The sequence below is a fragment of the Sceloporus occidentalis genome, unplaced genomic scaffold (assembly GCF_023333645.1).
Source record: "Sceloporus occidentalis isolate IW3139 unplaced genomic scaffold, rSceOcc1.0.p SCAF_5, whole genome shotgun sequence".
Lineage (NCBI taxonomy): Eukaryota > Metazoa > Chordata > Lepidosauria > Squamata > Phrynosomatidae > Sceloporus > Sceloporus occidentalis.
In genome coordinates this window covers 90,207,168-90,279,256 of record NW_028316985.1, presented here as the reverse complement: position 1 = coordinate 90,279,256, position 72,089 = coordinate 90,207,168, and the positions used below count along the sequence as shown (strand labels likewise).

The 72,089-nt window shown below is 38.8% G+C and overlaps 1 protein-coding gene across 1 annotated transcript; it reads right to left on the bottom strand.

The window, feature by feature from the left end:
• Positions 1-11,839: 11,839 nt before the first annotated feature.
• On the bottom strand, positions 11,840-63,568 carry DHX15 (DEAH-box helicase 15). The gene is made up of 14 exons (XM_089524723.1): positions 63,425-63,568; positions 47,456-47,798; positions 45,021-45,214; positions 43,399-43,558; positions 42,773-42,991; positions 31,133-31,300; positions 28,445-28,531; positions 27,318-27,467; positions 25,426-25,534; positions 24,010-24,201; positions 20,978-21,100; positions 16,625-16,815; positions 15,015-15,184; positions 11,840-12,377 (listed from the first exon to the last, which is right to left on the bottom strand). The coding sequence occupies exons 1-14, from the start codon at positions 63,493-63,495 to the stop codon at positions 12,260-12,262; spliced, it is 2,295 nt and encodes a 764-aa protein (XP_089380849.1). The 5' UTR covers positions 63,496-63,568; the 3' UTR covers positions 11,840-12,259.
• Between the last annotated feature and the right edge of the window lie 8,521 nt (positions 63,569-72,089).

Genomic DNA, 72,089 nt, shown 5'->3' with positions numbered 1-72,089 from the left:
AAATAACAAAACACGAGGGCCATTCCTCACCCTAAAACTGAAGCTACGGCAGGAATTTTCCCCCCTATAATTAAAAGCAAAAATGAAAGTTTTCCTTTGCTTTCTGCTGTCTGAGTTTCCTGCCCTGGCTTCCACGAGAAAGATGGTCAGATTCAACCCTTCTTGCTTCCAGCACATATTTAAGTTAATGCTTTTTGATATCGCACACTCTATCTGCATATCATGTCTCTCTGGATTTGTTTTCTGCTTGTACCTCAAGGACAGGACATGTTCTATTTTGTGGCTGAAATAGAAGTTGATTTTCAAGATAAATAAATAAATAAAATTTTTATTTATACCCCGCCCTTCCGAATGATCAGGGCGGCTAACAAAGTGCACCGAAGCGCAGACAGAGTACAAAGTTAAAAACAAACACGATATTATCAATCCATAAAAACAATAAAAAACCCCCTTAGCCCAACCTCACGGCCACGAGAGAGGAGGGAGGCCCACAGGATGTTTTAAACGGGGAATGCCTGATTAAATAGGAAGGTTTTTAAGCCCTTCCTAAATTGGGCCAGGGTGGTGGATGAGCGGAGCTCCGTGGGCAGCGTGTTCCAGAGGGCTGGGGCAGCTGTGGAAAAAGATCTTCTGGCCGTAGCAGCCAACCTAGCCCCAGGCACCTTCAGGAGTTGCTGCCCGGATGTTCTGAGGGTGCGAGGCGGAGTGTACGGGGAGAGGCGGTCCTTCAGGAATCCTGGACCCAAGCCATTTAGGGCTTTATAGGTAATAACCAACGCCTTATATTGTGCTCGGAAGCGAATGGGCAGCCAATGGAGATCTTTAAGCACGGGTGTTATATGGCTGGTCCTGGGAGCACCAGTGACCAGCCGTGCTGCCATGTTCTGCACCAGTTGCAGCTTCCGAGTTAGATATAAGGGTTGCCCCATGTAGAGTACATTACAGAAATCCAGTCTCGAAGTTACCAGAGCGTGTACAACAGTTTCAAGGTCCCTCTGGGCCAGGTATGGGCGCAGCTGGCGAATCAGCCGAAGCTGATAACAGGTGCTCTTGACTGTCGCATTCACCTGAGCAGTCAGGTGAAGGGAAGAGTCAAGAAGCACCCCCAGACTGCGCACGGAGTCCTTCACGGGGAGCGTGACCCCATTCAGGACAGGTGGAACCACCGTCATTCCTGGACCAGGGGAACCTATCACTAGTACCTCCGTCTTCTCTGGATTAAGTTTGAGTCGGTTTTCCCTCATCCAGCCCATTACTGACTCCAGACAGGCCACGAGGGAAGAGACGCCATCCCCGGTCACTGCATCAGTCGGAGACATAGAGAAAATAATTTGGGTGTCATCAGCGTACTGATAACCCCGCGCCCCATGTCTCCGGATGATCTCTCCCAGCGGTTTCATGTAAATGTTAAATAGCATGGGGGACAGAATGGCTCCCTGAGGGACCCCAGTTTTAAGGGCCCGCTCACTGGAGCACACGTCCCCCAGCTGCACCATCTGGGACCTCCCAGAGAGGTAGGAACGGAACCACTGAAGCGCAGTGCCCCCAATTCCCACCTCAGCCAGACGCCCCAGAAGGATACCATGGTCTATGGTATCGAAAGCCGCTGAGATGTCCAAGAGCACCAACAGGGACACGCTTCCCCTGTCAATGCCCATTCTTGGTGCCTTATTCTCCCTGTTGTTAACTGTCCTCAAGTCAGTCCCAACTCATGGCAGTCCTGTGGATGAGACATCTCCAAGACCCCTTATCCTCCACTGCTCTGCTCAGGTCCTCCAGATTCAAACCTGTGGCCTCCCGATTGAGTCTAGCCATCTAGCATGCTGTCTTTCCTTCCTTCTACTTTTTCTAGCATTATTGCCTTTTCTGCATTCATGCCTTCTCATCATGTGGCCAAAGTACGACCACTTCAATTTGGTCATCTTGCCTTCCATGGAGAGCTCAGGCTTGATATGTTCTAGGACCTATTTGTTTGTCGTTTTGACTGTCCATGGTACCCTCAGCACAACATCTCAAATGAGTTGATTTTCTTCCCATCCACTTTCTTCTCTGTCCAGTTTTCACACAGTGTACACTCTCCATACATCGTGATGGAGAATACAATCATTTGGATGATTCTGACTTTGGTGCTCAGTCTTGTTCTTTCATAGATAACCTTCCCATTTCTCATCGTCTTCTGATTTCTTGACTGCAGTCTTCATTCTGATCAATATTTGATCCAAGGTACGGAAAATCTTTGACTTTTCAATTTCCTCGCTGAAGATTACGTTCCATGTAACCTTAAATTGGACTGAGTAACTTAGGCTGAATTTATGTAGATCCTCCGTGGTGATTATTTTTGGTTTCTTAATGTTCAGCATTAAGGTTGCATTTGCATTCTTTAAGTTTCCTTAGTAATTGTTCCATGTTATCTGCATATCTTAAGATTGTTGATGTTCCTTCCTACTATCTTCACTCCTCCTTCTTATGAGTCTAAACCTACTCTTTGTATATTTTCTAAAGTTGAACAAACAGGATGAGAGAATGCAGCTTTGCTTGATCCCTTTGCCAATTGGGAACCACTGTTTCTCCATATTCTGATCTAACAACAGCCTCTTGTCCTAAATACAGATTCCTCATCAGGATTATCAAATGTTGTGGCACTCCCATTTCTTTAAGAGCATTCTATAGCTTTTCATAATCTATGCAATCAATAAAGTCTATAAAGCACATGCCAATTTTCTTCTGGAATTCTTTGGTGCGCTCCATTATCCACCATATGTTTGCAATGTGGTCCCTAGTGCCTCTTCCTTTTCTGAATCCAGCTTGCACCTCTGGGATTTCTCGCTCCGTATACTGTAGGAGTCTCTGCTCAGGATTTTCATTATGACTTTGCTTCCATGGAAGATCAATGGTCCTATAATTGCTGCAGTCTTTTGCATCTCCTTTTTGGGGGGATGGGGATGTATATTGATCATTTCCAATCTGTTGGCCACTGTTCGTTCACCGTATTAGTTAACATCAGAGTTGATTTTGTCTGTGTGGATTGTAGTTCAGTTGAGATATCATCTGTTCCTGGTGATTTATTCCTTCAGATTTCTCTAGGTCCAGTTTCCACCTCACCCTTTGGAATTTGGAGTTCATTTTCGTATGGTTTTTCATTCCATCTCTTTTATATAGCTCTTCTCTGTATTGCTCCTACAGTCTTATTTCTTGGTATCCTCCCTAATGATTCCTAATGAACTTGAATACTTCTCTGCTTAACCATGCAAATTGCTTTCTCTCTTTCTCTCTCTTGTTTATTTTTGCTCACAGGTATATATACCATCTGTGCCACCGACAAACATTCTTACCACAGAAATCGCATTTTCCTCTGTACTTTTCTTTTCTCTGCCTAGCAATAGAGTTTAAAAACCATCCTTGATGGCTGTACTGCATGTTGCATGCAATCATGTGCTTCACCTCCTTAAATGACTTTTAAAAACCCTGACAATCAGCATTGTATGTTGTGATTTGGAACAGAAAAAATGACAGGGAAGGGTTGCTCGGTGCTTTCTCAAAAACCACCCATATAGTGAGGAAGGCAGCATGGAGAAACAAGAATGATGGGCGAAGCAGTTCCTCCTGATCCATTTCTCTCCTCCGACCACACACTGCCTGCCAGTACATTTTCTTTTTAAAAACCAGTCTGAAGGAGAAACATGTTGCTTTATATTATTGACCCCTAACATTCAGCATCGACATGGGAAAACAAACCATTATGCAAAATTGAGGTGCTTCAACAAGTTCCATTAACATCTTATACCAGGGGTGCCCAACTTGGAAGGAGGCAGGGGCCAAAATTAAGGTCGGCTAGGTTGTTCGAGCCACCAATACGTTTAGGACGGTGAAAAGTAGGACAGTCAAGCAACATGGAGGACACGACCAAATAAAAGCTGGAAGCCTATAAATGTAAATCCATACTTCTTAGCCATGCTCGAAATGGAGGACGTTGTGGAATCCCTCCTCCTGGACAGGAAGGCCAAGAGGGGGACATGTCCAGGAAAAGGAGGGGAAGCCAGGTCACCTCACTAAGCGGCAGGCATTCTTCCCTCCCTCCCTCCCTCCCTGTCTCTCTTCCTCCCTCCTTTCTTTCTTTCCCTGCTTCCTTCCTTCCTTCCTCCCTCTCTCCCTTCTTTATTTCCTTATTTCCTTGCATCTTTCTTTTTTTTCCTTAATCTTTCCCTCCCTCTCTCCCTTCTTTCTTTCCTTCAAAGCCCCCTGCAATCGGGGAGGACTCTGGGAGCCGGGACAACCTCCTTCTCCTCCTGTTTGACCCAGGGCCTCCAGAAATCCTTTGGCCAGCCGCATCTGGCCCCCGGGCTGCATGTTGGGCACCCCTGTCTTATACTAATGGTTATTCAAATCCCAGGCCAGTCTTCTTTGGCTTGCTAACACATAAAATACAAAAGTTTCTGGAAAATATTACTAATCTTAGTAACAAGGAGTTGCAACATACACTTTTCTTTTCTCCAAGCTCCCCCCCCCCCAAAGGCACTTTGCAACACTGATTTATGGAAAGTGAAAAAGCATCAGAAATTCACGTAATATTACCTAGGTCTGTACTAGAATAATATTCAAAAGGACAATGTCAATTTTTGAAAGGTTTTTCCAAAAACCTAGGAAGAATGCCTCCTGAAGCCTCATTTCAAATACTTTGAACTATATCAATATTTTGGATATTGTTGGTTTCTATGAAAGATCTGAGAAATAAAATACAGAAACAGACTTTTTTTTTTCCTAAAGGGGAAATTAACTCCTTTTTAGCTGGAAAGGCTTCGCATTATTCAGATACAATCAGGGTTGAGAGACACTGATCATTCCAGTAATATGATTTTACACGTATTCACACTGCAGGAGTCATTTGAAGTAACCTCACACATAAGACTTTCGCCTTTAACTGCAGAAGAAATCTTAGATCACATCATGCAAATTTTATCATACAAATGATGTTCCCGGCACAAGAACAGAGGTAACTGGAGAGAGAGAAAAACGTTAAGGGCATATCAAAGTTCATGGTTACAAATTCCTAAATCCAGCTGTTAACCCCAGCAGAAGTAGATCCGTTGAATCTACATAGGTGATTTAGCAAGTTCCTATTGATTCAATGGGTCTATTCTAACTGCGAGTAATAATTGGATTTATATGTTTGAGCAGAATAGTCTTGTTACTATCCAGTGTTTAAGCTGTGATAAGGACATCAATGGGTGATACACTCTTCTGAGTAATTCTAAGGTATAGCCGTGTTAGTGTGCAGGATCAGTATGTAGAGAGATCTTGTAGCACCTTTGAGACTCACTGAAAGAAATTGGCATGAGCTTTTGTAGACTTCAGTCTGCATCTGAGGAAGTAGACTGAAGTCTATGAAAGCTCATGGTGCCAATTTCTTTCTTTCAGTTAGTTTCAAAGGTGCCACAAGATCTCTTCTGAGTAAAATATTCTTCATTACAACCAAGGTAGGCCACCAGAAAATGGTAAAAGGATGCATTAATGACAGGCCCAAAGGACGATTGTATGCAAGAAATCAGCCTTCGTTGGAAAACCGAACCTATGTTTAAAAGGCAAATCTATTGAAATCTGCAAAATTCCATTGGCATAGCTCAGGAGTAACTAATCTATTGGACAATTTCCCCCATCAAAAAGAATTGTTGCTTTAGTTTTCTGCCAATTATTTTAAATCAAGTAAAACTAACATTCCCTTAATCCTCTTTAGTACGTAGAAATGTCCACCTTTTAGTATAAATTTAATTATCTTTCTCAAGTGTCAAAAACACAAATGTTATAAAAGAAATGCAAACTAACTTTTGTATCTAACATTATCCTTAAGTTGTAGAAAGCAGATTATTATTATTATTATTATTATTATTATTATTATTATTAACCTTTATTTATAAAGCGCTGTAAATTTACACAATCAATTCATCCCTCAGGCAAACAGTAACATATAAAGTGCTCCTAACTGAAAATTAAGGTGATGGTAAAGGAGTCATGGGAACATTTTTGGGAAGCAAAGTGAAAACGGCCAAGAGATGCAAAAACAAGAATAATGGATTTGTTGTTGTTGCTCTTTCAATGTATATAAAAATCTCTTCAGCTTCTATAAGATCATGTGCCACTGGATAAACATTTTGTCTGTTCAAGTGGAAGCAAACACTGATGAGTCTTAGTAAAGAACTTTTAACGTTACTGTAGTTATTAAAATTAAGTCACCATTGAATGCTCTGCTTTTAGAAGTTCTTCGCTATTGATGTAACTGACAGTAAGTGTTTTGCCCACCAATAAATGAGAAAAATTAATAATGCCATTAAAAGCCAATTTGCAGGCAAAACCCAGACTTGCTCTGCAGAAGAGCCTTCATGTGGCATAAAAATAGAACTAAGAAAGAAATGTTACATGAACCATACAAATATCATCCTCTGATGTTTTAAATCCACACAAGGATTTCCCTACAAGGAAAAAGAGTATTGGAAGATTTTAAGAGTATCGGAAGAAAATAAGAGCCCCTACACATGTAAATATTTACTTCCCAAAAGATATTTCACTACTTTGAATCTACATCATGGAAACTGTAACTCCTGTTGCCCAGAAAAACCGCAAGAGAAGCTTTTTAGGTCTCTGTACACAGAAGCAAAGTGCAACAGTCCTGTGAGCTTGCATTAGTGATCCGCAACCTTTTTTCCACCTTCTTTAAATTCTGATCAGATGGCAAATATCTAAAAGCACCAATTAGTCAGCTTAGTTCTGTGAATCTAGCCTAACTACTCACTGAAGGGCTTTAAATATAGATAAGCCTGAAATAGTTAAATGCCGCAAATGCACAAGTCCATTGAATTTTAATCTTCCTCTGAGATCTTAATGTATCAGAATTCCATGATATCAGAACCCAGCCTTGCATTAAGCGTATCACATCCTGAGGACTGAAAATGTGAAAGATTGTAAGAAGTTGCAGCACATGAGACAACCATAAATGTTGATGATGAATACAAGCATCTTTGGAGAACTGGAAAGGATACAAAGCAAGAGGGAAACCACAATTACCGCTACAAAAAGAGATGCTGTTTTTATCATTCAGTTGAAAACTGATGTATAATACATAGCACATGCACATGCACATGGATAGTTACATATGGATAGTTTAAAATCTTAGTCTGTGCTGCTTTGAGTGATGAAGATTATAAAGAGCACATTCTGAATCCAATGTGTTACTGGAACAGGGAATGGATAAGGAAGTATATAGGTACCTTATCCATGATGAAAAGTTTAGTAAGACCTACTAAAGTGTAGTATTGCAACCTAAGTTACCTGAATTGACACCCATAACAGCCTATTAAAATAAAGGCTGGAATTCGCAATCAGTTATGAATGCATAACCTAGAGTTACATATTCACAAATGATTTGTATTCACTATCCCTATGCATGTCATAATGTAGTGACCACTTTGTTGTTGCTGTTGTGTCTTCAAGTAGTTTCTGACTTATGGCAACCATGTCATGGGGCTTTCTTAGCAAATTTTCCTGAGGATGTTTGCCATTGCCATCTTCTGAAGCTGAAAGTGTGTGACATGCCCATGATTATCCAGTGGGTTTCCATTACCAAGCTGGGATTTAAACCCTGGTTTCCAGAGTCTCAGTCCAACACTCAAATCACTGCACCATGGATTGTAAAAGTTTCTCAATGCCAACTTACCAGGCAGTAACCTCTCCAAGTGATGGGGGTCTGCTCTCCTGCTTGACATGAAGCAGCAGGCTGACATTCCCACCCACCGCCGTCACTCCAGAAATATCCAGTGTGACATGGAAATGCATCAGGGATCCCACATCTGGCACCATGCTGGAGGGAGGATGTGGGAACGTCAGCCAGCTGCATTCTGACCAAAAGGAGAACAGACCCCTGTTGCTTGCAGCCAATAAGTCAGAATGCAGGAGGTTGGGCCAGGAGACACTATTTAGCTACATAAGTTAACCACATAACATAACCTTGGTAAGTACCTTATTTAGAATATCGGCCACCATTTCCGGACAAGACAAAAGCAACAGCCACCAACCATCAAGATGCTTTACTGTAAAATCTGAAGAAAAATGTAACTTTTTATAATTTAAAAATGAAGTACTAGTTGTGTGAATGAGGAAACACTTGTTTTACAAACCAACATTTCCCTGTCCCTCAAGTCTACTTAAATCACACTGGAGTAAAATTACACTGGCTTTCAGACTGTTCAGGAAAGCTTGGAAGCTTAGCAGAGGACATTTAAAAGATCAATAATAGTTGACAAGGTTCCCCATGTATACCAAGGGCTACATCTTAGAATCAACAAAGCTTAGGTTGTAGCTAAAAAAGGCCGTATTCATTTCAACAGGTCTTCCGAAAATAAGAAAAACACTGAATGTATCCCCAATTTCTCTCTGAAGAAATGCATCACTTCAGGGATACTGGACATGCTCTAGGGTGTACTCTTAGTTCACAAGGAGATATAAGGTAACAACTGGCTAAGCACTGCCCCACACAAACTAACTGAACATTTCCCAAAGTCCTCTAGGACACCCAAGGGTTCCATTAAAGACATTAAGATTTTGTGTGAAGCAAAATGATACGGAATGGGGTCCCTAGCATGTATAAATGTGATAACCTCTACCTTGGGCCATCTCCTTCTATCTCAAATCCATATTATGAGTTTTTTTTTTTAATGCAAAAAACCCACATTCTTTATAAAGGGTAATTTTAAAAAATGGGCGAAAAGTAAAGCTGTTCTTGTTCGGTTTTGCGCCATTCTTTTTAAATCATCCTGTATATATTGTCTTAGTGCTAGTGTGGCATAGTGGGTTGAGTGTCAGATTGGCTCTAGAGACGAGGGTTTGGTCCCCGTTTGGCTATGAAACCCACTGGGTGACCTTAGGAAAGTCACATCCTTCAGCCCCAAGGGAAGACAATGGCAAAGCTCCTCTGAACAAATCTTGCCAAGAAAACCCCATGTTACATTTGACTTAGTGTCACTATAAGTTGGAAATGACGTGAAGGCGCACAACCACCAGCTGATCTGGTTCTACCAAGTGGAGTGGAAACTTTCTACCAGGAAGCCCTGGTGGTACTGTGGTTAAATGCCTGTATTGCAGCCACAAGGTTGTGAGTTCGATCCCAGGGACTCTAAGGTCTACTCAGCCTTGCATCCTTCTGTCACTAAAATGAGTACCCAGCTTGTTGGGGGCAATTAGCTTATATATTGTAAACCTCTTAGAGAGTGCTTAGTTCAGTGATAAGCAGTATAGAAATGTACTTGCTATTGCTATTATTATTTTGTGTGGGGCATGAAACTCACTGTACTCCCAACTAGAATAGACCCAATGACTCAACAGTTGACTGGTGAGTCAATACACATGTAAATTCCAATGGGCCAATGTATCTACTGTATATGGGAGTATCATAGACCTCAATCCTGTCACTGTGTGTGTGTGTATTCATGCTGGGAATGATAATGTAGCTACTGTACGGTAACATATACAATATCCTCGAATAAGAAGATTCCATGTGGAATATGGAGAAAGCAAGTCCTGGGAAGTTAAGAGGCACTTGCATGCATGAGGAACTACAGCTGTTTCTTCTAAGATCTAATACAGAAACAGACAGTTCACATGTTTTCATTTAAAATTCCCATAAACCATAACCAACCTGGGTACTGTGCAGTCATAAGCATTGCTGTTCAAGACAGCTGGAAGGCAAACTCAAGTCTCTTTCTCACAGCTCTTTAAGAAAAGCAAACTCCCTTTCCACCAGTTTCTCTCTCGGCTTTGAAAACACATAGTTTGAAAGAAACTGGTGGAAAGAGAATTTGCTTTTCTTACATATATAGGTAAATTTAGATAAACTGCACAGTAGATTCAACTGTAGCATAAAAATACAATTCACATTTCTCTCTCTGAAGATATAAAAATGAACACAAGTTACACATTCTTTTTAGTGTTTTAACTATTTTAAGCATATGTTGTTTCTTACCCATAAGCATTTTCTTGTTTTATTACATTTCTTAACTTGAAGTAACACTTCTCATAAAATTAGACTGAAGGTTTTTAGTGTAGACTACATTTAATGCATCCATATTTTTATAGTTTTAATGTTTTAAATTTGCAATACCAATGCTAAATTAAAATATTATTTCATATTTTTCTTTATTACTATCACATCTTTAAATTGGAGGTGACCATTTACGCACAATTCCCTTGTTTGGAGTTCCTTGACCCATCTGGTCCATGTGCACAAGCCAAAATCTCATTCACTTAATTAAAAATAATAACACCACCACTGTCTGGAGAGAACTACGGCTTGCCATTCATCGGCACCACCAGGTCCATCCTGGTACAGACATGCCAGAACAAGCAATTATAAATGTTTAAACCATCATCTCTAAATTACAAACTGTTATTTTATCTCTTAATACAACTACCCATTCCCCCTGGTACAGCTATGTTGCTTAAAGATGTAGACAAGTGTCACAAGTTGTTAGATACAAGGCTGCTTCAATGCCAACATGTGGCAGGAAAGAAAATATTTCAGCCTATCAGTCAATGGTACCATGGCACCAAAACAGCACTTGCATCTATCTACTCAAGTAACATCTGATTAAAAATAATAATTGTAAGCTGCCCTGAGAGCCATTAGGACTGAAGGGCAGGATATAAATACCTAAATAAATAAATAAATAAAACATCTGACTGGATCTTAGAACCTTATGATCTTGATAAACACTTTTGAAAGAACATCAGAATCATGGACGATAATTTACTTATGTGAAATCATTACTTGTTTCTGAAAAGCAACATCCACCATTTGAAAACTGATCTATAAACTTCCTGGCCAAATCTGCTTCATTTGGCAATGACAACTGCAAATGGGAAGCACTTTACCATTCTAGTTCTGGCACAGAGTGTATACACAGAAACTGTCTTGGAAAAATATTGTCTGGTCACATTGTATGGTATATATGCTGCCAGACAGATTAGCTACAGCACAAACAGACATACTGGTCTATCTCTGCTGTCTTCCTGCAAGCATTCTAAAAGAAATGTATGCTGATTGGCTTTCTCCCTATAGAAGCCAGTTCAGGCTGGAGTGTATATACGTTTCCTCTCCTAGAAAAATAATCAGGATTAGGGTATATGGTTGCAGTGTTGGGTTTACTCGTTTGGCATGGCACAGCATAGAAAATGGCCACGTTCTGATAGTATGTTGTTCTTGTGTGCCTTCAAGTTGTTTCTGACCTACCATGACCATAAGGTGAACCTATAAGGAGGTTTTCTTGGCAATATTTGTTCATAGAAGGTTTGCCATTGCCTTCCCGAGGCTGAGAGTGTGTGACTTGCTCAAGGTCACCCAGTCGGCTTCATGGCCAAGCAGAGAATCGAACCTGGTTGCCAGAGTCATAGTCCAAAGCTCAAACCACTATGCTATGCAGGCTCTATTTCTGCTAGATTCCAATTGAATCAGGGAAGGTGCAGCCATGCCGCCTTCAGGAAGTCTCAATGCACCCTAAAAATCTGATACAGAGTGCAGCCACAGAGGTTAGGTGGAGGAAGGAGAGAAGGAAATTTAAATTCTTTTAGTAGAATCCGTGGAATCCAGTGGAAATATACTATCAGGTTCTGGCCAGAACAATACACATTAGTTTGCTCTATAGTGAACTATGCTTAATTTTCTGGTCACAAGTAGCTGAAACAGACTACTGAAATGTTGATTTCAAGCTAAACTGAATCTTTGGGTATTTCATGACAAAGGGAAGAGAAACAGTTTATTTCACCAAAACTTTAGTATAAATAGATTTTATTGAAGTCAGTACCTTTGTACTGAAGCTGAAGATTGTGTCTACATAAGCACGTTGTAACATTTCACAACTTCTAAAAGGAATGTCAACAATTACAACGATCATGCATACCATGGTCGATAAATCACATTTTAGAAGCATTTTCAACCATTTCTAAAGAAATGCTTATAACATTGTTATATATATAGAACTACTTTTAATAAACTGCAAAACATTGATCAGCTTTTCCAGTATGAGCTACAGTGTGAACACAAAAGGGAGGCATACATGTTTAATTTATGAAATCAGAATGGAATATTTACTGTAAAGAAAAATTAAAAAGCTTTCAAATAAAGGCCATTATTGAACCAAAGCGAAGAGCACAACTTGGAACTTAGAGTTCATTCATTGTTTCAGCTGTCCTCTGAGCAACTTCAATTCAAACAATTAATTCAGTACTGCGAATATTCCTTGGACTGAAGTTTGGCAATGATGCGATCCAACTGTCTCTTTGCTTCACACTGTGGGAAATTGCTCATGTCATAATATTGAGGGGCTATTTTCACCAACCTGTCAAAGAAAGAAAGGTTTATCACTTCTGCACAGATCTGAACATCATGCAAGCAATAGCAATTGGCCAATTAATACTACTTATGAGAATTAGATTATCCATCTATTTAATAATGCCTGGAAATATGGAAATCCACTTTATCTATAATAAGCATGCTACTGAAAATACTTGTAAAATAAATCACCTCCAAATATCCGAGATACTTACTACTCTGAAAGCTGAAAATTGAAAATATCAATACAGAATCCTTTTAACACGCAATCACTGTCAAGAGGGATTTTTAACAATCATTTTACATGTAATGTTAACAAAATAATTTTAGAGTTCACTGAAACAGAAAGTCATGTTTTACTGACTTAGAATAATATGCAAGTTGGAAAGAATATTTGGATACTTTAGCTATATGGCAATTATATCATTTTAATATGGTAAACATCAGTTCTTCACAGCAGAGTACAGCACTGAAGAAAATCTGTGAAGTATCAAGCAATGATGCAAAAGTATGATAAAGAATACATTGCAACAATGTCTGGACATTCACACACTTTAGACCTAGAATAGATGCAGATATTTTGGCTTCACTAAAAAGCAAAAGGGTTTGTCACATTCAATGCCATGGTGAAAACACCTCTTTCCAACTCCTTTTTCACATTTGGAGTTGAATCTGAAGAACTAGGAGCATGTCATAGCCTTGTCTGTTCTTTCTTCCTCCAATTCTCACCACATCTTTCTGGTTTTATAATGTACCATTGCATCTGAACTGGGCAAAATTGTTCAGTGCCCTCAAAACAGAGCAAAGAACCATATTCAAACCATGAATTGCAGCTTTAGTTTGCGAACTGGGCAAAATTGTTCAGTGCCCTCAAAACAGAGCAAAGAACCATATTCAAACCATGAATTGCAGCTCTAGTTTGCAAACTGCACTTGGTTCCGATATAACAGAAGGCCATAGTTTGATCAAGCCATGGAGGCACAGTGCACACTAGAAAAAAAAAGTATGATACAAACCTCTCAGTGTATCTAACAGCAATAAAGCAATAAATTCTAACAACAATAAAGATTATCTGATGGCTTATATTCTTCCATATGAGCCTGACTGAATATTGAGATCTGTGCTTGAGGTACTCTTGAGGCCAGGTCACCTTCTCCATCCCACTGCCCTCAGAGAGCTGTCTGGTGGGAATGTGGGAGATGACTCTCTCAGATGGTACTTCCAGGTTCTAGAACTCCCTTGTTAAGAAAGGTTAGACTGGCTTCCTTCATTGTGCCATTATAATGACGTATAAGCATTTTTGACACATAATGTATGTGTTTTAAAATTTATTTTAAAATTGCTAATGAACATTTAATTATATTTTACTGTTTTATATGTTCATAGTAATATGAGATTTTATCTGTATCTGTTTAAATTTCAATAAGCTGCCTTGCTTCCAAAGACCGGGGGAAAGATGGAATGTGAGTAAATAAAATCTTCATGTTATTTTCCATCTAAGCACAGCTATTAGGATAATGGTGTGAGGTGCAGAGCAGCTATGAAGAATACTAAGGAACTCTCTTTTCCATAATAACTATCATATAGACAATTCACCACCATATTCAACAAGGCAATACAAAAGTCTTTGGTTACAAGTCACTATTTAAAATTGTTTGGCAAGTATTCTATTATTAGTCAAAACTCTGTATCTGTTGAAGTACAGATTTGTCAATTCAGTTCAAAATTTCCTGAGCAAAAGGTTTATTGTGGTAGGGAAAAATTACTAAAAATCATAATAGCAAGGTCATCTTTTCTCTGTAAAGGTACACTGGTGCAGACATAATGTAAAGGAGCCCTGGTGGCGCAGTGGTTAAATGCCTGTACTGCAGCCATTCACTCAAGACCACAAGGTTGCGAGTTCAAGACCAGCAAAAGGGCCCAAGCTCGACTCAGGCTTGCATCCTTCCGAGGTTGCTAAAATGAGTACCCAGACTGTTGGGGGCTAATTAGCTTACTTGCTAATTAGCTTACTTGCTGTTCACCGCTATGATCTTTGGAATAGCGGTATATAAATAAAACAAATTATTATTAATTATTATTACTTTGCTTCTTAATGTTACGGAAGCATTTCACTGCACATATCTTTCCCTTCCTGCAAACATTCAATCACAACACTAATTTTAGAATGTCTTGGCTAGGATTCTAACTACCTTTAGCCTTGTTTACAAAGGCAAAGATGCTCTGAATCAAACATTTAAAAATCAGAGTCTGTTCCCACAGCCCTACTGTCTGAACTAATAAGAGAGAAAAAAATCACTGCTCAAGACTATTCTCTCTCTCTCTCTCTCTCTCTCTCTATATATATATATATATATATATATATATATATATATATAATGATTTCTTTCTTTAATCAAGGTAAGCTTGAGTAAACTGCTACCAGTTTGAACCACATTAAGAAGAAATGTAACACAGAAGTTTCATAAACAGTTCTAACTGAAGATTCAAAACAACAGATATTACTGACCCAGGTCCATCAAACCCTTTATTAGAAATCTGTTCTTAAAAACATCTCAGGAAACTTCACAAAATCATATATGAAAATGTACTTTTAAGTAATTCTTATGAAAAGATAATGTAAGTTTCTGGAAAAAAGGCTTACCATTCTGGCTTGATGTCTGTACAAGTTCGGATATAGTTCTTTGTGGTAAGGACAAATTCATTGTAAAGCACCCATTCAGGCTTGTGATCAAGAACTGTAGAAGGATGTAACTGCACTACCTGGTTGTCTTTCACTGTTAGATAGTGTCCCGTCCGTTCCAAATGTGCTACCTACATTAACAACATCCATAGTCACATTAGAAATACTATACCTAAGGTTTTTCCCATGACATTTAATTTCTCAAAACAAGTGGAAGCACCAAGATTCCACAAACGGCAGTCTCCAGAAACTCTGCATCATATTTTGACTGTGTTCCCTCGAGCCCCAACAGTGCATTAACCAGTAATCCTTAAATAGGGCAGGAAGTATTTCTAATTTCAGAATCCTTATTCAAATTGTTATTTTGGATAATTATCTTCTTAAATAACTGGAAATTTAGTTACTGCAATTCAGAGTCTACATGTGCATTTTTAGGAAGGACATATATTTAAAAAGTGGTAACAAACAAACATTGTTAGCAAACAATGGCATCACTAGCACAACTGTTTCAAGCCTGAATCTTACACACACACACCAGTACACTCACAAAGCTCTTGCATATACTGCTTCTTTCATTTCAAAAGAGGAAATAGGCTCCTGTATGTTAACTAATGTGTACATAGCTCTCTTTCCTTCATCAGAGCTAATAAGAGACATTTGGCTATTCGAAAGTGCTTGATTCTAACGTCCTATAAGAATAAGCAATCTGCATTTTAGTGCACTGGTTGATAGAATTGTGGGATAAAACTAATTATAAATTATCAGTTCAAAGTTATTGCCATGGTAGTTACTATAACACAAAGATTGGAATATAGAAGGCTGTGCTCAGTAATATTTGCTAATGTCTTTTCAGGTCTTTTCTTCCCACTACAAGAACTACAATCCCATAGGAGTACTTCAGCAGAGGAAGAGTTAGGAGTTCTAAGGAAGCCCACTGCATTGTGCTTTAGCTATAAAAATGTTCCATATATAAGGAGAAAGGTCCTGATGTTCATACCACAGGAAAGGAGAGCTCTATTTCATGTTCAATATTTCCTGCATATCATTTAATACCAGTACAGATTACTTTACCTTCTCAAAACTACAGGCATCACATTTGGTTCAATTTATGGTGGCAATTTTTAGAACACTCTATGCTTGACCTGTATTTCATTAAAAAGTGTGTCCAGCAACAGCATTGTATTAATTTTATTCTGATTTTAACATTCAAAGCCTTGGACAGTTTGGGACCTGGATATATAAAAGAGCACCTTCACCCATCTGATTCTCTGTACACCAAGATGTCTTTCAGGTCCTTGTGTACCAACCTGTAAAACCTGTTGAGATTACTGATCACAAGGGATCTTTTTTCTCCCCCCCCCCTTTTTTTTTTTTGGAGTGGCTTTTTTGGTATGCTATCCCCAGTATGCCCTTTTGGCATGGCACAAAAATCTTTAAAAGTCCTTTGAAGAATTAATAAAAGTATGACGTAATCGATGTAAATATATTTCAGCTACTCGATAACCCTTTCAAAAATCCTACTGAAGGGACACAGAAATGGCAATTTCTATGTCTTTTACATGCAGACATACCTGCATGAAGTAACCAGTAACTAAAGCCTTCCTTATATTGATGTAATAGTCCCGGCTTGTGAAGTCTGTGCTTCTACGTGGCAAATTAAATCTGTCCATGATTCGTGACAGCTGTTGGCGTACATTGTCTGCAGACATCAGGGACCTGTAGTTAATGAAGTTGTCATAACACCACTGAACCGATTCATGATCTGCAATGTTAAGAAAAAGTCATGAATCATCTAAAATGAGCATTTTACCAAATTAAAACAAGTACACAAAGAGAAACCAGCCAAATGGCCAATCTAGTGAACCATTCAAAATACAGAATGACATTATTTTATTTAAATAGCAACTGCTATTCCCTTTTAGTTGCTCTTAGGTTAATTTGGCTATGCATTCTTTCCATGGACAAAGCTTTTATTGGTAGCAACAAAGACAAGGGAAACAAATGCTGAATTGTTCAGGTACTTCAGAAATTAGGTCAAGGAGGCTAGGAAAACAGGTAGCCCGCATGGGATAAAAAGTAAGCAGCAGAAAGTAATTATGAGTGAATACATACAAATGAGGTCTTATTATGATTCATTTCCAAATTTTGGTCCCCATACATGAATAAATGTGCTGTTTACAGACTAGAGGATGGCTGACAGCTGCCACTTTTTGGTACAAAATAGTCTAAAGAACAATAATTCTGATCCAGTACCACACAGGTGCAGCAGCTGGGGTTTTGCAAGCACAGTCCTTTAAAAGAAGCTAGAATCGCACTGCTCAGTTGTTTGGCCAGAGAAAGCGAATCCACATACAATCCACTCCATCTCTGAAACAGCCAACTGATACTACTCCAGCTTCTTTTAAAGAGCTATGCACATCTGTCATTGGTCACTGGACTGACCAGGTTATTATGGAATGTGCACAAAAGATCCCACTTCTGTATGCACAGGCACAGACACCAAGTGCAGCCTGGGCAAGTGATCACTGGGATTTTTCCATTCTGATCTTCATTCATAACCTCTCAGTTTTGATTAAATGTAGGAATGCACCAGTTATCAAATGCATCAGATTTTACACTGTGGATGAGAAGATTTGTACACCAGCTGTGAGCTCCAATTACATACTAAACAATCAGAAGATACCTTTTTGCTACATATAGTAAGAACCTACTAGTTATTAAACCCCCAGCCTACCATCTTAACTTAAAAAACTGTTCTCTTTCACTTATTCAGAGAATAATATACAGCCCGCCCGCGCCATACGCGGCTTTGAGCATACGCGCTCAAGCTGCGGGGCACGCACGGGGCGGCGCGTCCCATTCAATTGAATGGGCGCGCGCGCCTGTTGCGCCCCACGCGCTCCCGCGCACGAGCCCCATTGTTTCCAATGGGGCTCGAGCATAGGCGGAATTCGCCTTGCGTGGCGGGATCCGGAACGGATCCCCCGCATAAGGCAAGGACGGACTGTATTTTGAACCACACTGGCATCTGCCAAACAATTATTTTCAACTTTTAACTTACAGATTATGCAAACAAGCATAACTGATGAGTTTAGGTTTTCATGGAAACTGATGTGTTTAGGTTTTCATGGAAACTGTGTAATTTAGTCTTTTTACACAGGTTTCAATATTACAAATCCAGGCACTGCCCTCCTTGCAAAGGAGCCAGGGAGTCCTGCACTTGACTGAGACTAGTTTGCATTAAGTTTTTTTTAAAGGCATTGTCAAATAGAGAATAAAAATTAATCTGGTTCTTTTATTGTATCTGTCATTCCCCATTAATTTGAGGAAAATGAACGTCTAATGAGCCTAAAGTCCACAGATCCTTCCTCCATATCATATAAGGACAATACACAGAATACTTAAGTCTAGGACTGTCACTTTCCCAGCCTCTCTTTCCCATCAGCCTTTTTAACTGTTTGTCTGATTCAGTTTTTCAGCTAGCCTAATATATAGGTCTAAAACTGTTGACATGAAAGACATTGATGGAAAATAATTACTGAAATCTAAGCTTCTTCAAAAGAAAGAAGTGCTTTTTCTCCTTTTGTCACTTCATTCTTGGTCTAGCTTCTGTGACTAAACAAAGATGTCAGTAGAAGACCAACTATATTACTGCAGACAACAATCACGAAATAAGCAAAACCCCTGTGACAAAGTTAGCATAATTACTCTCTATCCGGTGAATTCACCTACCTATCATTACTGTCATTCAGAATAATACTGCTTTTTCAAAATCCAGTAACTTAGGCAAATTAAAGGATCTCACAGTCAGCAGTTAGACAGATTTGTGTATGCTCATTAATCTGAAATTCAGGTTCAACTTCCCTGCTGTGTCTTAACCTTAATTTTTCCAAGTTTAGTTTGTTATGTGCCTTCAAGTCATTTCTGACACATGGCAATACAAGGCAAACCTGGGACTCAAGAGTGTGTGATTCGCCCAAGGTCACCCAGTGGGTTTCCATGGCTGAGCAGGGGGATCAAACCTTGCTCTCCAGAGTTTTAGTCCAACACTCAAACCACTACACAATGCTGGTTTAGAGTTTTTAAAAATAGTCCAAGCAAAAATTCCAGTTCTTGACCAATTCATTTTCTCCCCACTATTACATGATTTTAAGTAATGGAGATTGACAGATGTTATACTGACACAACATTCTGCATGGCACTTCAGTCCAGCAATAAATAGAAAATACATCAAAGTTTCCTTTTTAGATACTGTTAGAGGTCCACAAATTTTCCTTGGCCTTCACACACAACTAAGCACTATTTTCTTCTCTTTATATGTAAAGTGTAATCCCACGATGGCCCAAAACAGATGAGCCAAACAGAGAAGCTTCCGGCTGCTTCAGAGGCATGGCGTTTTTATGATGCATGCCCCCAATGTAGCTGGAAGTTGCTCCGAAGCTTCACCAAGGTGGCAAGAGCTGGCACAAAAAGGAGGGGGGGGGGAATCTCCTGCCGGCAGTCCATTTGGGACTGTGGCAACAGCCTAATTTGGGAGCAGGTTGTCCAGTCACCGCAGTCTCAGGCAAACTGAGGCCAGAGTGGCCAGAGACTGCTCCTTCCAATCCATCTGCTTCAGCCCAATGAACTGTGACACTATAAGCATTATCAAAACAAGTGTTAGTTTAGTAATTAAGGTATGTTGAAAACAACTCACAGACACATGAAATTTTTTTTTTAAAAAACACTGATTTACTTTGTCACTTTGGGACATTTTCCTCCTCTCTAATTTTCAAGGCTATTTACTCCCCATCCCTTTCCTCCAAATTTCAGGCCCCATTAAGAAGGTTAAATATTTTTAAATTAAAATGATCTCATGTAGTCTAAAACTACATGAAAAACAAATTAAGGGAAATGACCAGTGAAGACCATAAGAGAAGCAGCAGGTAAGATAGTTGTCATACTCTTTATTGTGCTGACTCTTAGGTCAAGAATCTATTCAACCCCAGTTTCGTATATTTATAGGAATAATTTGCTTTTCTGGTCATGGGCTGGAGTGTGTGTGTGTGTGTGTGTGTGTGTGCACAGAGCTATGCCTAGCCTTTAAGTTGGCTCTGATGTGAGGAAATTATTGCATAAAGGGTGCGGGATTTACAACATAAAAATATACCTGACTCTTAACAAAAACATTTCTGCAATAAGCATAAACTGTCCCAAAACTAACTAGTGTCACCAATATAGCACTCACAAGTGCTCAAAGCAGTGTACATACATATCTTCATATTTATTTTATTTTACCAATTAATGCTAAGAGCATGTGGACTGATCTGAAGCCATCTACTGAGCTCATGGCAAAGGCTACATTTAAGCCACAGACCTTTTCAATGTCTATTCCATATCTAAAGCACTAATAATAATAATAATAATAATAATAATAATAGTTTTTATTTGTATCTTCCCGCCTCTCCCAATGGATCGAGGCGAGATCACAACAGAGTTAAAAACACCTGTAATATTACAACATTAATTACAATTAAAACCACAGCTAAAAACATAAAACATCAATAATCAATCAATCACGGGGTCAGGTGCTCTCGGTCTGTGCCAATGGTCTTCATAAAAGGTCAGGAGGATATGTGCGGCGGAAGAGCTCTGTCTTTACCGCCTTCTTGAAAACCTCCAAGGATGTAACAAGGCCAGCTCCTCTGGGAGTCCATTCCATAGTCTAGGAGCAGCTATACTGAAAGCTTTTTGGGAAGTGGAAACATGTTTGGATGGAGTGTATGCTAAACTGGCTCTACATTCTCCTACAAATATTCTCTTTTTTCATAAGCCACAAAATTCTAGTAGTTCCTCCAAGGTCACTAATTGGAGTTAATACAGATTCATCAAACTGTCAACATCATGAACTAAGAAAGATATTTATATCTGAAATTTATACTCACTCTGTTTGAAAGCATGGTAGACATTCAGCAACGTCAAATGATCTCCATCTATGTGGGCAAACCTCATCTTGGCTTCATCTGCTGCTTTCTTGGCTTCCGTGGGGCGAACAAAACACTGTGGGACTAAACAAGGTTGGTATGGGCCCAACACAAACGCCCATATCGATGAGTCACGCATTCACAGATAGAAGAACAAGGCCTAGCTAGGTCAGTTCACAGAGCATAGGGCAGGGCAGGATGGCCTCCAACTGCATCTTGGACTGTCTACTACCTTGATTTGGTACATCAACACCTAACCACATCTGCAAGACAAGAGGGTTTCAAAGCTACAGAATGCCTGATTATTTTGACTAGAAGTAGGCATAAAAAAAAGTCTATTCTGAAGGCCATCAAAGTTCCCAAGTTATGTGTACTGGAAGGATCACATGACCTCAGTGCAAAAACCAAATGCTGATAGCTTAACCTAATGCAGTGGAGACAACACATTTTCAGAGAAGCAATTTACAACCAATTGCAACCTGTGGAAACATGGGTTATTCAGTAAGATGAACTCCTGTAAAACATTGTGCCAACAGCTCATCTACTGATATAAAGAAAAAGAAATTGTACTAAACTTCTGTCATCAACAGCAGGCAATGCTATCAGCACTGGTGGACAGAAAACATACACGAATAAATATCAGTTTATATAGCAGTCCAGGGATATAGTGATAGCGGCAGTGGTGGAAGGTAGACTGCCCAGCAGCTTTATCAGATCTTAACAAGCAAATCTGAATTTAGTGGATTGAGATCATTCCTTTCCTTAGACATCTGACTTAATTTTAAAGGTCAAAATGAAGAACAATTAGTGACCACCAGCAGTGATTTCTCTGTTTATACTACAAAAACACTCCATAATGTAGCCCTTTTGATGTGTTACTGCTAGTTTATCAGCTTTATAAAATAGCTTTTGCACATCAAGAAAGAGCAAATTCTTTCTCCTATGGACTATGTGCAAAAGTAATATCCCACTTAAAACATGTATGTAGCTTTTAAGTGAAACCAATGACGCGGGATAATGAAAGAACAGGATGAATGTCCACCTGCTCCTTGATCTCCATATTTTTACTTTGGTCTTGACCAAAGCTCACAAAATTACCAAGATTGTTGTTGTTGTTTTAGATCACACATTTGAAAAAGCAGTATTTTAGTTTTCTAACAGAAAGAATGAGAACAAACACAGAAATTGACTAGTGTGCATAACTGCAATATGCTAACAGCAATACTGCAAGAGCCTTACTGTTTCCAATGCATATCTAACAAATATTAAGAATGCAAAGTCCAAAAGAAGTGTTGCTACAAAATCAAGTATAATCCAACATTCAGAAATAAAACTGTTGTGGGTCTAACCTATACCCAGGGATTGAAGAGTAAGGCCCACTGTACTCAATGGAACTTATTTCCAAGTAGACACAAGCAGATATATAGGATTGCATTCTATACCTGTAAGATAGCTCCCATATGCATTTTGTTAAATGTTTACTGGTTCTGTTGGTGACACTTTGTGAATAGCAACAGGATTTTAAATAATCGTGCCTTAATTGCATCCAAGTATTGCATCCAAAACAAATTCCTTTCAAATTGTGTCTTCCTAATAAAAATACTATACAGAACGTTGTTATGTATATTTCCAACTAAGAACAAAAATGAAGCTACCATATGTATAAATACTTTTTGAAGTGTCCATATCAAAGACGGAGATGTTTAAGTAAAACATCTTCTTCTAAAATATTTACAGATCCGGTAAAAAAAAAAAAGCATATACAGTTCGTAGTATGAGATTGGATCAAGTAGTCTGGTTTGAAGAAAATGCATGACATAAAAAGGCAGGCATCAACCTACCACCACCTCCGCAAATAAGGCTACAATTTACATGAAATAATTAGATACTGCCCTGCCCATCTGCTCTGAGTCTGAACTGTCAAATCTCTGCAATAAACATTGTAGCTTGTTTTTAGAAAAACACTGTTATAATATCATAATATAGCAACAGCTTGTCTTACCCCAAAACCTTTTCAACCTATAATCTATGTGAACTTGCCCATTTCAGCCAAAACCACTTAAAATCTGGTAAGCAGTAATGACTCCATAATGTAATGAATAGTTGACATCTTCTTAATTGCAGAATACATGTAGAAGTTGCTAAGTAAATGGGAGAAGGGTTAAGCATATGCAAGCATATGCAAGCCCCCTTCGCTTGTACAAGTACTATGCAGGTTTTGTTCCACACTAACAAAAAAGGTAAATACCCCCCAAATGCTAGTTCTTTCAAGCCCATCTGGGCTTGAATTTATAAAACGGGAGCTTCCATGTGTCAAACCACTTCTGAAACAGTGAACTTCAAAGGCTGTTCCAATTTTAAACACTTCCATTGGGTGTGTCCAAGCCTTTGGATCCTCACAGGTAACTCTCTGGATCCAAAATCTAGTAACAAAGGCTGCTATTTATACAAGTTCTCTTTATCATGTTTGCATTTTCCACTTTTCAGGAAAAAAAGGATGTACTGATATTAAGTAGCTGCTTCTCCCTCTAGCATTAAACAGTGGACATTTGGGAAGTTTATATAATAGACTTGCAAGGATTCTCCTAAGGGCAATTGGAATTTTAGTTATGTAACTGGCACACACAAGTTAGAGGATCAAAGATAAAGTGGATGATCATTACTGCTGCTCACTTTGTAAGGAAAAAAATGAGCGTATGTGCAATTTGTAAAAGATAGAAGTGTATTGCTATGATCTGTAATCCTTAACAGATCAGATTTTTTTTTCTGCCATGAGATGAGTTAGATCACCATTTCACACACAATGACTTCTTTAGCTTCAGTGTTGATTTCATTTATAGATTTTACTCCATTATGAATCATTCTATACAGTGATTTTGAAAGGCACAATTCAAACTTTTTAAAAGTTATAAGTCCTGTTGCAGGAATAGTAATATAAGCTTCCCCTAACTGGAGATCTGTGTTTTGATTGGCATCTCTGTCCCTGCTATTACCTGACAGCATGGCAGTTATAGACAGAATCTCATTAGAACAGTTGTAGTCGCAACTTGCAATAACCATTTTAGCCAGTTGTGGATCAAGTGGAAATTCTGCCATCATGGATCCCAATTCAGTCAAGTCTCCATCATCATTTAAAGCAGCTAGGTAATTCAAAAGCTCTAGGGCTCTCATCAGGGTTTCTGGTGCTGCAAAAATAATAATAATCCCCAAACACCACATATTAAGGCTGCCTTCTGTAAACAAAATTACCACACACATCTATATGCAATCTCATTTTTCATTCTATAGCTGATCAAATTGTGAACATAAGCTGCTATCAAACTAAGTTACTGAAATCTGGCTACCATGAATCAAACATAACTCTGGGGTTGGCTTTGGGTACTATTCAGCTATTGAGATTTTGCTACAGGTTTTGCTGATTGGCAGACTTCCTTCATGCCACTTTGTATCTTTGTAAATAAGAATATTTATTACACTATTCTTGCTAATTCCCATTCTTTCATTTTCATTCTATTATTCTATTATCATGTCAACACTTAAATCCATAAAATACATTAAACCCATTAAAAGGCAAAATACCTATAGTGAAATAGCCTACAACACAGAACGTGTACTAACTTTCAACCAAATTGTTGAAATTCAAAGTATCCCATGCCACTTATTCTACAGTTTATAACCAACTCACTTTTCTCGCATTTTATATGCTATATTTATAGTGCCAATTTCAGTAGGAAGGCAGTGAAGAGATAAACCTAGTTCTTTGTGTCTCACAGAAATAATAATCAGTTACTATATGGCTTCAAATTCATCTTTCTTGCTTAGCTGATAGCCCATTATCAATCTTGTCAGTCTTTGTTGTCATGGATGCAGGGGTACACTCAACAGTTCAAAGGATCCTAGTGTCTATCCTCAAAATGTCTGCTGTTTTGTGCCTTTTGGTTTAAAGTACTCAACCAAAGAGAACAGTCGCCCATTGTACTAATCTTTTAATTCTTCCCAACCCAACCTGCTCTGAAATATAGTTTTGTAACTATGTCAGATTTCAACATATTTCCTAGACTTTTTAAAAATAAAATCAGGTGTAACAACTGAGCAAGAGAGAGATATAAAAGAGTATAACCTGTGAACAGCATGAAAGAAAGTAATTGAACATGAAGACCTAACAGACTGTATATTATACAGTTATCTCTAAAGGTATTAAAAACTGTTTCTACACATTACACATGATGTTAAAAAAAAGATAACTTTTTGCATGTCCCAACTTTTTGCATGTCCCAACAAAAGCAGTTGTTCAGTTATATAAATTTGCCATACCGCTTTGGTGTAACAAATATATTCACATTATAGTGAGTCCCCAAGTGAAAACAAAACAAAACCCAGAAGCATGACTTTAGGATTTTAAGATGTACCTGGTGGATCCATAAAATCAAAGTGAACCAAATCATCTATGCCAAGTTTCTTCAGCTGTAATACGACAGAACCCAAGTTGGACCTCAGAATCTCAGGATACGTATTGTCCTAGAAAAGAAAGATTTTATGTTTTCTTCACTTTAGTATTAACTACATAATTTTTCCTAATCTACTCTGCTCAAAAAAGTAACAGGGAGTTTTCCTGTACTACTAGCACACAAAGATACAGTCATAATGAGACACATCAACAGTTATGTATGTGGGGTTCCTATACCATGTCATCAGAAGCCAAGATATAACTCAACTGCAAATCTATGCACAATTGCATATATTCATGTTCATTTATTCACTGCGATTTTTCAATTTATTTTTGATTTATTTGGAGGGTGAAGAGCATCTAAGGGCACAGATTTAATTTCTCACATTGTACTTGAGGACAGCCTGTTGTAAGATGACAACATAACACACATTATAACTACACAAAACTAAACAAAATTATGCAAAATAATCCAAAAGGAAGAAAAACCTTATTTCGATTTATGTTGGTTTGTTTTTTTTTATTAGAAACGCAGTACTCATTAGTTTTTCCCTTTAAAATTCTCAACGGGGATTTCACATAGTAATGAAATTCCATCTCAACATTAGGAGGAACTTCTTGACAGTAAGAGCTGTTTGAAAGTGGAACACACTCCCTTAGGTGGAGTCTCCTTTGGAGGTTTTTAAGCAAAAGTTAAATGGCTGTTTGTTGGGAGTACTTTGTGTATTCCTGCATGGCAGGGGTTGGACTCAATAGCCCTTGTGGTCTGTTCCAACTCTTATGATTCTATGAAATGGTGTTGAGAATAGCCATCTTAGCAGCCTGTACTCATAAAGCATTCTTATACGGCATTTCTGAAATACATCAAGTCAATTTGTGTGTGCACGCGCACATGTGCATATATAAAAAAGCAGTGATTCTATAAAAATAAGGATCATTTATAAACTACAAAACAATTATAAAATCTTTCCTTATGCAGAGGGGAATTAGTTTAATTCCAGAATAAATCTACTACCAAATTTGGATCAGACATAGGACAAACCCCTTTCCTGCATGTCCAACAAGCAGGCTCCTGCAAACAGGGGTATCATCTCTAAAGGGTGTCTTGTGTCAAGACTGCTGATACATTCACAACATTCTTGTAAACCTTACTTAATTCCCAAAGAAATGTTATATGAAAAATTCATATATACAAACTTAGGGCCCCTACAGACAGGCCAAAATAAAGCTGCTTCGGGTCACTTTGGAGGTATGCTGTTTAAATGACACACGCATTTTAAGAGGCCAGAAGCTGCTACAAAGCTGCGTTCCAGTCTTTAGGACTGGAGCGTGGCTTTGGCATAGCTTCTGGCCTCTTAGGACGCATGCATCATTTAAACAGCTTACCTCCAAAGTGACTCGAAGCAGCTTTATTTTGGCCTGTCTGTAGGGGCTCATAGTAAGATCAAGAACAAGGAAAACTTGCACAAGTACAACTATCCAAGAAATCCAAGCCGTACAGGAGGGGGAAAATATATAAACTCAACAACTTTTCACAACCAAGGTGGTCTAATAAGAAAAGGGCTAAATTCAATGCCATGCTGATACAAGTCATGGGCCTTCCCCCAACTCCATCAGAGGAGCTACATGAGAACTGGCTCTGAGGGGTTTCATAGCCCTCTGGACCAGGTGAGGAGAAACCTGCAGTGAGAACAAGAGACTGCAGTCCTCAAACTGGATTCCACTGGATCCAGTCCATTCCACTCTTCTAGGGGAAAAAATATAAGCTTTGAAGCAGTTTTTTTTTTATAGCCTGTATAAAACTAGTATGATAAATTGCCTTGAATTAAATCCAGCAAACTACATATTACATACCTGCATCTCAGTTTTGTAAGCCTTCTCTGTATATAATCGAAAACATTTGCCTGGTCTAGTACGACCAGCACGGCCAGCTCTCTGCTGAGCAGAAGCTTTACTTATTGCAGTTACCAAGAGAGATTCCACTCTTATCCGAGGATTGTATACCTGTTTAACAGAAGAGTCAAATACAGCAAGAATCACTTCAAACGGGTATAACAATCGCAGGTTTCTCTATAAAAAATTGTGTTATGTTTTCAACACTTTTGCAAGTTATGAAAATTTCATATGAATTGTAAAACTTTTAATGACTACTGAAAAACAAATATGGTACTATTTGTTGCTAGAAGAACTTGAAATATAGGCTTTCACATTTGAAAAACACCTTATTTTATTAATGTGCTTGGCATCTTCCCGCTTAAACTCCCTCCCACCCTGCCTTTTTACCATCTGATACCATTACATTTTAAAAAAATTCCAATGGTTACCCATATAATTTCTGCTAAAGTTACTTTTCATACAAACTACAACAATACTGGGCTAAGACTATAAGATCAGCTATGATTCTGTTAATGAGGAAAGCAAGCAGCCTTAACATAAAGTATGCCCCATGTTTATAAAACATTATTTACTGTAAATTTCATCCACACAAATAACAAATAAACTCTGTTGATGTCTAAAACAAAGCCAGACAATGAACCTTTTATAGTTTTTTTTACAAATATTTGAGTATTTTAATATCACCCCATATTTCATTAATCCTATGAGTATATAAGTTGAGATGCATTTCAAAATTTATTCCTGGAGTATGGCAAACAATAGCTTTTTTAAAAAAACAAGGCATGAAGCCAAGCCATATTTAACTATCATCTAGAGTTACATAATTAGTAACAGAACTGGATGAGCAAGTTGGCACCACAGCCACTTCTATAGAAAATATTTAATGAAACTATGCTCAACAGGAAATATCCCATGCAGGTCTTCTGCTCACCAAACACCTTGTGCTAAAAAATGCAAAACCAGTAAAAGCAAAATCCAGAAAATATTATTTTATAATACAGACAGAATAGGAAGTCAGGTACAGGGTCATTCTGTAGTATTTCCAATTTAATTTCTGGGATTGGGGAGACATCATATGTATTTACCTTTTGTTTAGCAAATCCAGGATCAATGACAAATACAACACCATCTATTGTCAATGATGTCTCAGCGATATTAGTGGATACAACAACCTGTTAAAGAATACAATAGTTTTTCTGTTGTATATGATATATATGAACAGGGCACAAGCAAAACTAACAAGCATAAGCCATTTAAGAATGCAGAGAGAATCCAGTGTTCATAAGGTCTGTTCAGCATTTAACAGGCTATTCATAGTCATTAAATGTTGTGACTAAAATAATTCAAAACTACAAGACTTATGAAAGGATATTTAGAATTCAGACACATTGCCATGTCAGTCTGGAATACTGTAGTATACAAAGGGAGCTTGTAGCATCTTTGAGACTAATGGGCTGTACAGATCAGCCAAAGGGACCGGCATCAGGATGGAGTGGGGGCATGGAAGCCACATGCCCCGACTCCACCCCCAAGTTGTGTCATGTCACCAGCCCAACCAGATGGCAGGCAGCATGGGTATGCTCCTTTGGCGCAGCATTTATACACGCTGCACCGAAGAAATGGAGGTAAAACACTATGGTGGTGGCAAGGGCTGATTTTTGCCGGCTCAAAAGGGCCTTCGCGGTACTCTGCTTCACTCCTAACTGTGTGAAAGAAATTGCACCATAAACTTTTCTAGACTTGTTCTACTTCCTCAGATGCATCTGAGTTAGTAGACCAATTCTATAAAGGTTTATGGTACAACTTCTTTTGCAAAGTTAATCTCAAACTTGTTACAATATCCCTTTGCATAAAGGGTATCTAGTAGTTAATAAATCTTGAAGCACAGAATTTTCTAGCACTTGCCAGTTTCTCTTCTGTTGCTCTAATATCACCATAATTATAATTAAGGAATACTACAAATTTATACCTGCAAACTATTCAAGGTAATAAGCACTTTCTACCATTCAAACTTGATTTAACACCTTATTAAATCACAGTTTTAAAATGTATGGGGTTTGGTATTGTGTCAATTGTCAAGTCATAGTTATGGCCACTATTCCACTTCCAAAAACCAATGCACCATGATAATTACACAACAGAAGATAGAAAACAAAATCACACAATCAGCAATACATTATGACTTGCCCACTTAATTTTCTGTTTCTCTTGTTTTAAAATACTTATTAACATTTATTTGTATAAAAAAATGTATATGGAAAACTACATCTACACACTACAAAACTAACTACACAAACACAGTCAGCAAAATAACACTAACAAAATAAAGAAAGGGGGGGTACATGTGACTTTCAACTTGCTAGATAATGGTTTTAGCTATCAAATTATTCTACTTCCTCTAAACATATATATACAGGATACGTTTCCCCTCAATATTTTCTCATTAAATCAATTATCAGTTTCCACTCTTTTAAAAACTATCAACAGACCTCTCTCACTAATCAAAATTATCAATTTATCCATTTCATCAAGGTCATACAATTTTATCAACCATTCTTTTTGTGATGGAATATCTACATCCTTTCATTTCTGCACATAAAGTATTCTCATGGCTATGGCCATATATTGGTCGATTCCTCCATGTTTTTTCTCCATCTGTTCATCCACCAACCCCAGAACACAAAGCCCACTTAGTACTGTGAAGCTACAGTTGGGGTTTAGTTGAAGACTCCAGTTACTATGATGTCTAAACTAGTCCTACACAAATTAAGAAAATGCCTTCAGATTACTTTTTCAACAATCTTGAAACAGTTGAAGACATCACTGGGACATGCTAATATGAGTGGAACTATACTCATAATCACTCTTATTGTAGTAGGCATCTCCATCCCTACTGAGAGCTATTTTCCAACCAACTAAAAATTTAAACCTGAATAACAGTCCTTGAAGGTAGGCAGTTCAGATTTGGACACCAACGTTTAATATGGTTCATTCTTCCTGAGAAATAGCAGAAATGGCCGAATGCTAAAATTGCTTATTTAAGTATCAAGAGAAACTCACTGAGCTTCTTCTCTCAAGGTTCTATTTAAATTATTTTAAACGTTCCAGTTTATAACACAAAGGCAATACTTAAACTATGAAGCTAATTTTAATTAATAGTTTAAAAGTAAGCTCATGAATTTACTTTTAAAATCAAATGATTTCTTCCATGTTACAAGGCAAACCCAAATGTCTTAGGGCTCATACAGACAGGCCAAAATAAAGCTGCTTCAAGTCACTTTGGAGGTATGTTGTATAAATGATGCATGTGTCCTAAGAGTCCGGAAGCCATGCCAAAGCCACAATCCAGTCCTTAGGACTGGAGCGTGGCTTTGGCGTGGCTTCTGGCCTCTTAGGATGCATGCATTATTTAAACAGCATACCTCCAAAGTGACCCGAAGCAGCTTTATTTTGGCCTGTCTGCATGGGACCTTAGTTTCCTTATTTTTAAAAATCAAGACCATGGAAATCATGAGCTTTAAGACTAAAAATTTCAACAAAACTGGAGGGTGGAGGGAGCAGAGACCAGGCCAGGAACACTTTCCCAGATGTATGGTATGAACATCTGAACCTGTGAGTTGAATTCTCTTATAAATCTTTGTGATGATATTATTGCATTTTATTGCAAGATAGAAAATGTTTTTATCACAAAATTTCTATACATGTCTTTAGATTTACTCAGTAAAATCCACTGACTCTAATAGGGTAGAAGCTTGAAGTCTTAAAAAACTTACCTTTCGTCCTATTGCACCATTTGGTTTTTTTGGAGGGGGTGGCTCAAAAATCCTCTGCTGCTGTTGTGGTGGAAGCGTAGAATATAATGGAATGATTTTAATGTCACCAACTTCAGGGCCCAGATCGTCGATTTCACGCTTTATCCTCTTACAGGCCTCATCTATTTCCTAGACAGATAAGAGCCCATGAAAGCCTAGTTTGTTCCCCCAGCTTAATTGCAGTGAATACTTTTTTAAAAAATAGTCATACTTCAAAATAAGTTATTTTTAAACTAATTTGGACACTTGTTGAATTTTCAATGGGACTTCTATAGCAGTACAAGACACCTCATATTCTTTATTCCAATGAGCATAACAGCCTTATTTGCATTCAACACCCTTTTTTCTTTGAGTCGTATTTCCTAATTAATTCTCTACAAATTGTACTAAAATTGAAATCTCTCACCCAGGAATATTAAACTGCACTCATGACCTTTTCAATTTTCACAATCTAAAAGAAATTGATGTGCAAGATATTTTAAATAAGCCAATTAAGCTTTAATGTCACGTATCACTAATGCAATTATATGGAAGATTTGCTTCATTGTACCTAATGAGAACAAACACCTTTACAGTATAAACATAGATTTTCAAGAAGCAGACCAGTCACAGTCCAAGTTATTAGGGTTTATGTTAGACTTCAGCATTATATCCAAATAGATTTTTGCATCTTCCCAAGTAAAGGCTACACAGATCTCCAACCTAAGGCTATTTCCTTAGCACGTGAAGATCTTCTTAATTATCTGAGCAACCACCTCAAGAAATACTACTGCCTATTAACTTAACTTACTGTTGGCAATATAGAACAACATATGCTGTCACACTGCTGCCAAATTAATCCATATTAAATGGACAAATGAGCTGCATTGTAGGCTGAAGTGACTGTATTAAGCAAGGATAAAAGTAATTTATACCACTGGAGACAAGAATTGTGAAGCACTCCTTGTGCAGAAATTATGACCCTGTAAATTGTTTTTCAATCAAAATATTGGTAGAATTGTCCCTTTATTTCTTGTTCTGTTGAATACTCTGTAGTTGTATCATCTACTGAGCACCTTGCAGTTTAGGTCAGTATCCGTTTAAAAGTTAAAATATAAGCAAACAGAACAGCAGCTTCCTAGTTCAGTATCCAATTTAAGACCGTTGTAGACAGAAACAAACATCCACAAGTCCCCCTCCCAAGATTATTAGTATTAAGTGTCTTTGTGCAGAATGATTTCAACATAAAAAGGTTAAATACCTCTATCACTCTGGGTTAGCATGCCCCCTACTGGTCTACTAAATTAGGAACACAATTACACATTGACTGAACCCTTAAGGTTTGTTTTGTACTTCTGGATTTAAAAAGTTCAGTCATTTTGTACGTCATGCAAAGTGTTCCAGACTACAATCAACATATGCTAGCAACGACAAAAAATATTTATTCCGATTACTGCAAGCACTTTCTACTTTCCAAAACTGCTATAAATTCTGTTGTAACGTAGGTACATGCATACTTTGACAACAGTAGTGCACATGCCCTACAGACAAGTGCTTTGCATTACTTTGTCTGATGCTGAATCAACATTAAAGCACTTTAAGGGAAGGTGCAGTCGCTCGAAAATGGAGTTGATACAAAACACATGTTATGCTTTTTATTTTAGAACATGGAAGATTATCATGGTAAGTTTATACAATCTATGGAAGTCAGAGTGAGACAAACCTCAACAAAGAGAACAAATACGGCTTCAGACTGGTAAAGGAAAGACTTTCTACATGGCTAATGACTAAATGACTTGTTAGTAGTTCATTTTTCAAATTGTGTGTCAAACCCAGAGGGGTTTTACAGTTAATCTGCCCAGACAGCTACAGAAGAAGTGTAGAGAGGGAAAAGGAGGAGGTCAGAGCAATAGACCTCTACTACTGCCAGGGTGGTCCCTGTCATCTCTGCTACAGCAAAGGGCCGAACTGCTGTTGTAATAGTGAGTATAACTAAAAACAAGGAGCTTTCTTCCACCACAGAGTAGAAAACAGGGCCACCAAAGGAACTAACTTGGGCTCTCTGTGCTTCCAAGGAGGGTTGCTAAGCACGCCAGAGAGCTGAAGTGTTGGCTCCCCAAAGGAAATGGGAGGAAAGTATTTTGCTTAGCTGCCTTTCCATCCTGTGTGCCCTTCTGAGCAGTGTTTCCATTTCTACTCAGCTGACAAGATTTCCATTTCCTTGCTGGAAACTTTAGCTATTATAATTATGGAAACCAACAATGAGCAATCCCCAAGCATCTGGTTACGTATGAAGTTAAATGCCATTTCTTAGACCATTTCCAGCCTTGAAATAATTTGCACACTTACAATGCGTGCACATATATGTTGGCATGAAAAGAAATCTTGGAAGGTGACCTTTGAAAAACTTGCTAAGTAAGAAGCACTCACTAAGTAAGCTCTGAGAGAAACCCCAAAATACTTTAATCTTTCGTTTATTGAGTCTTGATGACTGATCAATCTAGCCCACCTGGGAGGAGTGTCTCTTGCAACATTTTGTACTTGGAAGTACTCCAAGAAATAGCAAGTGCAGGTATAAGAAGTCAAAGCTAGATACCCAAAGCTGTGTATATACTCTGGACCTCACTGATCTTGGAAACTAAGCCGGGTGAGGCCTTGTCTGTACTTGAAAGAATGACCTCCAAGTAACAGCAGGTGCCCTAGGCTATGTTGACAAAGCCAACGGCAAAACACATCTGAGTACCACTTGAATAAGAAAACCTTATGACTGGCAACTTTATGGGGTTACCATAAATTGACAATCAACTTGAAAGGCATTCACATTACATTATATAACACTAATATATTTACTTCATATTCCTTTAAAATATAAGGAAACAGAGAGTGTGCCCCAGATTCCACATATTATAAAGGGAAAAGTTACAAATGCAGTTTGAGTACGTCTTATCTGAAATTTTTGGGACCAGAAGTGTTTTAGATTTTTTCAGGTTTTGAAATATTTGAATATACATAATGAGGTATCATGGAGATAGACCAAAGTCTTAATTTAAAAACAGTTTGTTTCAGATATACCTTATACACATAGCCTGAAAGAAATCTTATATATAATGTTTCTAATATTCTTGTGCATGAAACAAAGTTTGTAGACAATGAAAGACCAGAAAACAAAGGTGTCACAATCTCACATGAGGACAATTTTAGATTTTGAAGTATTTCAGATTTCCACATAAGAGATATTCAACCTGTCTTAACATGCATAATAGAGTACACATATGCAAGTGTGATGCCTCAGAATCCTGCCAGAATATAGACTGTATTGTTAACTATTTAAGGTAGAGTAGCCATTTATAAACTCTAGCCCAAACAGCCACCAGTGGTCAAGGGAACCTCTTTGAAGAAATGTATGAGACAACAAAAATGGAAGAAAATGCTGAAGAAAACTTTTCTGAAGTACTTTGTCTACACAAAGTATCTCTAGGCCATCATCTGTGTGGGAAACTCATCATCGAGCAGCTGTTTTATCTTTTACGTTATTTTGTAATTTTTGCATTTTATCGGGATAATTTGTTTTGCAAATGGTATTGCACAGCTTTATTTTTTTATTTTTTGCCTCTGTGTATGTTTGTATATACATACATATTTTAGATTTGTACGCCTTTGGAAGGACTTAATTAGTTTTTGTTATTTTACTGTAAAGCACCATGAACATCAATGGTGCTATATCATCATCATCACCACCATCACCACCAATGGTGCTACATCATCATCATCATCACCATCACCACCACCAGATGGCTGTCACACAGGACTCTGCAGCCTGCCATGTGGTTGTTCCACTGACGCGCCTGAATTGCATTCTTAGCAACCCAGAACATGTGCAATCTTGAATCAGCATTTGGTATGTAACAAAATTATTTCCTCTGTCTTCCTATGTTTCTTCTATGTTTTTTGGTTAAAGTACAAAGACATTAGAAATTCAGAAGGATCACATTTTAATTCAAAAAAATGTCTTGTGCTCTCCCACAAGAGAGCAGAATACAGGGGAAATGTTTATAATATCTTTAAAAGATTAAGAATATTTGGCTAGAGAAAGTGTTTTATAACCACAAGCTATGGAAATATCTACAAAGGAAGAATATTTACAATATGTTAAAAAGATGAAGAGCATCTGGACTGGAGATTTTGTTTTATAATGCAATTTTAACTTGTCAATCAACTGTACAGTCGGCTCTTCATAGCCACAGAATCTGCATCCATAGCTTGATAATATTTTAAAAACCTAATAAATTCCAAAAACCAAACCTTGATTTTTGTAATTTGATATATACAGGATACTATTTTACTACACAACTGCATTTAATGGGACTTAGGAATACACAGATTTTGATATCCATAGGGGTTCCTGGAACCAAACCCCAGTGGATACCAAGGCAGCTACTGCAAAATGTAAGGGGAATCAACTATCAAGCAATATATATGCAATTCCTTAATTCCTGCTTTATCAAGAAAGGAAATACAGTGTTGTCCATAAACACATCTATGTACTTATCAAATTTGACTCCATCTGCAGCAGAAAACAGATGTCGGACCAAGGGCCCATACAGACAGGCCAAAATAAAGCTGCTTCGGGTCACTTTGGAGGTATGCTGTTTAAATGATACATGCGTCCTAAGAGGCCAGAAGCTGTGCCAAAGCTGCACTCCAGTCCTTAGGGCTGGAGCATGGCTTTGGCGTGGCTTCTGGCCTCTTAGGACACATGCATCATTTAAACAGCATACCTCCAAAGTGACCCGAAACAGCTTTATTTTGGCCTGTCTGTATGGGCCTCATATTAGTTTTACCACATTTAGTACTACCATGTTAAGAGTACAGGTGCTTCACTTGTAAATTAAAAATGTGACGACTGAACTGAACATTCCGATATCTGAAATGGTTAGCTTATGCATGTAGTACACAATGGTCCAGTACAGAGAATAAGTCATTTAGTAGGCAATTTGAAGTAACTGAAGGTATCTTAGCAGTATTTCCATCTCTCTTGCGGTTTACATCAAACAACCGAGCATAGGCTGAAGAGCCAATTCATTTTCCACATATGTTTTTGCAAGACTGGTTCTTCAGCCCCTACTTTGTGCTTTCAGCAGTAGAATATGCACATTTTTCTGGCTCTTGTACTAATCATAAGAACAATAAATTTAGCATATTTTAAAATTGCCTTTGTGAATGTCTTTTCCCTTCATCTCATGCAGTTAAGCCTGAGTGATGTGACAATAGTGCATTTAAGTTTCTAAAACTAGAAAAAGTTTGTAATGGGGAAAAGAAAAAAATACAATTTTCTCTTTATAAGCAACACATAAGGTGATTTCTCAATTAATTCAATAATCTAGATTCTAGAAAAGAGAAGCATTTTCTTTTACCCAAACTATGCTATGCATCATTAGCAACATAACATACTCCATCAACACCAGATGGCATCTTTGAGAGAGTCATGCAGCTAAAAGAATTCAGGTAAATCCTCATCTGATCCTGGGAAACGAGATACTGATTCCTACTAGACCATCATCATGTTTACACATTTTGCTCCAAACCATGGCCTTAGCTAAGTTTGTTCAATTAGGTATTGTATATTTCTGAATCTGCATGGCATTAAAAAGGTACCCTAACTTTACACAACATATCTACAACACATGTAAGTCAGACACACTGCCACAACCAAGAGGGTAAGATACACACATTCCTTCTGTCTTCCCCAAAGATGAGCAGTGCTTCCTAATCAAAGACAAACATGCTGCACCAGGATCAAGAGGTTCTTCAACAACTGTATGTGCATCCCCTTCTCTCCTAACATACAATAACACTATAAAATTAACATGCAAAGAGATCTCGCAATACCTTTGGTACTAACTGAAAGATAGACGTTGGTAGCATCAGCTTTCATAGACTTGAACCTACTTCCTCAGATGTAGTACTAGTCTTAAAACAACACAGGTCTTAAAACAACTGCTATCTTTTACACCTTGTTCCTTTAACTGGAAGGCAGTATTAGATTCTGCAAGAAGTTAAGAACCATAAAATTAGATCTTGTAATGAGGGACATATAGGTGGTTCCATTTACCAGGTTAGCTCTTAACTTCTTTTTCATGAACAGAATATAAAGAGACTGCACCTGGGCAGAGCAGAGAAATATTATTTATTTCATGTGTTCAGACAAAAAGTACAGTATCGCTAACTGGGAGACCATGCAACTGAATCAAATAATTAAGGACACTGGTGACTGCTCCCAAATCAGATGTAGCTATATATAACAAAGAACACAAGTTAATGAAAACTCTAGAGGATGTAAATCCTTGCATATTTAAAAATAAATGTCTTATTTTAAATCTTACATTTAAAATGTAAGCTATTTTAATAATCATATTAAGCCAATTATCTGTTATTTTAGAAGTTCTTTAAATACATTTTAAGGTATGTTCCTAATGACAACAATGCTTCCTTTACTGATATATATATTACAATGTACAAGTTATTTGAAAAATCATTAAATAAAAATTTCAAGTTAAACATGAGCCATACTTTTACCTTCCTAGAGGGAGGTAACATTTCCCACATGCCTAGAGTCCCTGCTATTTTTTAAAATATATATAACAAATGAAAATGTTCTGTCTACAGATGGGCCAAACTGAAGCTTAGCGGCAAAAAGCCGCTTCCCCGCGGCCTGGAAAGGGGTGTCCTTGGGGCTTCAAGCCCCAAGGACACCCAGCGGCGGCAGGGAAGAGGAGAAAGGGGCTGCTTGGCTCCTTTCTGCTCTGCGTCGCAGCCATGTAAAGGCTGTGCCCAGTGACGCAAAGGTGGAAGGAGCTCCGAAACAGAGCTCCTTCCGAGGCTGCGGAAAGGGCACCCCAGGTGCCCTCATGTGGCCCCACTATATCACTTCTGCGCCACCCCGTTAAGAGGCGGTGCGGTCGTGACGTAGCCATGGCGCCCCCATGTGGAACGGGCGCCGCCATTTTGTACGCACTCCGCGCATGCTAGGGTTAGGGGCGTGTGGAAGTGACGCCGCTTCCTAACCCTAGCATGCTCTCGCTCAACCCTAGCACGCACAGAGCGCGTACTTTGTGCGCGTCTGTAACGCACCAGTAATTCCTTTGAAGGGAGTACAGTGGGCACTGGAGCGGCACCAAAAGTGGTCCTCAGAACAGCAGGAGCAGGTGACCAAATGGACAAGCCAGCTCAGACTCCACTCTGTGCCAGCTTGGCAGCATAACTATTCTCCTGTTCATATCTGACAGATACAGCTAGAAGACAAGCAACTGCAGGTGACAACTGCTGCTATTGGAGTGCTAACTTCAGGAGCAGCACTGGGAAGTTAGAGCTGCTTGTTTGGAGCTATGGCCACCCCCAATAGACAGTAGTTGGACCAAGAGCAACTGGCAGTGGCAGGCAGACAAGGTGAGAGAAATGGGGCCCAAGTGGAAGAGAGGGCTATTTTTTACCTTCTCCTCTGAAACCAGACCTCCTTCTATGAAGCTAACCTGCCCTGCTCTCAAAAAAGAAATACCTGTCTGCCCCCCCCCCCCGGCAAAGCACATGTGGGAGACAATTTAGGGGAGCAATGGATTTCTGAAAGCCAATAGAGTGGTCCCTTGGTATCTGTTGGGGTTTAGTTCCAGAACCCCCATGGAAATCAAAATCTATGGATGTTTATGTCCCATTAAATACAACAGATAGTAAAATGGTATCTCTTATATAAAATCAATGTTCCTTTATATATATTTTAATTATTTTCAAGCCGTGAATGCTTGAATCCATAGGCAAAGAATCCATGAATATGATGGACCAACTGTATTTGGCCACCCAAATTTTCTTCCTACCATTTTATAGGGGACACGGAGTTTCTGGGAGCAGTCCTTTCAGCTATTATCGCTGATGTGCAATCTGTATGGGCTGGATTTCTTTTAAAAATGAACTTTCAATCATCTCACTTAAGATAATTTACTATCTCTGGTGGCCATTTATACTCCACCTCCTGTAACTGATACATGTGGTCCTTCTTATTTGTGGACTCTTTATCTATGAATTCAACCATCCATGCCTGAAAATATTCCTATATTCCAAAAACAAACTTTGATTTTGCTATTTTACATAAGGGATACCATTTCACTATGCCAGTGTATTTAATGGGACTTGACCATCCATGGATTTTGGTCCCCAGAGGATCCTAGAACCAAACCCCAACCCAATAACAAGGGCCCACTGTACAAACTATGTGAAAATCATTACTCCAGCAGACAGACTCTCTACACTCTTTAATATGGGATAAATATCTCCACAGATTGGAGAGAAAACCTTCCCATAACCACTTTATGTATTTGTGTTCCTCCAAAATATGCATAATAGCACGATTACAGAATTTAAAGCAAATTATTGTATTAAGCGCTACTCAGAAGCTAATGCAAATGATTGGCATGTATGGTTTAACTGCGGGAAAGTAATTATCACAATCGCTCTGGGTATTAAAATCATTTGTTTTGCCTGTATGTTCCCTGTGATTGCTTTGGGACATACTGAGGCCATATTACTGAAAACGTCTGAACAGCTAGAGAACAAAGATAGCTAGTATGTGGGGGGGAAACGGACAACCCATAGTGAAAGAGTTTAATATCAACAGGTGTCTGCTTTTACAGTCAATTCAATAAATTCTGGCATGATTTAGAGACAATCAGCAGTGTTCGTGCAAACTCAAATCTTTTGAAATACTCGTTTTAAATCAGAATGAACTTTCAGGATTATGTTGACATAATAATTGTTTCTTGCCTCTTTCAGCTAAAGTTTTATCTAAAAGTTCAAAGGTCATATTTTATATTTTTCAACATCTGAACATGGAACATTTCACGTAAAGCAATTTAAAAAGATAAAACTTCAGTCAATTCAGAGGTCTTGGGACAGAAAGAAAAAAAACATGAATGTTTTGTTAAATATATACTTGCCCCTCCACATTTTTGGCTTTGGCAGATCTGATTATTTGTGAATTTGATTAATATGCTCTCTCCCTAGGAATCTCTAGGTCCTCCAGATAAATTTTGCTGGAAGTTGACAATAGAGTTACAACGGAGGACCTAAAGATTCCTAGAGAAAACACTTCTCTAAGCATTTGTAGGTCCTGCAACATGATTCTATGGTCACATTCTGACTGATGTTGGCCACAGAGTTCTGCTGGAGGACCTAGAAATTCCTAGAGAGGTATTCCCACAGGTTAAAAAAGTACTGTTTATTTATTTACTTTTTTTTTCAGTTTCACAGGGGTCCTCTGTCCCTAACCTCAGTGAATCTGGAGGGAGAAGCATATATCATTTTGAAAACAAATAATTTAGCCAAGAGAATAATTTTGCTTCACATGCTGTCAGGGATGTAGCTAGGATTTTAGGAAGGGGGGTCCAACCATTATAATGGGGCTTGGGTGTGGCAGCACAGAAGCACACACCATTCATTTTTCTAATGGAAGGGGGGGGGTCTGGACCCCAAGAACCCCCCCCCTTGACTACGTCCCTGATGCTGTTTAATATCCATTATGAAAGCACAGTGAAAGTCTGTCCTAATTTGAGGAGTGGCATTTCAGAAGAAAGAACTGGCAAAACCATCTCTGAAAATTCTTTGCCTAAGAAACTCTTATGACATTAATGAGGTCACCATAAGTAGACAGGTGACTTGAAAACACAACACATACACATCACAAACATGCTACTGACAACTTCGAGTAAGAAAACATGATAAACTTGGAGTCAATAATGGGCTTTGGGAATGCTGCAGTTCATTAAGATGCCAAACTTAATAGCAGATGGGTTAACTGACTAAGGGAGAGGTTGTGCATACTCTCTCTTATACATGGGACTGCACTTTCTCTTAAAGGATCAAGCTGGCAGTTTCATAGTGAGATAAGATAAAGCTTTAACAATGGATGCCCAAGAAACATTCTGCATATTAAGTATTCTTTACAACAGAGGGTTTTTGAGAGCACAACTTAGGAACCTTTTTGGTGGTTCCCTCCCCCTGCCCTAAAAAACCCAGACGGGTTAGATGGGGGGGTGGGGGGGCTGCCAAAAAAAGGTTCAGACCCTAAGCCCACTTAGGGAATGTAAGAAGAAAATTCATTATAGGGGGGAAAACCCAGCTGTTTTAGGCAATTAAACCCAAAGTGTGGCTCTGGTTTATTTTCTTATTAAATAAAGGCTCTTCTGGGCTTGTAACAGCCTAGTGGCATCCAAAAACATAGTTAAATTGCTCCTCAAATGTCTAGATAGGGGTGCTTGGAATAAAAAAATGAATTTGGAAGGAAAAAAATCAGGACATGGCCTTCCATTAGGCCAACGAAGCCACCAACACCTGGCTAATGCCCACCCAATTTACTAACTTAGGGAAAGGTGGTAGTTGGAACTCTTCTTAGAGAGTGCTACCTAAACAGAGTGCCAGATTCAAAGTGTGGCAACTCCAGGTAGCAATAGATAAAACATCTCTTTGAAACTCTGGAGATCTATACCAGTGTTGTTAGTAGTGTGCAACTTAAATCGTATAAGCCACAGCACAGTCAACAGTCAGGTATAAGTGAACTGTAGTCTAAGATGTAGAAGGGCAGAGGCTATCTACAACTTCACCAAGCTCAATGGACCAACTCTATAACTTGTTATAAAGTGGCTTCCTAAATTTCCAGAAGCAGGCTTCTGAGTTATTTATGTCCTGGTAACATTTAGATTTGATCACTACCATCTTCTTCCAAGAAATTCTGTCCAAGCCTTAAGATCTTTAGAGATCAGGCTCCAGGGTGCATATCTGCTACTGGGAGGCAGGTGGTTACTGAAGGCAGTGCATGGGAGGGAGGGGCATCATCCACAAACAGGGTGAAAAGACGTCCTCCTTTTCCAGGACATGTCTTACATTTCAATCTTCTGTCCAGGAGGAATTCCAAAATGTCCTCCATTTTCAGCATGACTAAGCATGGCTTTATATTTAGATGAGTATTTTTACCCCTTTTTTGTAATATCCTACATTTTTCTTGAATCTCCTACATTTTAAAGTGCTGTGTCCTCCTTTGCCGTCATAATATCTGGTCACCCTGTTCCCAGGGGGCTCTCAGTGGGTTTCTTGTCTCTGTTATTTTTAATAGGTGAACTCTAAAGTTCAGCAATCTTTTAAATTAATATTTTATTGTGGCTTCTGTTTTTATTATGTCTATTGCCATTATGTTTTTTATTAAAAAAAATAAAAACAATTTCCCTGGTTTGATTTTAGTTTTAAGTATTCAATTTTTTGCTGGCTCAGAAACCTCTAGGTTGAAAGACAGGACAAAAATCTATGAAATAAAGAATACAGAAAATTATAGCAGAGGTTTGAGAAGACAAGATTGACCAAAACTTTAGCTTGATTGGAAAGTACATTTTCCCTGTGATGTAGGCAGAACTCCTTAGTTTTGACAACTGTTCATCAGTTTAGCATTCTCCCTGTAGCAACTTCACAATATTTGAAAAATAAGCAACCAGGATAACAGAACATAAATCACAATAAAAATATTGATAACAAAACCTCTTATGTGTGACTATGTATAATCTCTATGAAGAATCTGGTAGACTATACCTCTTGTCCAGTAAGAAAAAGTAGAAGATCTCCTTCTTCCTCTTCACACATATGAATTTGGATTACTGTACGAATAGCTGCCTCAAGATAATCCCTCTCTGGTTCTGGTGTATAAAATATCTCCACAGGATGGGTACGGCCAGGTATAGTGAGGAGAGGACAGTTATCAAAATAAATTTGAAATTTACCAGCATCTAGAGTAGCACTCATTACTATAACCTACAATACAAAAGAAAAATACAGCATTACTGGATACAATACACTAATTCAAGCACATTAACATGGAATTTAAAGGTGAAACCTGACACAATTATACTGCCATGTTTTCGTTTGTTTGGGTTATAATCCGAAATAAACTTTATTGGGAGCAAGTCTCATTGGCTCTGTATACACTTGGCTCTGTATACACATGATCAGACTATGTGTGTTAAGACAGCAAATACTGAGTGGGGGGGAGATACTTAAAGATTACAAGTGCAACCTATTTTGTGAATTATAAAATCACTAAAAAATTTCAGCCACACATACACAATTAAAATTTTATTAACAGTGTGTAGAGTGATTAGTATTGAGGATATCTCCTAGAAATGCACTGTGATATTCTACAAATGATATATTCTACTGACCTTTAAATCAGATCTTTGCCTTACAACCTCTTTTAAAACTCCCATCAAAATATCTGTAGCCAGAGTTCTTTCATGAGCTTCATCAAGAATTATTACTCCATAACGTTCCAGTAAAGGATCATTCATAGCTTCACGTAGTAACATACCATCTGTCATATACCTGAGCAGAAAACCAATATTTTAATACAAGATACAGTGGGTTTGGATTTTTTCTCTTACTTCATTCAAAGAATATTTTCAGCATTTCCCAGTGCACAGTTACTGCCAGTGTTAGCATCACTATTACAGTGAGCCCCTGGTATCTGCCAGGGTTTGGTTCCAGGACCCTGGTGGCTATGAAAATCTGTGGATGCTCAAGTCCTATTAAATAAAACATAATAAAATAGAGTTCCTTATATAAAATGGAAAAATAAAAGCTTGTTCTTTTGAATTTATATAGTTTTAAAATATTTTCAAGCCATGGATGGTTGAATCCATGGATACGGAATTGTGGATACAGAAGGCCAATGCACTTCCTTTGTTTGCTGTGCACTAATGATCATTTTACTAATCATTAATGAAAGAGCTCTTGGAATATGTGCATCCTTAAAGACATCTAAGCCCTTTTTCACCTTTGTAAAATAATTTGGAAAGGAGTAAAAACATTATTTTCAACAGATGAATTCCAATAAATATTCAAGTTCAATCAAGGTAATTCGCCACACCAGGGATGAGAAGTATATAGCCCTCCAGATATTGTCAGACTGTAACTGTCAGCATTCATAACCTCTGGCTATGCTAGCAAGCACTGATGGAAACTACAAAATCTCAACCCACTGATCATTCACAGACTCCTTCTCATTAAAAAGAGGGAGAAAAAAATAGTAGATTGGGTTGTTCCATATATATTCAAATGTCTCTCAAAACACCAAAACAAAAAACAGAATACCACATACACTTGACTACATGTAAAAAAAATTATGCCCAAACACTGACCCTAAAATCCTAGGTAGACTTATATCCGGGTCAATACAGCAATAGTGCTTAGAAAGGCCTTGAACAAACTACTGCCCAATATGCCTGCAGAAATCGGCAGTGATTTCTTGAAAGAGAGTCCCAGGCAGGAGAGAGAGAGAGAGAGAGAGAGAGAGAGAGAGAGAGAGAGAGAGAGGCCCTTCCCAATCCAATTTTAAAACCATCTCTCCCCACAAAACACTCCAATTGACTCCACTTCCTTCCCAATCAAATGTTAAAACCTTCTCTCCCCACCAAAACCCACTTCCCTCCAGTTCCTTCCCTTCTCAATCTAATGTTAAAACCTTTTCTGCCAGCACCAGGGGAAGTGGTGTTAGGTGGTTGGGAGAGGTCCAGAGGGGGAGAAGGAGGGAGGAAAGTGGCATTTTCCTTTTGTTTTGCCCTTTGCATCCTTTCTTACATGCCCCTAAATTTTCCCCTTGACTTATTCAGGTTCAGGAGTATAGTCCAATATAGTCATTGTTTTCTCCATGCGCTGAGAATATGGGCACATAAACACCAAAAAGGTATCTCAGGTTGAAGTTCCACATTTCGCATGTTACATACAAGAGGCCCCTTTCAAATATACATGGCAGCATTTTTAGGGGTATATAGTAGTTAATACTTACTTTAGAATAGTTTTTCCACTACTGCAATCCTCAAATCGAATAGAATAACCAACTTCTTGGCCTAACATCACGTCCATTTCATCTGCAACTCGCTGGGCCACACTCATAGCAGCAACTCTCCTGGGTTGAGTACATGCAACACCTCTCTTTGGTCCTGGCAGCGAACGCATATAATCAACACACCACTGAGGGATCTATTGGGGGAGAAAGTATTCCCTTCATTGTTTATTTTATACATTTATCATGGTTGTTTTCACTGTAAAGACAGCTAAGTCCCTGCCTAAAGAGTCTTGAATTAATTATAAGTAGAAAAGAAATAGATAGGGGCTATAGAAACATGTCACAGCTAGCACAACTGCAATTCTATTTCATTTGTATTATCAAGAAACAGAAGCAAAAGGAAAAGCACTGCAGAAGCAATTTAAATGTATATTAAAATGACCCACTAGGATACACATCACCCTCTACAATAACAGAAGTTTTGAAGTGATTCATTTAGCCCATGTCTTCCACTACATAAAGGCAAATATTTATCTTTCAGACATTGTTACTGTGTAAAGAATGTCTACATCTATGACAAAACATTGAAAGTTTGTAACTTTATTTACCAGTGGCTTGGATGCTACAGACAACATTAACACAAGTTATTAAAAGCTGTAAATTCATATACAAAAGAATAATCTTTTATAAACTGACCAAAAGATACCTTAACATGGAACATTAAAGGCTACACAGTATTAAAAAGGGATAGACACAAAATTATACCAAATTAAATCAAAGGTGAAAACACAGCACTGTTGCACGAAGAGAAACATTTTTCTCTGAGATACAAACACAACACACCATCATCCTTTCAAATGCTTCTCTACAGCACTTTCAATTCAAGGCAGTTAGAACCATGTATGCAGTCAGGAAAGGACTGGAGGGCATGCTTCTGGATGGAAGTGGCAAACCATATGCTATTCTATAAATTGCTTTACAAACACTGTTGTATTAGTCATCTTTAATAGCTGAGACTGGTGACTTAAGCATAGAAATTGTGAGGAGACAACTGCATCTAGTTATAGAGTGACATGAAAAAAGACAATGTCTGCTGGAATCTGGGTGTGCTATGCTAGCGGTTGAACTTTACCCAGGCTCATGGAGAAATGACAAAAAAGGTGGACAAAAATCAGCAAAGTGGTCTTAAAATGACAGAGGTTTTATGGTGATAATACTGAAAACAAAATGGGGACTGCTTCAGGACGAAGAGATGCAGGTATTGTTATTTTAAAACACATCCAATGCCAATAGCTAAACTAAGTAACTCAGATGGTAATCCACTTGTCCTTAGGCTGAGGTTTTACATTAAATGAATAGGAATATTTTGGCCACAATCCTTACATTAACCTTGCTCTATTATCTAGAATAGGTATCTGTTTAATTTACATATGTGTTACAACATAGAGAAAGTTATCACTACAAACCTTTACAGAAAATTATTAGAGTGGTCTTTGAGGGAAAGATGTATACAAAATAATATGTTGGTGATCTTTCATTTTCATGGGGGGACTCCAGAACAGATCCCCCGTGAAAATGGAGGGCCAACTGTACATAGTTAGCTACTATTAGCACCTGTAGGATTGACACTTGTGTTGTATGTTGTAAAACTGATGACATGACAAGACATATACAAAATGAGAATTAAGACCAAATAGCCCAGAATATTTTGTATGGATACCAAATACATCTTAATAGAGCATTTATCCTTTCTGTGAACTCTGCAAAAATACTGCTACTTGTATTTGTGACTAGTAAGAAAGTTATGTTCATCAAACCTATACCAACACAATTTTGCCTGGATAATTAGACTATGCAAATACAAGTAACATTGCAACATACATATATTTTCAAAGATTTTATATTTTCAAAAAATCTGAAGGCAAATTTAGGCATCACTATAAATGAACTAGATATGGAATGAAATACTGACATTAAGATTTTCCAACTAGCCAGTAAGTTTCAGGAAAAAAAATATTTTAAGTGCTTACCCTCATTTTGCTATCATTATTATAAATAAACCACATGCAAATAACCAGAATAGTGGTTATTTGTAGATTAACACAGGCTTGCATTGAGCAATTCAAACCTCATTGAACCCTTTATGAAGAGGTAACAGACCTTGAAAAGACAGACAGACTACCAAAGGTGGGGGAGGAAAGTGAAATCTCATTACATCATTTTCTAGTCATTAAGCAACTGAAAGGTTCATTAAACAGATCTTGCTAGAAAGGCTAAGACCTGTGATGTGTCACTGCACAATGAATTTCTTTAAGGACACTGAAATATTGCTACTGCAACACTGAATAATTTCACAGAATCATACAAAGCGTTATGACATACCATTTACTGCATAATCTTTACAAATCACCTGTAAAGGCTAAAGAAAAACTTACCTGCGTTGTTTTACCAGAACCTGTCTCACCAACAAGTACAAAAGACTGGTGTCTGATGAGGATATCAGTAAATCTTTCCTTATACTCCCAGACAGGGAGTTGAAGCCGTTTCTTTAAGATCTCATAGTAACGAGGTGTGTGCGGTAGGTTTGTAAATGGATTGATACCCTGTGGAAGTACAGCTGGTTTTAAAGCTGGTAACCCCACACCAGCAATGAGTGCAGAATTGGTTGAAGGGCGTAAATCCTTTTCCTTATCTCTTTCCCTCTCACGATCTCTATCTCGATCCCTGTCACGGTCTTTGGAGCGGTCATCACGATCCCGTTCCCGATCTCGATCCTTCCTACATAATTTTCAGGATATATAAAGATGTTATCATTAGAATAAATGCACCTCTCAATCCTTCCTAAATAATTTTCAGAATAAAGCAAGATGTATATTTTGGAATAAACACACTAACATCTCCTTATTGCCAAAAATACAATTGGAAACCAAAACAATGCAGTTTTTGTTTTAAATATGAACTAATCTTATATGATTTTCCAAGAACCTGCATATATATTTTCAATCATCAATGTCCCTTGCCAATTTTTGCAGGGTGGATCAGTAAGTAAGCTAAAGTGTGATGGACTCAGCTCCAGCACTGCCCATGTGTGATGTTGCATAAACGCAATTTCCACCAGAAGCAAGCATAATGCCACTTATTTTTGGCAGAATGCTAATCCAACTCCCAGGATACAAATGCTTTTCTTTTTCTGCTTCTGCCACCTTAAAAATATGGAACAAGGAATATACCGCAAAGAAACTTTCCCTTCCATTCTTGTATGTAAAACGTCAGATTACTGCAATAACATATTGTTTTGTGGGGCTGTCCCTGAAGTATATTTGAAACTGGATCAGGTGCAAAATGTCTGGCCAGATGGCTCTCTGATGTGTACTGCAGTGGATTCATAGTTGTTTCCAGGTCCGATTCAAGGTATTGGTTCTTCCTTTTACAATCCTCAACTGTGTGAAGCCAAGCCTTAGGAAATACAGTCTTCTTCCCCTATGACCTTGTCCACATTTACAGTCTCCTTCAGAGGCCTTCTCTATGTCTCATCATAGGAATATGGGGAAAGGCCCTCTTGCTGGCACATTATAGTTTTGGCATTCCTTCTCTATGGAGATGAGACTAGCCATACCTCTGCTTAGTTTTATTTGTGTGGTTTGCCTTTTCAGTTCTTTTTTAATGGGGGTGATTCTGTTCTATGAATTGTTAAAGACAACTGGCTTGTTGTTTTGAATTTGTTTCAATGTTCACTATCTTTTTGTGAACATTTTGGGTCAAAAGGCAGGTCATAAATAGTCTGCTGTCATTTAAATATAGCAAGCAAGATGTAGTATGAATGGAAATCAGGTTTATACTTTATAACCTGGTGCTTATTCCACCTTTCTTCCTCAGTAACACCTTCAAATAAAAAGGACTAAGACAGTAAATACCCAAGGCATCAGATCCTGTCTGATTTAAGAAGCTAAACAGCATTGACTCTGGTTAGTACTTAGATGGGAGACTGCAAAGGAATACCAAGTTGTTGTTGTTATCTGCCTTCAAGTCAGCCTCAACTCATGGTGACCCTGTGGATGAGACATCTCCAAGTCTTCCTATCCTCAACTGCTCTGCTCAGCTCATGCAGGTTCACACCCATAACCTCCCTTAATGAGTCTAGCCATCTGTCATGTAGTCTTCCTTCTTTCTATTGCCTTCTACTTTCCTAACAATATTGCCTTTCTAATGAGTCATGCCTTCTCACAATGTGGCCAAAATACAACAGCCTGAATTTAGTTATCTTGGCTTCTTGGCAGAGTTCAGACTTGATCTATACCAAGACCCATTTGTATTTTGGGACATCCGTGGTCACTCTTTGACAGCAACACTTCTCAAATGAGTTGATTCTCTCTCTCTCTCTCTCTCTCTCACACACACACACACACACACACATACACACACACACATATATGGGAGACCACTAAGGGAATCTGTAAGCTGTATTTCAAATGAAGAAACTGTGAAACCACCTCTTAGTATTCCTTACCTAAGAAAACCTTATGAAATTCATGGATGGCCTAAGTCAATAGGCAACTTGTAGTATACACAGAGACTACAGTGCTAGGTACTCAGAAGTTCATAAATATGGCACCTTTAAATTTGATAAATTTATGGATACAGATCTAGCATTTTAAAATGAAGGCAATCTCAGTATGTACTCTGTAGTTCTTGTCTGCCTTCAAGTTGGTTCTCGCTTATGATGACCCTAAGACATATTTTGCCATCCTTTCAGGCTGAGGGAGTGTGTTTTGCCCAAGGTCACCCAGAGGCTTTCCATGGCCAAATAAGAATTCCAACCCCGGTCTCTAGTCCAACACTTAAACCACAACAACTACTTTCCTTTATCTGTACTCAAAATATACATGCTCATGTGTTGATTTTTCCCGGACTATTTTTCTGTTTTCTAAATGAATTCTGTGTTCCCACCTATCCCAACATAAGGACCAGAATAACCCAAAACAATCACTCTCTTGGTTTCTAGAATAGCATCTCTATTCATGAACAAATTTGACAAAAAGCCAGATTTTCTTATGACCTGCTTATCTGGTCTGGTATATCTATAATGTCATGCATAAAAGCCTTATACAGTGGACCCTTGTTATACACTGAGGTTTGATTCCAAGATCCCCCGTGGATAACAAAATCCGTGGATGCTCAAGCCCCATTACATATAATGACATTAACAAAATGGTGTCCCTTATAAAAAATGGAAAATCAAGGTTTGATATTTGAAATTTATACATTTTTGAACATTTTCAAACCGTGGATGCTTGAATCTGTGTATAAAAAAATCTGTGTATAAGAAGAGCGGACTGTACTTGAAACAGAAAAGTCAGCGATGAACAGAATGGTTTGAAAGCTATTTCCCACTAAGAACAGTCAGTCAACAAACACCTAGAAGCATTCTAGGACTCACAACATATCAGCAACTGGCCGGTTCTTTGGTAAGTGACTTAGTGTACTAAAAGAATGCAGACTGCATCTAGTGCACAATCAACACTTCCCTGAAAGTGAATATTGCAGTATACTGCAAGTATTCATATTCTTGGAGGAATGCCTGCTAACCTTCTAAACTGGCCTAAAGGATCACTGACTTCAATCAAATTTCTAATTTTCTATTCAGGGATTATACAGTGGAACCTCGGGATACGAAATACCCGGGTTACGAATTTTTCGGGACCCGAAAAAATCCAATTGGAAATTATTGATCCGGGTTACGAACGTTTTTTCGGGCCCCGAAAAAACTTTTGGTGCTTTTCGCCGCAATTTTACACCAAATCGCGGCTTTTCCCCATTAGCGGCTATGGGGATTCGGCTTGCGAAAGCCGTTCGGGTTACGAAAGCGGCCGCGGAACGGATTATTTTCGTAACCCGAGGCTCCACTGTATTCTGGAATACCCTATGAGATTAAAGAGAAGGTGAGGGACATGTTTTTGACTATTCAATATGTATTCTGCCAGTTTCTCATGTTATACCATGTATGTGGTAGCGGTGTGTGCTATTGAGCTTGTTCTGGTGCATTAGGTATTTTGCCTGAACATGTATATGCTTATGTGCTTGTGGTTTCCCATGGGAAATGGACGTTTATTGACTGGACACATCTACTACAGCTTGTGAATGGGTAAGTTATTAATGACTCTGTCAAATAGCCAATGTGCTTGCTCCAAATAGGCCAGGGAAATGTGTACTATCCAATAATTATGGTCATGCAACCCATGTACTATTTGAACTATGAAGTCTTTATCTGTTTACGAGACAAGTGAGCAATTGCAAAATTAAAGATTTTTGTTTGGCTTTCCACCAATCCACATTCATCTAATCATATTAATGATGCCAATCTCAGGGTAGGGGACAATGATATAAGGCAGAAAAAAATTAAGTGAACAGTTCTTCAGCAATTCTCTCTCTCATGGAAAAGTTATTTAAAATATTGTTTCATAAGATCCATAGGTATGGTCAATTAATAAAGAGGTAGAAGTGTGAACCCAAACAGTTTACAGTAACTGATTACGTTTCCTTTACCAACAAAAACAGAATCTTTTGACAAAAGAGAATGTAGTTCAAGTACTTCCTCAATGTGCAACTGAACTAACTAGTATGAATAATTCTACAGTGCAACTGGGAGAGCCTCAATGACAAGTGGAAGAGAATTAAACCTTGTTGGAAGTATGTGACTGGACAACCATAGATGTCGTGTGTTATTCTGTGGGTTCACTGCAACTGGTGGGTCTGCGATCAGAGCTTACACCCCACCCCTTACATTTAAACCAGCAACATAAAGGATGTATGTATAAAAATTTAATGTTAAATTTTCAGAACTAACCCTGTGCTGCACATGCTGTGCTGTTCTGCTCTCTTTTAATGAAGAGAGTATATGTTTCCGGGAAAGAAAGTTGTTCTCTGCAATACTGCAGCCTAGTCTCTTCGTCTCCTGTATTTCATATTACAGACCCTACAAATCTAGCCATACGAGGTCAGGCTGGCTTCGCTTTCTGCCCTATTTTAGTCAGCAGATAAAGACCTTATCATTTAGGCAGATCTTTGATTCTTAGATCATGTGACAGAAGAGTGTTTTGAAAGCAGTGTGTCTTTTTAATTGTGTTTTTAAAGTGCTTAAACTGTTTTTAACATTGTACTTTTTAATAAGTTTTTTCATTTAATTTGCCTTTTAATGCCTGTAAAATAATATTTCAGATGAACTTTGTTTTAAATTATTGTAAGCTGCTTTGGGCTCCGTGCTTGGAGAAAGATGGAATATAATTAAAATGAATAAATAAATAAATAAATAATATTAACGGAGTAACGTGGAAATGATATGCACACAACATGAACATTATTCATAAACTAATGAGCTGTTTGACAAATGGGACATTTCCAATATAAAACAGTATAGCACAAACATGTCGAGAATAATATACATGTATAATACAGGTGTCTTCAAATTCCAGACTCAAGTATATTTTTAAGGGCATCTTTCCAAATAAAGACCTATTTGTAATTATTTTTATACACATTCAACTCTCCTTTTAGTTCTTGTCTATTTGTTTTAAGGAGATATGCTTAGAACTGGTGGTGATGGCACTTTTATAACTAATCTTAGTTGGGGACATAATCTAGTTTTCTGCTTCCCAGTTGAAAATTAAACCCATCCTATGTACATCATTAATTGTACAAAAGAGTACAATACACAGAAATTCTTTAAATTAAGGGCATATTCCAAAGCCATACAAGTGCTGGCCAGGAACAGGAGAGGTATTCGCCAGGTCCAGCTGTAGCCCAATAGGCAACTTTCAGAACTGTTTTCTGGCAGCCCTGAGATTTGAAAAGAGAAGAAAGTCTCAGTACTCTGGCCTAACACTGGATTTCTTTAGATAAATACATTAAAGACCTTCTAAGCAATTGGAAAGGTGATCTGATCTAGCAGGAAGCATGTTTCTGGGATCTCTTATGTATCAAAACATTCAGATGTAAATAAGAACAGAATTGTGAAGCCCTCCAGATGTTTTTGGACTGCAATTCCTAGCAGTCCTAGCCAGCAAAACCAATGATGAAGAGTGATGCGGAGTTGCAGTCTAACAACAACTGAAGCATGCCATGAGTCCTATCCCTTATGTAAATGGTAAGCAATATCTTTAAAAACAACCCCACACCATTTCATGGAAATGAGGCATTTAAAAACCAAGGAAGTTAGTTCTTCGTTTCTGAATTTTCTGTATGTGAATTCATTCAGATTCAACCAACTAGTTAACCTGCCTTCAATCCCATTGTGGGAGAAAGGCGGGTTATAAATCCTTGAAATAAATAAATAAATAAATATAAACTGTATAAGACCTCTTTACTCAATAGCCATCTTACTTTTAATGCAAACACCACTTGCTGGGGACTGCCTTGCTAGTATTGATCATCTGAAGTGACAGTATTCAGTATATAACACAAACCAGGATCTACTGTAGATCTCTTGAAAACCTGCAGCAGTTCAACAAGCTTTGTACTCTCATATGTTTAAACAACACAATACCCCCCCCAAAAAAAAAATAAATCCCAAAAGCTTGAAATTGGCTTTTCTGTGAAAGAAATACAAGACCAGTTCAATTCAAGTAATGAAAACAAAATCTCAGGCTGAGAATGTGCTCAGTGTGTTCAAAGTACCTGACTCCTCTTGATATTTTTTAGGACACAAGTGAAAAGGTAAGTAGACCTGATAATCCTGAATTTTGCCCACACCCGCACTAGAGAAGTATATACAAATGACTGGAAGACCTGCTACATTAACACTACACCTCATCTCTGTACTGTTCTGCTTTTAAAAAGAGAAGTCTCTGTCTACAACTATGACACTTTACCATTTTAAGTGAACTACAGTCCCTTGTGATCTGAAGGAGTTGCAGATTAAACTATGATTTAAGAATGTAGGGTATGAAATTGTGGTTTGACCTGGGATCTTCTTACTATCCATACTTGCAAGAACCTATATTCCTCACCATTTCCCACCTTAGTTTGGTCACCACTATGGTTAAAATCAAAATCAGCTTCCACTCTCCTCTTCACAGATCCATAAGCAATAGTGAGCAGTTTTTAATCCCAGAAATCACAGCTGCTTCGTCTCACAGTTGGATACTAAAGTTTCCCCAAACATGTGAACCAAAAGCAGCTTTGGTGGGATAACGAAACAGATTCTGTCATGCAAGTCACCATTTTGAAAGTTGCCAGTTCACTTAAAATATGTCCTTTAAGCAAGGCAGGCACAAGGCTAGTTGTTAGAAGATGTCGGAGTAAACAGTTTTTAAAAATCCGGTTTCTGACACTGGTAGATTTATCGTACTGATGTTCTCTTTTTTGTAAAAGGACTTCCATTCCATCCTTTTTTTTTTTTTTTTGCAAATCAAAAACATCACAAAGATTACTCTTTCAAGAGAACAGATTTATGGATAAGCAGAACCTAAGCTTTCACATGTCAAGACAAAGAGACCAGTGAGATCACAGACTAAGCTTACGCCATTATCTGAAGATATACAGGCATTGTCACAATTTGCATCATTCTGTATCCCATTACACAAGAGATTTCCAAAGTGGGCGGTACACATTTGGTGAAAGATGCAGGGAGGTGGTGAGGGAAAACAGGGCAGCAGAGCAGCCTTCAGTCAAAGTATTCATGTGCCAGATAAACAAAGAGAACCAGCAACCTTTAGGACCATTAGGGTTACATGAAACTTCTTTTCAGGGTCCCTTAAAACCACAACACAGCCACACTGATCATTTCATACCGTGGTGTCTTCCACTCTTCATCTGCCAGGAGTAGCTCGCTCCCTTAGCTGCATCTGGGGCAGCTGGGAAACTTCTGTGAGGCTTGGGTGCAGGACATCACTTCTTTGGCTTGAAATGGCACCATTTTGGGACACAGCAGTGGGTGAGAAGCGGTGACAAAAAACTTTCAAATGTGGCTTAAGCTTAAACTTTGTGAGCTTTGCTGAGACTTGGATAGCAGGTTAGAGCTGCTCTGGTGTTCTTTCATTGGACAGATTGAGAGAAGAGGTAACGTAAGAAACTATGTTTGTGTATATTTGTGGGGAGGGGCATTTGAAGTTGTGTAGGGAAGACATGTCTGTGGTGAAGGAGTAGTATCTGGGGTCAATTCTTGGTAAGAGTCCTTCACTCTGGAGCAGCTCCTCTAGTTAAAATCTCTCCCTTCCCCATCCATGACTCCAGTCCATGGCATGTGGCCTCTGCAAATCTCCAACACACAATCTGGTTGTACCCACTTCTGCCCCACTGAAGAAGGACTGAGAGTCCTTCCTCACCAGGGATAAGCTTCTCCCTTTGCATCTGGTTGCTTTTGGAGCAGCAACTAAGCAGCTGGCTGAGCAGTGACCAGCTGCTTAGCCTTGTCCGCACTAGCCTTTGCTGGACGGGTAGCATGGGTGAGAGGCTTCTCAGTTGTTGTTCAGCCAGCTTTCTCAGTTGCTACTCCCAGGGTGACCAGGTACAAAGGGAGCAGTGACCGAGACGGACTGTTTTGAATTTGCAGCAGAATAGTAGACTTAATATCAAGCAATATGCATGGGGGTGCCAGGGTCCTCACCCAAGATAAAAGGGGGCCGTAGCCAGAAAAAGTTGGGGGACCACTACATTACACTCTGATCTCATATCCATTAACTGGCATTAATTTTATACTCCCATCATTGCATTTGAAGAAATAAACTACAATCCACAAAAACTCAGTCAATAAGTCTCAAAGTTACTACTAGATTCTTTCTCTCCCCTCTCCCTTTTCTATCCTTCTAAGATTGTCATTATTATGACATGATTAGAGATTGTTCCTTAAAATGGTTGCTGGCCAATGGAAACAATGAATTGAAAGGCATAACTGAATATAGACACAGGTTCATGAAACCGCACATTGTGTACATTCTTTCTGCCACCCATCGTTTCTCAATCTTTCATCCTCTCTCTCATCCTCTCTCTCTTTCTGACTCACACATACATAATATAATAATAATAAAAAATATTTATTTATATCCCACCTTTCCCTTTTGAGGATCTAGGCATGGAATAGATTCTCACAGGGGCAGCAAAAGTGTCTCTCATGTGCGCTTTCTTAACAGAAGAACTGTTACGTTCAGAAGAACTGCACAGGGGACACTGGCATTACATTACACATTCAGTGTTTGAAAAGGTGATCCCACAAATGTCTATAAGATGGACAAGAAAGTCCAAAGCAAAGAATAAAGCCCTCTCCTTGCAGTCAAACTATCACCTACCACCTCTAAAGTAGTGAAGCATTTGATGCCAACTTGGCTCAGTGGCAGGAAGGGTATCAGAACCTTACAAGTACTTAGAAGTTTCACACAAACACCTTCAAAAACATACAAGAATTTTGATTTTATTTCCAACATGATCAGCATGTTTTTATGAAAGCAAAGTTCCTATGAACTTCTCTCTTCTCTTGATTTATTTGTATAACGCTACAGTTTGCACCTGTCACTATTCGGTTGAGAAGGCGGAACAGTTGAAGAGTTTTGTCACATTTGCTTTCAAGAGTATAGAAATCACATTGCCAGAATTTTAAATTACAACAGACACATAATTTTAAAATACAAATTGGAAGACATTTAAAATAGTTATACCACTATTATTAAGAGAAGTTTTCAAAGTAGTAACCATGATAGTCTCTTGAAGCATAAAAAGGAGGAAGGGATGAGAAGAGAAAAAAGAAATGTAGCAGCACCTTTAATATTAACTAATTTTTATTTTAGCATGACTTTCATGGACATAAACCCACTTCTTCAGATGCAGAACAGTGATATTAAACTCTCAGGTTATAAAGCATATTTACCAAGTTATGGGAGTGGCATGGAATGTAATAATATTATTTATATAACCACTGGCACACTGGTGGCGCAGTGGTTAAATGCCTGCACTGCAGCCATTCACTCAAAACCACAAGGTTGCGAGTTCAAGACCAGCAAAAGGGCCCAAGCTCGACTCAGGCTTGCATCCTTCCGAGGTCACTAAAATGAGTACCCAGACTGTTGGGGGCAAATTAGCTTACTTGCTAATTAGCTTACTTGCTGTTCACCGCTATGATCTTTGGAATAGCGGTATATAAATAAAACAAATTATTATTATTATTATATATCCCACCTCTTCCCTCACCCATTACATAAAATAACAATCAATTACAAGACTAAAATAATAAAATAGTTAAAACAATTTAAAAACAAGCAGAATAGGATTGAGACAGCTAGGACAGATGGAGCTAATCTTAAAAGGGAGGACAGTCTGGGAAGGACCACAGCAGAGAGATCCATCTTGACAACCTTCTTGAAGGTGTCTAGGGCAGCAACAGGACAGATCTCCTCTGGCAGATCATTCCACACTTTCGGAGCAGCAAATGAGAAGGTCCTCTGGGAAACTGCAACCAACCTGGTCTTTAGTGGCTGCAGTTGATTCTTCCAAGATCTGAGGGTGTGGGGGGGGGGGGGATTATATGGGGAGAGGCGTACCCGCAAGTAAGTTGGACCCAAGCCATTTAGGGGTTTAAAGGTGATAACCAACACCTTAACTGGCAGGCAATGGAGGGATTTCAAAATGGGTGTTATATGGTTGAATCTGGATTTGCCAGCGACCAATCTGGCTGCCATATTTTGCACCAATTGGCACAAGGGTAGCCCCATGTAGAATGCATTGCAGAAGTCAAGATGAGAGGTTACCAGTGTGTGTACTACCATTTCTAGCCTCCCCCCACAGCTCCAGGTAGGATTGCAGCTGTCGTATCAGCCAAAGCTGATAGCAAGCGCTCCTGGCCGTCACATCTATCTGTGACGATAGCTGCAGCAATGAGTCTAGAAGCAACCCCAATAGGATCCAGAAATATGCAAATCATGATCCTCATCCTAAATTTTCAAAGGCCTGCATACGGTGATATACAGCGCACCCACATTATACACAGGTGCACCTTACGCCGCTTCCAGCATACGCTGGAAGCCTGCGCCAGAAGCTTCGGCACACCAGGAAGGAGTAATGGGGTGCGCACCCCATGGCATGCCATGTGCACAAGCCCAATTGTTTCTAATGGGGCTTGAGCACATGAGTTTTTTCCCCTTATGTGGGGAGGTCCAGAACAGAAAAAGTGCATGGGGAAAACATGGGGACCTCTGTCAATTTTGAGTACTGCATTTTCTGGCATATAAAACAACTTTTTAACCCGGAAAATCTTCTCAAAAATCAGGGGTCATCTTATATGACAGGTGTCGTCTTATAGGGCGGGTGCTGAAACCTCCGAGCCAGACTGTGGTCACCGCATATGGTGGGGGGAGCTCAAAAACGGCCACAGCCACATACCCTCCATATGTGGTGACCATATGAAAGCAGCAAGGGCGGCGTTGTACAAGTACGGTAGAAGAAAATCTTGGAGACAGGGAGGACTGGACAGGCAGGGAGCGCTGACCAATCCAAGCAGGCTTTGTATACAACAAGTTTTCCTGCTAAGTACCTGCATGTCATAAGCATTTGAATTAAAATTAGCATATTGAAATCAAAGCTGATGTTTTTTTAATTTTTATTTGGTGTGCGTTGGAAGAGGGGTAGTCTTATACGGTGAGTATATCTCAAACTCTATATTTTAACTGGAAAAGTTAGGAGTCGTCTTATACGCCCAGTCGTCTTATACGCCAGAAAATACGGTACATGCAAACCGCTACCACCAATCTGAGTTTGAAATAACCAGTTGGACAAAACAAATGAGTATTGTATGGCTCTATGCACTAGGTGGCAAGAAAGAAAGCCCTTCCTGTGTATCAATACTCCAAAGGAAATCTCACTGAATGTGATGAGAATAGCCTCTGTTAAATATATAGGATCACAGGCTTAAGCTGTTCAGATATCAACGATAGCACACACACTCTCATAAGATTTGTTTTTTCCATATCTGTGTGTGTTGCATGTCTTTAAGTGGTTTCCAGTTTATGGCAACCTTAAGGCAGTTTGCTTGGGGTTTTCTTGGCAAAATTTGTTCAGAGAAGGTTTGCTACTGCCTTCCTTTGACACTGAAAGTATGTGACTTGACTAAGGTCACCCAGTGGGATTCAAGGCCAAGTGGGGAATCAAACCCTCATCTCCAGAGTACTAGTCCAATACTCAAACCGCTATGCCATGCTATCTACCCTTCCCTAACTAAGGTAACATTAAAGCTGGAGCATTTGGGAGAGTTTTGGTCAATGCATGTTTTTCAGGCATAGAAAAGGTGCAGAAGGGGACAATAAAAATGCTCAGCTTGAAGCGCTATCCCTACAAGAAACAGTTAAACCATTTGACTCTTAGGTTTAGAAGATTGGCAATGCAAGGTGATCACATAATACAAGTTTATTACAGCCATGTACAATATAGACAGAATAACTAGAAGCTGATTTTCATCCCTAAGCACTAACTTAACCTCACTCACCGGACCTGATTTACCAATAGAATCAGGTAATGTGTAAGTTTGTTATTGTTGTCAGTATGCTTTCAAGTCTTTCCAATTTATGGTGACCCTATCATGGTGTTTTCTTGGCAAGTTTCTTCAGAAGGGGTTTGCCATTGCCGTCCTCTAAGGCTGAGAGAGTGTGACTTGCCCAAGGTCATCCAATGGGTTTCCATGGCTCAGCCGGGATTCAAAACCTGGTCTCCAGAGTCACAGTCCAATGCTCAAACCACTACTCCATGGTGGCTCTCCACCAAACAAATAATGGCTTCACAGTTTCAATATGAATTTATCATCACATGTAGTGAGCACACTCATAACAGCTTTAAAAGGAAGCATGTTTGAGGGGGGAAAGGAAGGCTTAGACACTGAAAGTACTGGCTGAATGGACCCTCCAGATTCAGAGGCAGTATCCTATCAAAAACCAGTTGGTGGCAGGAGGGATAGTACTAGAGAAGGTCAGAAATTCATGTTCTGAATATATGGACTGCTCGCTGCATCTGGTTGAGCATTGTGAGAATACTGAATACTGAGCAGATTGGTGTTTAATTTGATCTAGCAAGGCTGCAGTCAAGAAATCAGGAAAAGATTAGGAATGGCAAGTGCAGCTGTGAAAGAGCGAGACAAAATCCTGAAGTGTAAAGATATACAGCTGAACACTAAAATTCGAACCGTCCAAGTCATTTTATTCCCTATTACCATGTGGGAGAGATGTGAGAGATGGATAATGAAGAAAGTTGATAGGAAGAAAATCAAGTCATTTGAGATGTGGCGCTGGAGAAGAGTGCTGAGGACAATGTGGATGGCCAAAAAGACCAACAAATGAGTCCTAGAACAAGCCTATGGCCATATCAACATGTCCAATCTCGCCTGATCTTGGAAGTTGAGAAGGGTCGGGTCTGGTTAGTACTTGGATGAGAGACCACTTGGGAATAGCAAATACTGTAGGGCCCTAGAAGAGATCAAGCCTGAAAGCCAAGATGACCAAACTGAGGCAGTTGTATTTTGCCCTCATCGGGAGAAGGCCCGGCAAGAAGACAATGGTCCAAAACAGACTGCAGAAATAATCCCGTTTGAGGCCGCATTAACTGCCCTGGCTCAGCGCTAGGGAATTCTGGGAACTGTACGGGTCTAAACAGACAGGCCAGAATAAAGCTGCTTTGGGTCACTTTGGATGTATGCTTTTAAAATGCTGCGCGCATCCTAAGAGGCCAGAAGCCGCACCAAAGCCAAGCTCCAGTCCTAAGGACTGGAGCACAGCTTTGTTGCAGCTTCTGGCCTCTTAAGATGTGTGTGTCATTTAAACAACATACCTCCAAAGTGACCCGAAGCAGCTTTATTTTGGCCTGTCTGTTTGGGCCCTTTAGTTAGCTTCCTCTTTCAGAGCTCCTGTGCCACAGCCAAACTACAATTCCCAGAATTCCACAGCATTGAGCCAGGGCAGTTAAAGTGGCCGCAAACAGGATTATTTCTGCATGATGCTGGGGAAGGCAAAGGGCAGTAGAAAGAGAGGAAGGCCACAGCCCACATAGTTAGACTCATTCAGAGGGACCATGGGCCTGAACCTGCAGAGAGGGAGAGAGAAGGACAAGAGGGGCTTGGAGATCCCTCAATCCACAGGGTTTGCCCTGAGGGCAACTAATGACAAAGGTCCCAAAGACACTGCAGAAATAATCCAGTCTGAGACTGCTTTGACAGCCCTGGCTCAGTGCTAGGGAATCCTGGGAACTGTAGTGTTTGTGAGACCTTTAGCCTCCTCTGTCAGGGTGAATTCTGGTGCCAGAACAAACTACACTTCCCAAGGTTCCCTAGCACTGAGCCGGGGTGGTCAAAGCGGTCTCAAAGTGGGTTATAGTTCTGCAGAGTGTCTGGGGCCACACACTTCTCTGAGGCCTACAAGCGGGTGACAAAATGGTAGGCTTCACAGGTTTGAGCCAGGGCAGTTGAGGCGGAGCCAAACCAGGTTATCTCTCCAGAGTGGATGCAGCCTTACACTCTAAGCACTTTTCTAAGATGTGTATGTGTGTGTGTGTGTGTGTGTGTATATATATATAGAGAGAGAGAGCAGACAGTGTTAAAGAGTGCAGAGGAGGAGGGTTAAGGGCCAAACAACAAACTCCAACTCCCAGAATTCCACAGCCGTGAGCCAAGGCAGTTAAAGCGGTGCCAAATTTCTCCAGTGTGGATGCAGCCTTACACTCTAAACACTTTTAAAAGACTTTAACACACACACACATTAATATATATATAAATATATATATATATATATATATATATATATATTAAGAGACCAAACAGTGTTAATGAGTGCAGAAGAGGAGGGTAAAGGGCTGCAAAACAAACCCCAACTCCCTGAATTCCATAGCCTTGAGCCAAGGCAGTTAAAGCGATGCCAAAGCGGGTTATCCCTGCAGTGTGGATGCAGCCTTATGCTTTACTTTTTAAAGACATCTTTAATCACATATATTAATATGTATACATTAATACACAGACATATATATATATATATATATATATGACATCTTTAAAAAGTGCTTAGTGTAGTATATATATATATTAATGTATGTAATATATATTAATATATATATTATATATATATATATACACACACATATTGATATACACATATTATACACATAATATATATATATATATATATACACACACACACACACACACACATATAACTTTTTTATCTGGATTTGTACGCCGCTTTGATCTGAATTGGAAAAGCGGGATAAAAATAAACTTTTGTTTTTTATTTATTATATTACCTAATATATCTATGTTAATGTATATGTATATGTGTGTGTGTATATATATATATATATGACGTCTTTAAAAAGTGTTTAGTGTAGTATATTAATATACATATATATATATATATATATTATATTAATATATATATACACAGATATTGATATATATTACATGTAACTAATACATCTATGTTAATGTATATGTATATGTGTGTGTATATATATATATATATATGACGTCTTTAAAGTGTTTAGTGTAGTATATTAATATACATATATATATATATATATATATATTATTAATATATATACACAGATATTGATATATATTACATGTAACTAATACATCTATGTTAATGTATATGTATATGTGTGTGTATATATATATATATATATGACGTCTTTAAAGTGTTTAGTGTAGTATATTAATATACATATATATATATATATATATATATTATTAATATATATACACAGATATTGATATATATTACATGTAACTAATACATCTATGTTAATGTATATGTATATGTGTGTATATATATATATATATGACGTCTTTAAAGTGTTTAGTGTAGTATATATATTAATGTATGTAATATATATTAATATACATATATATATTATATATATAAATATATATAATGTATAAATATAATATATATACACATATTGATATATATATATTACATGTAATTAATACATCTATGTTAATGTATATGTATGTGTGTGTGTGTATATATATGACATCTTTAAAAAGTGTTTAGTGTAGTATATATTAATGTATGTAATACATATTAATATATATATATATTAATATAATATAGATATACAATACAGATATATTAATATACATGTACATATATATATATATATATTTCATGTAACTAATATATCTATGTTAATGTACATATATATATGTGTGTGTGCGTGTGCATGCGCATATATATATATATATATAGAGAGAGAGAGAGAGAGGCCCAATAGTATTAAAGCAGGAAAGGAGGGTCAAGGGTAAAAACAAAGCGGGGCTGTAGGCCTGGCTATGGCTCTGCAAAGGAAAGGGAGGCTAAAGGCGGAGCGCGGGGGAAGAGGGCTCCGCAAACAAGGAGGGAGGGAGGCCTGGCCCCTTCCTTCCTTCCCTCTGGGCCTCCGGCGTCCCTTACCCGTCGGAGGCGAGGCGCTTCTTGCTGGAGGCGTAGTCGTCCCCGAGGTCGAGGCGGTGCCGTTTGGACATGGCGGTGGCGGGAGCCGGAGGAGGAGAGGGCCTCCGAGGAAGAGCGCGAGCGAGGAGCTAAAATGGCGGCAGGAAGGAAGGAAGCAAGCAAGCGGCGGCCGCGAGGAGGAGCAGGAGGAAGAGGAGCAAAGGGAGGCAGCGGCGCAACCAAATAACCGCTCCCTCCGGAAACCCGCTCCCTCAGCACTTCCGTTCCGGCCCACAAATGGTCCCCCCTCATGTTTTAAACGGATCCCAACGATATTGTTTTAAAACAAAAAGTGGGGGGAAGAGTGAGCCGTGAAGGTCCCTCAGTCCTCAGACACTCAGGTCCATCCGGCTTCACTATTCCCTCTCCAGACTTGTTTGCTTATTTAGCCTTTACAAAGTTTGGACTTCAACTCCCAGAATCCCCGCGAACTATCCAACATGGCCGAGGCTTCTGGGAGATGTAGTCCAAAAAAAATGATTCCCTTAAAGGGCACACAGTCTTTGGGGACCACTGATAGTGAGATGGATAAAAGCAATATTCAGTCTTTATTCTACATATTCAATGTCTGGTTCCCCTGAATGTAATGAGAAAAGACCCCCAAAGAAAGTGAACTTAGCCTCAGTTAAGAAAAATGTTGAAGAGAGTTGTTTCATAATGGGTACTGTCCACTATTACCAGGGACAAAATGTAGGACAAATTCAGGACCAAACTGTAGGACAACTGCAGGACAAAACTCAGCCCAAAATGTAGGACATTGAAGAAAAAGGGAGGACCTTAAACGTCCTACATTTTGGGCTGAGTTTTGTCCTGCAGTTGTCCTACAGTTTGGTCTCGAATTTGTTCTACATTTTGTCCCTGGTAATAGTGGACAATTATGGCAACCCTAGAAAGGGCAGAGTAACATTTTTGACTGGTGTTTGGTGCTTTACTTTAAGTCAAAATAAAATGGAAGGCAAGATGAACATCCCGGCACAAGGGTGAACCTGAGAGGCACCGACAACTGATAAGAAGCAGATGGAATGATGCAACATAAGAAAATCCTAATGCATATTAATTCAGCTTTTAATGCTTCTGTCCAGGAACTGCATGGGATTTCTATATGTTTAGTTTTCTGTATCCAAAGTTGCTTCTTTGTCTGTTGCCTATAAAAAGCAGAACTCTGTTCTTGCCCTGAGAAAATTGGTTGGACCGGTGAATTCCAGCCTGAGGGATGTATAATTCAGGATTAGTATCTTATTGACTGTTCAATTGCATCGTGTTATTTTAATGATGTGATCCCGCTTCGGTCCTTGGAAGAGGCGGGACATATAAACAGAAATTGTTATTATATTATTATTATTTGCTAGCAATAAATCTGTTTTTTAAAATTCAGTCTGGGTCGTCTTCTGGATTATTTCTGTTCTGTTCAAGAGCCTAACAACAGGGTCAGTTTTACTGAACTCTACCACAATTGATCCCTGTGGATGAGGCATCTCCAAGAAGACCCCTTGCTGCCCTCCACTGCTCTGCTTAGTCCCTGTAAAATTCATACCTGTGACCTCCTTAATAAAGCCATCCATCTTGTGTGTGGCCTTCCTCTCTTTCTGCTTCCCTCCACCTTTCCTAGCATTACTGTTTTTTCCAGTGAGTCGTGCCTTCTCTAGATGTTACCAAAGTACGACAGCCTCAGTTTTGCCATCTTGGCTTCCGGGGAGATTTCAGGCTCCATCTGTTCAAGAACCCACTTGTGTGTCTTTTTGGCCATCCAAATTATCCTCAGCACTCTTCTCCAGCACCACATCTCAAATGAGTTTATTTTCTTCCTTTCTGCTTTCCTTACTATCTAAGGAGCTTATCGCTTGGCTGTTAAAACCAGCTTACCTCTATCGGGTTTAAAGTTTAATTCGGGCGGCATCCTGATCTTATCAGAAGGTTTTTGCCACCTGAATACAGCCTGGGTCCATCCCCACTTCCAGGAGCACTCCTCCAGCCATTTTCTTAAGTCACAAACTCCCAGATCCCAAAAGAGCACTACTGGAAGCAGGAATGGACCCAGGCTTTATTAGGACAGAAAATCCAGTGACAAAAACCTTCTGATAAGATCAGGATGCCACCCAAATTAAGCTTTAAACTGGATAGAAGTAAGACGGTTTTAGTAGCCAAGCGATAGCTCTCCTAGCTCTCTGAGCCATACATGGTAATTGGGAATACAATGGCTTGTACGACTCTAACTTTCGTGCTCTGTTGTATATCTTTACATTTTAGGATCTTTTCTAATTCTTTCCTAGGACTCTTTCACACGAAGGAAAATTGGAGGGTTAAAGTGGTCCCAATGCAGGGTCATCCAGGATTTAGGGACAAATTCGCGGCTGCTTATCACATGACGCCGCATGCAATCCAAACACAATCTAGGGAGAATGTGAGGTCGATCAGGAAATAAGCAAATTTGCAAATCTACCGGATTTACCTTTCCATTTTGCTTGCAAATTGACTCCCTTCACGTAATGCACACTGTCTGAAAAATGCAAGCCTCCAGATGCATTCGGTTTCCTGACTTCCCAAGCTGCCTTTCCCCCTTCTTAAAAGAATACACACACACACTTCCCTCACTTTCCTCCTCTTTGTAGGCTGTAATGAAGGGAAGAGCTCATGGGAAAAGGCAGAGAGAGGGCGTTTTGGAAGTCCTCCTGGACAGGAGGGAGAAATGGAGGACATGGCCTAGAAAAGGAGGGCTTGGAATCAGGCAGGCTTATGGACCCATCCCCCTCCTCCCTCTCTCTCTCTCTCTCTCTCTCTCTCTCTCTCGTGTGTGTGTGTGTGTGTGTGTGTGTGTGTCTGGTTTTGGAGTTTGCAAAGGGAACCCTCATTCTGCCTTCCTCTGAAACACCTTCCTCTGAACACCCCCCCCCCCCACTGCCCCGTATCCCTTCCCCTTCCCAGCGCATGTGGGAGCGGGGGCACTTGTGGAAATGACAGTTTTGAGCATGCTCAGAAAAGGTATTTCTACGCTGGCAATAGGGATTTGTTTGTCTCCTTTTGATAGCCAAATCCGAATTGGACCCCCTTTAATGTGCTTTTAACCTCTTGTTGTGCTCTGTGTGTGATAACCAATAGCAAATGGGCTTGCTTTTGTGGGATGCCAGCACTTTAACCATTTTTGAGATGGAAGCACATAGGTCGATGTGTGAGAAAGTCCACAGTTGAATTGCACCTCTGGAGGGGAGGGAAGAAGAGTGCCTACTCTATGGGGACCATTGTGCAAGTGGAGGCAGTGGCATGGCGATTGCACTGTCTGGCATGCAGCGTTCCTCCCTTTCTGCTGCCTTCTGCCTTTCCCAGTATTATTATTGTCTTTTCCAAAGAGTCATGCCTTCTCTAGATGTGGCCTATGTTTTGTCATCTTGGCTTCCAGCGAGATTTTTGGCTTTGTCTGCTCAAAAGCCCACTTATTTGTTGTCTTTTTGCTTGTTCACAAGATCCTCAACGCTCTTCTCCAGCACCACATCTCAAATGAATTGATTTTCTTCCTATCCACTTTAACTGCCACATCTATGTGCCTCCACTCAAGACACACAAGTCTTAAGGCAAAATGTTTATTTGCCAGCAATTTCAGTGAAACGAGCAGCATGACCTGATGCCATAACCACAAAGGAGGACAAGGCACCACAAAATGAAAAAAATGTAGGACATGACAAAATAAAACACTGATATAAATATAAATTCATTTCATATGGTTTATTTACTTCTATATTACATATGTATTTTATTGTCTATTCCACTGTATTTTTGTGATGAACTTACCTTCGTTAAAGTGCCTTGTTGGCTTCCAAGATATTTATATAACTGTGAATAAAAGAAATGCTTAAAATGCATAATATTGTACTTTACCAACAACAACATTTTTGATTGAATCTATATTAAATCTATATTAAAATTATTCTTTTCAATTGTTTGTTGTGCTGAAATTAAGGTGGGGAAATCCTTTCAACGTTTGCATTGTGGCCTCAAGCATATATGTTTGCTGTTCTCTATGTGGGCAAATCTTGTCTGCTGCTGTTCCTAGGAAAAACAGAACTGGAAGGGGTTATCCTGTCCCCTATTTGGTGTGAGGACAGGCTGCCAAGTAGATCAGTTTTTCGAAGGGGAACAGCAAACGTGTTAATCAATGAATTTAGTTAGTCATGCTCAAAATGGGGGCATTTTGAAATTCTTCCTGGACAGTTGAAATGTAGGACATGTCCTGGCAAAGGAGGACATCTGGTCACCATGAACAAAGCCCCCCTCTTTCAACCCAACCTATAATTATGAAGCATTTTTATATATGTATTTGCTTCCCTTTCCCCTTGTTTCTCTTTCTTCTTTGTTGTTATTTGCTGTTGGCTTCAGCACATGGCTACACTATGAGGAAGAGATCTCCAGGAGCCCCACTTTGCTCAGCTCTTCCAAACTCTGGGTCGTGACTTCCTTTATTGAGTCAATCCATCTGTAATGTAGTCTTTCTCTTTTCCCACTGCCTTCCACTTTATCAAGCATTATCATCTTTTCCAGTGAATCATGTAATATTGTGATGTGTCCAAATTATGATAGGATCAATTTAGTAGTTTTGACTTCTTGAAGAGTTCAGGCTTTATTTGCTCTCAGATTCATTTTATCTCTTTGGCTGTTCATGGTATCTGTGCAACTCTCCTCCAGCACCACCGTCTGTTATAATGACAATAGCAGGATAAGAATGAAAAAAGACACCCTCTGTAGCCGCAAATAAAGCAAAGCCTCTTGGACACCAGATAAAACAATTCAAACAGTTAAGGAGAAGTGAGAAGCAAACGTAAATAGGGTCAGAGTCTTGAACTCAAATGTTTAGTGGTTTATGCATAGGGACAAACACAACTATTATAATAATCAATGCACAGAAATAGAACAAGACAACAAAAAAGATAAAACAAGGGACACCCTTCACAAGATCCAAGAAATGAAAGAGAAATTTAAACCAAGATGATGGATGCTATATAATCAACTGGGAAGCACATTGTATGATGAGCACAAAATAAAAAGATGATTGAAGCAACACAATGAAGAATTATATTAAAGAGATTAAAATATGACAGATTCCTTCAAAGAAGAACCTTTTTACAATGAACACACAAGTGAAATGCAATCTGTTCTTGAAACATTTGGGAGAAATAAATTACCAAGAGCAAACAGTATACCAGTAGAGCTGTTTCAAGTTATAGAGACAGAATCTATCCAAATTCTAATGAAAATCTTCCAGATAATACAGAAGATTTTTTAAAAGGCCAACAGACTGAAAATGTTTGTATACATTCCAGTTTCCAAGAAAGGGGACACCAGGGATTGTAGTAATAATTGGACCAGTGCAGTAATCTCCCATACAAACAAATGAATTTTACAACAGATACTTTTACCATAAATGAATCAAGAAATGCCAGATGCCCATCTCATACTTTATAGATTGTAGTGAAGACTCATGAAAAACTATGGATCACTAAAAGAAATGGGTGTGCTCCAACATTTGCTTTTTTACATATATATGAAACTGATCTTTAGCCACTGTCAGGACAGAATATGGAGAAACAGGATGTTTCCAATTGACAGAGTGGTCACTTTGATTAATTTTTATCACTTTGTCTGATTAATTTATATGCAGAAAATATAAAGAAAGCAGGATTGGATGATGGAGGTGTGAAAACTGGGGAAAGACACATCAGTAATTTAATATATGCAGATGACACTATATTACTAACAGAAAATAGTCAAGACTTGGAATGACCGCTCATGGAAGTTAAGAAAGAAAATGCAGAACAAGGATTGTTACTGAATATTTAAAAAAAAAAACCTCCAAAAATAATGACCACAGATGATTTACTTAACTTAAAAGTGGATGATGAAGACATAAAAATATTTAAAGATTTTCTATACCTTGGCTCATTTATTAATCAAAATGGAAACTTGTAGACAAGAAAGCAGAAGAGCACTAAGGGAGCTGCCCATACAAGTGATAAAGCACGGTTTCGCCCCATTTTGAAACCTACCTGTTTAAATGGCACATGTGGCCAACCCAGGAGGAATCCAGGACAAGCCATGTTCTGGGGCTAAACACTGGAGCAAGATAACCCCTGGTTTGCTCTGGTTCAAGCCAGAAAATGCAGACTATTGCACTGGCATGGGGAGTGCACACTAGTGCAGAGATGAGAGACGGGGCCAGCTCCACTGCTACCCATAATTTCTTTTGTCCCCCACCTGCTAATTGATTGCACATAGATATGAGTGGTCAGCAGCTGCACTATCAACCCATCGCACACTCCAATGAAGCGAAATGATGACTAACACAGGGTATGTCCCACAGTGCAATGGGTTTAATCTTAACGTTAACACACTGGGCAGCCATCGGGGAAAGAGAATGTATATGGAGGGGCCCTCCATAATCATGCTGTGCCAATGTGTCACTGGGCACACCCATGTGCCATATGAGTGGTCAGTTGCTTGTGGAATCATGGCAGTAGTTGCACACAGTTTGCAGGGCATTGAATGGGATGGCAAGTGAAAAAGGATACCGAATGGACTGGACAACTGGTGGCTGCTGGTGGCACGTCCATGCACATGTGGCCATGTGTTTAGGACAGGGGTAGGCGACCTTTTTGAGCCGGGGGCCGGGTTGCTGTCCCTCAGACAACTGGGGGGCCGAAGCCAAAAAATAAATAATTAAAAAAAATTAAATAAATAAATAAACCAGGACAAATGTAGGACAAAATTTTCAAATGGTGGACACTTTTTAAAAAAAAAGTCGAGAACACGTGAAAAAATTTGCTGATTTTTAAAAAATGTTAATATAAATGCATGTTTCTGAGGCTTCTATAGACAATTGCCCCTGCGCGAAAGGCCAAAGGCCCCGGCGGCAATCGGCGGCAGGACCGGGCTGGGGCCGGTCCCAAGGCCTCGCTGGGCTGCATCCGGCCCGCGGGCCGCAGGTTGCCTACCCCTGGTTTAGGATGAAAGATTAAAACATGGTTTGGCACAACTTGTATCTGTGAATGTCACATTTTCATGGGTCTGTCCTTTCAGACCAAGTTGGAAGTGTGGACTGCTCATGGGTGTTCAGCCCATTGTGGAAGCTGGCAATGCTGACAACAGCTTCTCCCTGCAAATTGAGAGACCCCAGGGGGTAAACTGTGTTTTCCTTTCTGTCTGCTCAGGCCCTAAGACATGGCAGGGGTTGGGAAAGAACTAGAGAACAGCCTTAAATGTAAAGCTCAATAATTTAATACTGAAGATAGGATTGCCCATACCATTGTATTTCTGTTTTCTATGTGCATTTGTAAAAGCTGAACAGTAAAGAAAGCTGAAATGTGAGCTGGAGAAGATTTATTTTAAAAAATAATATTTATTAATATAACATACATAAAATAAAATTAAAAAACCTTATACATAGTATTACGTATACAATATGTTATAAATCATGCTAATTATCTGTTCTTAATTAACTTATCTAAATCTTATTCATATTAAACCATTTAATGTTAATTAAACCAGGAATTAAAAAAAATATTATTGATATCTTCATTCTTATTTCTGTCCTTTTTCAAAATATATTATTCATAGTTCCACTAAAATGTAATACTATTAATTTATCACTAATTAACTTATCTCTATAACAAATAACAAAGTGCACCACATCACCAGAGCCTAATATCTTCATGTTATTCTACCTTCCAAAATTGTAACTCTTCCTGTGAAGGTAAACCACCTTCCTCTTTTACTAAAACCTTTTCTACAACTATCTTCCATATTGTTTCAAAATCATTCGTTTTCATTATTCCTTTTTTTTACCTTAATTCCACATGTTAAATTATCATTAATTTCCATTTGCCATACTTGTTTATACCAATCTTGTATTTGCAGATCTCCCTGAACCTTCCAATTTTTTGCTATAATTAGTCTTGCTGCAGTTAATAAGTTTGTAATTAAATCCTTCATAGCCTGAGTGCAATTAATTGTATATATAGACAATAATGCTATCCTTGGAATATTTCTAACTCAGTTTCTGCTATCTCTTTTATCTCTTTAAACACTATTTGCCAAAATTTCTTTATTGAAGAAGATTTTTTAAAGATACCATGGACTTCTCTAAAGATACATAAATGGATCTGAGAGCAAACTGAACTTAAGCCAAAAGTTCAGGTTAATCAGTATTGTTTGATTAAACTGAGCCTGTCAAACTTTGGACACATCATGAAATGATAAAACTCATTGGAAATGACAATGACACTTGGTAGAATGTAAGGCAGTAGGAAAAACGAAAGATTGCATTACAGTTGGTTTAACTCAAAAAAGGAAGCCACAACCCTGAGTTTGCAAGACTTGAGCAGGGCTGTTGATGGCCAGGGATCTTGGAGGTCTCTAATTCATAGGCTCATCATAAATTGAATCCATCTTAACAGTAAATAACAGTTGGTTTGCAGCAGGAACGAGAAACCTGAATTATTGTTGAACTGCAACTCTCATCAGCATAGCCCATTGTGAGATATAGGATGTCTGTCTAAAGCTACTTCACACCTCCTATAGTTACAGTTGCCTGTCCTAACTCACGAATCTGAGATCCGCAACCTTGAATATCTGTCAAGAGGCT

Excerpts from the sequence above, each read along its gene's own strand:
- DHX15 (XM_089524723.1), bottom strand. The coding sequence starts at position 63,495 with ATGTCCAAACGGCACCGCCTCGACCTCGGGGACGACTACGCCTCCAGC. Across the intron at positions 43,559-45,020 it reads AGTGGAAAAACTATTCTAAA|GTATATGACAGATGGTATGT; the intron begins GTAAGTATTAAC and ends TTTTCTGCTCAG. Across the intron at positions 42,992-43,398 it reads GGCAAAGATCTGATTTAAAG|GTTATAGTAATGAGTGCTAC; the intron begins GTCAGTAGAATA and ends TTTGTATTGTAG.